This window comes from Antechinus flavipes, chromosome 4, assembly GCF_016432865.1.
Source record: "Antechinus flavipes isolate AdamAnt ecotype Samford, QLD, Australia chromosome 4, AdamAnt_v2, whole genome shotgun sequence".
Classification (NCBI taxonomy): domain Eukaryota; kingdom Metazoa; phylum Chordata; class Mammalia; order Dasyuromorphia; family Dasyuridae; genus Antechinus; species Antechinus flavipes.
The window spans coordinates 156,173,669-156,245,757 of record NC_067401.1 but is presented as its reverse complement, the minus strand read 5'-3'; the positions used below and the strand labels follow the sequence as shown (position 1 = coordinate 156,245,757).

The 72,089-nt window shown below is 34.3% G+C and overlaps 1 pseudogene; it reads left to right on the top strand.

Annotated features, from left to right (window-relative positions):
- Positions 1–26,996: 26,996 nt before the first annotated feature.
- On the top strand, positions 26,997–59,638 carry LOC127561372 (pre-mRNA 3'-end-processing factor FIP1-like; annotated as a pseudogene).
- Positions 59,639–72,089: the final 12,451 nt, after the last annotated feature.

The window sequence follows — 72,089 nt, the reverse complement described above, 5'->3', positions numbered from 1 at the left end:
AGATGGCTCAGTGGGTAGAGCACCAGCCCTGAAGTCAGGAGGACCTGAGTTCAAATCCAGCCTCAGACACTTAACAATTCCTGGTTGTGTGACCATGGGCAAGTCACTTAACCCCAATTGCCTCAGCAAAAAGAAGAAGAGAAAACAAACAGAAAGGTCGTGGCAATGGCAATCCCAAAAGTCTCTCCTTCCCCTTCCTTTTCCACTCCCCTGCCTCCACCCACCAAAATCGTCATTTCCTATACAACACATCAGGACTTGCAGAAAGAGTGGGTGGGGGCCATTCTTTCTCCAAGCTTATATATTAATAGAGTATGGTCCAATTACTATTTAGCTTCATGTGCTTAGGACCTCAGTGCATCAACTCAAGCCTCAGCCCATTACATCCAACAATTGTCTGGAGACTGTCTGCTATTAGTCTCTTCAGGGTTGAAAAGCTGTTCTCTTTCTGTATAGAAACTATCAATCGTTCTTTTGATTTTTTTACTCATTTTGTTAAAGTCTGTAAGGTCTGCCTTCAGAGCCAGGAGGTTACCAGCTTCCTCTGCAGAGCAGTGAAAAGTGTATGGACAGGTAGCTGTCCTGCCAGATGGCTACAAAAAGCAGCGAGGTACCAGAATGCTCTGAGAAGGAGTTCCCCACCCAGGAGTAATGCAGGCCTTCAGGGCAGAGCTGGAAAGTGCCCTTCAAAGAACCCTATCTGTGTGAGATATTGACTGCCCTGGGGCTAGACACTTAGGAGTGAGAGTTTCACTACCCCTAGCCAAAGCCTGCCCTGGGGCTATGGGTGTTAGCAGTTGAGCAGTGAACAGATTTGCAGGAACCAGAAGTGTCTGCCTGGGAAGCACAGTCAGCTGGGGAGGTTCTATTGCCCCAAGCCAAGCCCCCCACTCTGCCTATTAGAGGCTGCCCAGGCTGTGCCCCCCCTGCCGTGCAGACCAGTAACTGCCCCAGCAAAAGCCCTGAACTACAGGATGTGGCTGCAGGGCTGCGTTAAAGTCTGCCTGAGTCACTTCTGGGTTTGAGGGGTTCCAGCCAGATCTCGTTAGGTTCTGGTATTTTTTTTTTGAGTTCCCTCTGTTTTAGGCTTTACCTTCTCTGCTAGTTTACTGCTTTGTAGTCAAGGCAGAGCAGTTAGCCTATAGCAGAGTCGTCTCTATAACTTCTCTAGCCACAGAGGTCTCCTGGGGATGATTTTCTGTAATCTTTTTGCTAATATTTTATTATAATTTTAGCATCCATATTCATTAGGGAGATTGGTCTATAATTTTCTTTCTCTGTTTTCAATCTACCTGGTTTAAGTATCACTACCATGTCTGTGTCATAAAAGGAATTTGATAGGACTCCTTCATTTACCTATTTATTCTAATAGTTTATATAGCATTGGAGTTAATTGTTCTTTAAATGTTTGGTAGAATTCACATGTAAATCCATCTGGTCCTGGGGATTTTTTCTTAGGGAGTTGATTAATAGCTTGTTCTATTTCTTTTTCTAAAATGGGACTATTTAAGTGATTTACTTCCTAATCTGTTAATCTGAGAAGCCTATATTTTTGAAGGTAGTCATCCATTTCACTTAGGTTATCAAATTTTTTGGCATAAAGTTGAGCAAAGAAACTCCTAATTATTGCTCTAATTTCTTCTTCATTAGTGGAAAGTTCTCCCTTTTAATGACTAACAATTTGATTTACCTCTTTCCCTTTTCTAATGGGATATACCAAAGATTTATCTATTTTTTTTTCATAAAACCAACTCTTAATTTTATTTATCAATTCAATGGTTTTATTTTTTTTACTTTCAATCTTATCAATTTCTTTTTTTTTTAATTTTCAAATTTCAAGTTTAATATTTGATTGGGGGATATTTAATTTGGTCTTTTTCTAGCTTTTTAAGTTACAAGCCCAATTCATTGATCTTTTCTTTTTCTATTTTATTCAAGTAAGCCACTAAAGATATAAAATTTCCCCTTATTACCGCTTTGGCTGCATCCCACAAATTTTTGTATGTTGTCTCATTGTTTTCATTCTCTTGGGTAAAATTATTGTTTCTATGATTTGTTCTTTCACCCAATCATTCTTCAGAATGAGATTATTTAGTTTCCAATTACTTTTTGGTCAATTTATCCCTGTGTTTTTGTTGAATGTATTTTTTATTGCATCCTCATCTGAAAAGAAAGCATTCATCATTTCTGTCTTTCTGCATTTATTTTTGAGGTCTTTTTGTCCTAATATATGGTCAATTTTTATATAGGTTCCATGAACTGCTGAGAAGAAAGTGTATTCTTTTCTATCTCCATTCAATTTTTTCCAAAGATCTATCATACTTAACTTTTCTAATATTCTATTTACCTCTTTAAGTTCCTTCTTATTTGTTTTGTGCTTTGATTTATCTAATTCTGAGAATGCAAGGTTGAGATATTCTACTATTTTGGTTTTGTTGTCTATTTCTTCTTGCATCTCTCTAAACTTCTTTAGGAAGTTAGATGTTATACCACTTGGTGCATATATATTTAATATTGACATTGCTTCATTGTCTATGCTACCCTTTAGCAAGATATAGTTTCCTTCCTTATCTCTTTTAATTAGATCAATTTTTGCTTTTGCTTGATCTGAGATAAAGATGGCTACCCCTGCTTTTTTGACTTCATGTGAAATATAATAGATTCTGCTCCAGCCTTTTACCTTTATCCTGTATGTATCTCCCTGTTTTAAATGTGTTTTCTATAAACAATATATTGTAGGATTCTGGCTATTGATCCAGTCTGCTATCTGCCTCTGCTTTATTAGAGATTCCATCCCATTTACATTCATGGTTAAAATTACTAATTCTGTGTTTCTTGCCATCTTATTACCTCCAAATTATGCTTTTCTTTTTCTTACCCCTTTCCCCAGTATTAAACTTATGGGCATCACTTGCATCATTCAGCTCTCCCTCTTTAGAATTCCTCCTATCTCCTTTGAATCCCTTCTCCTTTGATATACCTTTCCTTATTACTCTTTTCCTTTTCCCTTTTCCTTTCCCACTGTTTAATGAGGTGAGAGAAGTTTCTCTGTAAACCAAATGTGTCAATTATTTTCTCTTTGAGCCAAATCTGATGAGGGTAAGATTCACAAAATATTCCCTTCCCATCTAAATTCTCTCAGTTATTATAGGTTTCCTTTGCCTCTTCATGGATTTAGTTTTCCCCTTTTTATCTCCCCCGTTCCCTTTTTCTGATACTATTCCCTTTCCATTTCTACTTCCCCTTTTCATATTATATCAGTAAAATCAAGTTATACATGTAGTTTTTATGTATATCCACAACAAAAATACAGTTCTCAAGAGTTCTTTTTACCTTTTTCTTCTCTTGAGTCCTATAGTTGGAGGTCAATTTTTTTTAGCTGTTTTTTTTTTTTCATTAGAAACAGATAGAATTCACCTGTTTCCTTAAATGTCCATCTCCTTCCCTGGAAGAAAATGCTCAGCTTAGCTGGATAATTTATTCTTGGCTGCATTCCAAGTTCTTTTGCCTTTTAGAATCTCAGATTCCAGGCCCTTCGATCTTTTAATGTGAAAGCAGATAGATCCTGAGTGATCCTTATTGTGGTTCCTCAGTATTTTAATTTTTTTTTCTGGCTGCTTGGAATGTTTTTTCCATAGTCTGATAGTCCTGAAATTTAGCCACAATATTCCTTGGAGTTTTTAAATTTAGTGTCTTTTTCAGAAGATGTTCAATGAATTTTTTCAATTCTTATTTTACCTTCTGATTCTGTTACATCTGAGCAGTTCTCTTTGATGATTTCCTATAAAATAGTATCTAGGCTCTTTTGTTCATCATAATTTTCAGGATTTCCAATCCTCAGTATATCTCTCCTAGATCAATTTTCTAGGTCTGTTCTTTTTTAAGTAGATATTTAACACTTTTTTTTCTATATATATATATATATATATATATATATGTTTTGCTTGACTGATTCTTGATGTCTCAATGAATCATTCATTTCTATTTGTTCAGTTCTGATTTTTAATGAGTTATTTTCTTCATTAGCTTTTTTTTTTAACTTCTTTTTGTATATGTCCAATTGAGTTTTTAAATGAGTTGGTTTGCTCTATTGAATTTTTTTCTATTTTGCGCGCGCACGTGCGTGTGTGTGTGTAAAATGGAAAAAAGAAAATAACTCAGTTTAAAAATGTATATATATATACATTTTTAAACTGAGTTATTTTCTTTTTTCCATTTTACAAATCCTACTTTCTTTCCTAGGAGTCCCTTACCTTTTCCAGGTCACAAATCCTACTTTCTTGGGACTTATTTATCTTTTCCAATTCACAAATTCTATTTCCCTAGGAGTTCTTTACCTTTTCCAATTCACATTTCAGGAAGGTGTTTTCTTTATCCACTTTATCATATTTTTCTTTAAGTGGGTTATATGCCTTTTCCATACTCTCTTGCAGAGCTTCTCTTTCTTTTCCCCATTTTTCTTCTAATTCTCTTTTAATATCTTTTATATTTTCTTTTAGGAGAGCCTTGCATGATGGGGACCAGATTTCATCCCCCTCTGGGGTTTTGTCTGGAGACTGCTATTAGTCCTCCTCAGGTTTGAAAACCTACTCTCTTTCTGCATAGAAGCTATGGATGGTTAGCATATGCTTGTCTTTTTTACTCATTTTTTAAAAACCCTTAGGGTCTGCCTTCAGGGCAAGGAGATTACCGATTCCTCTGCAGAGCAAGGATACATTTATGGACTGTAGCTGTCCTTCACACGGGCTTCTAAGAGCAGCTGAGCTGCAAAGGTGCCCTGTGAAAGCCCCACACAGCAGAAGTGACTCTGCCCTGGGAAGAACCCTGCTGTGTGGATCAGTGGCTGCTCTGGGACTAGCAGCTGAGCAGCGAAACTGTCACTGCCCCAAGCAGAACCCTGCTTTGCAAATTTGTGGTTAGCCCAGGCAAAAGCCTATAGCTGCAGAATGCAGCTGCACAGCAGTGCTGTTGGCTGTGCTAAGTCACTTCCAGTGTTGGGTGAGTGTATCTAGATCCTGTTAGATTCTGGAGTTTTTTGGAGTGCACTCTACCTTTGGCCTTTTTATAACTTCTCTGCTGATCTACTACTTTGCAACCAAGGCAGAGCAGTCAACCTGCAAAATCTTCACCTGGAGATGGCCCCTGGCCCTGTCTGCTCAGTGTGCTAGCCTTTGCATTTTACCTCCCTGTTTGCGCTGGCCTGCTCCTGCAGATCAGGACAAAACTTTTCTGGTGATCTTACAGATTATCTTCAATTGGTAATTTGTTGTACTCCCAATATTCATGTATTTTACCAGTCAAACACTATTTCTGAGGCTGAATTTTGTAATTAGTAGTGAGGGTAGGTGAAGAGATTAGAATGACATGTGTGTCTTCTCCTCCATCTTGGCTCTGCCTGCTGGACTGATTTTTGATGACACATAGAGTTACTGCTTCTACTTGCCCAATTCTAATTTTTAAGAAATTATTTTCTTTACTTAGCTTTTTCATCTCATTTTTCCATTTGGTTAATTCTACTTTTCAAGGAATTGTTTTCTTCAGTGGAATTTTTTTTTCCTATTTAGCCAATTAAGTGACTTGTCCAGGGTTACATAGCTCATAAGTGTCAACTATCTGAGGTCTTATTTAATTTCAGATTTTCCTGACTCTAGGGCCAACTTTCTATCCATTATGCCACTCAACTATGCTTCCTTACATTGTATTTTTTAAGGAATTGTTTTCTTCAGTCAATTGTTGTCTTTCCTTTTCTAAGCTATTGACTCTTTCCTGCATAAGGTTCATTTTTTTTTCCACCATTTTCTTCTACCATTCTTATTTGATTTAAAAAAAAAATCTTTTTTTTTTTTTTTTGAGATCTTCCAAAAGGCTTTTTGGTTTTGAGACCAATTTTAGACTTTTGATGTAGGCATTTTGACATTGTTGTGCTTTTCTGAATTTGTGTTTTGATCATTTCCTGTTTCCACACTAGCCTTCTATGCTTAGGCCTCATTTTGTTATTTTGATCATTTTTAGTCTATTTCATGACTTTTAAAATTGACTTCTTTTATTGGGGCCCAGGAGTTATTGTCTAAATTTTCTTGTACTCAGGTCCAGGAGTTCTTGAGAACTCCCAAAGATGCTACTGCCATTGTCATCACATGTCTCCAAGGTCCTTTGCTGGTAATGCTGCCAAATTCTGGTCTAACTCCGACTCTACCTAGTGTTACAGGTCTCCTAAGGTGTCTTAGGTTGAAAAAAAGTTTTACTTTGACCTTTTCTTGATTCCACAATTTCAAAATTTGATTTGAGTAGCTGTTTTAAAGTTGTTTGGTGAAAAATATTGGGAGAGTTCATCTGAAATGTTTTATTCTTATGTGTGTATTTTACATGTATCAAAAAAAATCCAAAGAAATGATACCAAAAATTATAATATCCATATTAGGGCCCATATAGAAACATGAGAACATCCTATGCTTGGCCCATAGTTAATAGTGAAGAAATGCTTTTTCCTTTCTTCCTTCTTTCCCCTCCTTTTCAATTGTTTAGGGGGAATGGCAGAGGTTGTACATATAGAAATCTGTATATAATAGTATTTTTGCAATGTGTTGATTAGTTGTGCTATATTCATTTTTTTCTCTTTTACTGAGGAAAAATTTTTATAGAAGGATTAAAGGAATTTTTCTCCACTGTTTTTGTATGGACTTGATGTAAATAACAATATAAATTTAAAGAAGGACAATGCTGTCAAATTATAATGACTCCAATTTGGACTCCAAAAATATGTATTAAAAGAGCTCAATACTTTTGTTGCAGAGGTGGAGGAGCATGGTCATGTAATACTCAATTTAAAAAAGGACTTATTTGATATGTTGGATATTTTTGGGAAATTTTTTTCACATTTTTGTCATTATTCTTTATTATGAGAAATGCTTCCTTGAGAATAAATTGAGAGCGTGATACAGTGGGAGATAAAGATGATATAGAAACAAAAATATCAATAAAATGTATTTTACAAAAATAAAAAAAAAGAATCCTATTGCTTATTATAATAGTCAGGGTGGTGAAAAAGATCATTGATTTCATAGGACTTACACTACTATGTGATCCCTTCAGTGAGAAGTAAAATATTAAATACTAAGATTTTTGATTTTCTTGGGCATATTCCCCAAAAGGTGACATATAGAAAGTATACAGTAAAGTAAGCAAGTGAAAGTCTGGGTATGTGAAAAGTAAGAGCAGATATAGAAAAAAATAGATTTTCAGGAAGCTTACCTAAAAAAGGTGATTCTCTAGACTGCAAATGAATTTTTCTCTGGCAAACATCTCTCTTTTTTTTCTTTTTTTTTATAACTATTTATTGACAGTATATATGCATGGGTAATTTTTTACAACATTATCCCTTGCACTCACTTCTGTTCCAACTTTTCTCTTCCCTCCTTCTATTCTGCCCTAGATGGCAAGCAGTTTTATACATGTTAAATATGTTATAGTATATCCTAGATACAATATATGTGTGCAGAACCTAAAAGTTCTCTTGTTGTACAGGAAGAATTATATTCAGAAGGTAAAAGTAACCTGGAAAGAAAAACAATAATGCAAACAGTTTACACTCATTTCCCAGTGTTCCTTCTCTGGGTGTATCTGATTCTGTCCATTATTGATCAATTGGAACTGAATTAGATCTTCTCTTTGTTGAAGGTATCCACTTCCATCAGAATACATCCTCATACAATATTGTGGTTGAAGTGTAGTGATCTTCTGGTTCTGCTCATTTCACTCAGCATCAGTTCATGTAAGTCTTTCCAAGCCTCTCTGTATTCATCCTGCTGGTCATTCCTTATAGAACAATAATATTCCATAATGTTCATATACCACAATTTACCCAACCATTTTCCAATTGATGGGCATCCATTCATTTTCCAGTTTCTAGCTACCACAAAAATGGCTGCCACAAATATTTTGGGACATACAAGTCCCTTTCTCTTCTTGAGTATCTCTTTGGGGTTTAAGTCCAGTACTAATATTGCTGGATAAAAAAAAAATTGCATGGATTGAGAGCTTTTTGGGCATAATTCCAGATTGTTCTCCAGAATTGTGGGATTCGCTCACAACTTCACCCACAATGCATCAGTATTCCAATTTCCCTGCATTCCGTCCAGTATTTATTATTATTTTTTCCTGTCACCTTAACCAATCTGACATGTGTGTAGTGATATCTCAGAGTTATCTTAATTTGCATTTCTCTGATCAATAGTGATTTGGAACACTTTTATATGAGTGGAAATAGTTTCAATTTTATCATCTGACAATTGTTCATATCTTTTGGCATTTATCAATTGGAGAATGGCTTGATTTCTTATAAATTAGAATCAACAAAAATAGTCAATGACTATAGCAATCAAGTGTTTGACAAACAAAAAGATCCCAACTTTTGGGATAGGAATTCATTATTTGACAAAAACTGCTGGGAAAACTGGAAATTAGTATGGCAGAAAGTAGGCATAGACCAACACTTAACACCATACACCAAGATAAGATCAAAATGGGTCCATGATTTAGGCATAAGGAATGAGATTATAAATAAATTAAAGGAACTTAGGATAGTTTACTTCTCAAACTTGTGGAGGAGGAAGGAATTTATGACCAAAGATGAACTAGAGATCATTATTGATCACAAAATAGAAAATTTTGATTATATCAAATTAAAAACACTTTGTACAAACAAAACTAATGCAAATAAGATTAGAAGGGAAAAAACAAACTGGGAAAACATTTTTACATTTACAAGTTTTGATAAAAGCATCATTTCCAAAATATATAGGGAATTGACTCTAATGTATAAGAAATCAAGCCATTCTCCAATTGATAAATGGTCAAAGGATATGAACAGACAATTTTCAGATGATGAAATTGAAACTATTTCCACTTATATGAAAGAGGGTTCCAAATCATTATTGATGAGAGAAATGCAAATTAAGACAACTTTGTGGTACCACCACATGCCTGTGAGATTGGCTAAGATGACAGGAATAAATAATGATGAATGTTGGCGGGAATGTGGGAAAACTGGGACACTGATGCATTGTTGGTGGAGTTGTGAACGAATCCAGCCATTCTGGAGAGCAATCTGGAATTATGCCCAAAAAGCTATCAAACTGTGCATACCCTTTGATCCAGCAATAGTACTACTGGACTTATACCCCAAAGAGAAACTCAAAAAGGGAAAGGGACCTGTATGTGCCAAAATGTTTGTGGCAGCCATTTTTGTGGTAGCTAGAAACTGGAAAATGATTGGATGCCCAACAATTGGAGAAGGGTTGGGTAAATTATGGCATATGATTGTTATGAAATAATATTGCTCTGTAAGAAATGACCAGCAGGATGAATACAGAAAGGCTTGAAAGACTTACATGAACTGATGCTAAGTGAAATGAGTAGAACCAGGAGATCATCATATACTTCAACAATGATACCTTAGGAGGATGTATTCTGATGGAGGTGGATTTCTTCAATGAAGAGAAGATCAAACTCAGTTTCGATTGATCAATGATGGACAGAAGCAGTTATACCCAAAGAAAGAACGCTGGGAAATGAATGCAAACTATTTGCATTTTTGTTTTTCTTCCCAGGCTATTTTTTACCTTCTGAATCCAATTCTTCCTGTGCAACAAGAGAACAGTTTGGTTCTACATCTATATATATATTACATCTAGGATATACTGTGACATATTTAACATGTATAGGACTGCTTGCTATCTGAGGGAGGGGGTGGAGGGAGGGAGGGGAAAAGTTGGAACAGAAGTGAGTGCAAGGGATAATGTTGTAAAAAAAAATTACCCAGATATGGGTTCTGTCAATAATATATAATATATATATATATATATATACATACATACATATACATATACACACATATATAATATTAGATAAATATATTTATTTATTATTAATAATAAATAAATATATAAATAAATTGCTTCTTCACAGAAATACAGTCAATTCTCTATATATTTTGGAAATGATGCGTTTATCAGAACTTGTAAATGTAAAAATGTTTTCCCAGTTTGTTGTTTCCCTTCTATTATTGTTTGCATTAGTTTTGTTTGTACAAAGATTTTTTTAATTTGATATAATCAAAATTTTCTATTTTGTGATCAATAATGATCTCTAGTTCATCTTTGGTCACAAATTACTTCCTCCTCCACAAATGTAGGAGGTAAGCTATCCTATGTTCCTCTGATTTATTTATAATCTCTTTCTTTATGCCTAGGTCATGAATCTGTTTTAATCTTATCTAGGTATATGGTGTTAAGTGTGGGTCTATGCCTAATTTCTGCCATACTAATTTCCAGTTTTCCCAGCAGTTTTTGTCACATAATGAATTCTTATCTCAAAAGTTGGGATCTTTGGGTTTGTTAAAACTAGATTGCTATAGTTATTGACTATTTTATCCTTTGAACTAACTTATTCCACTGATCAACTAATCTATTTCTTGGACATGGTTTTCATGACCACTGCTTTATAATATAGTTTTAGATCAGGTATAGCTAGTATACCTTCATTTGATTTTTTTTTCATTAATTCCCTTGAAATTCACTACCTTCTGTTCTTCCATGTGAATTTTGTTGTTATTTTTTTGAAGTCATTAAAATAGTTTCTTGGGAGTTTGATTGGTATAGTGCTAAATAAATAGATTAGTTTAGGCAGTATTGTCATCTTTATTATGTTTGCTCACCCTATCCAAGAGCATTTAATATTTTTCCAATTGATCAGATAAGACTTAATTTGTGTGAAAAGTGTTTTGTAGTTTTGTTCATATAGTTCCTGATTTTCCATTGGCAGATAGATTTCTAAATATTTTATACTATCAGTAGTTACTTTAAATGCAATTTCTCTTTTTAAGTCTAATGGTTGGATTTTTTTAGTGACATATAAGAATGCTGATGACTTATGTGGGTTTATTTTGTATCCTGCAACTTTGCTAAAGTTGTGAATTATTTCTAATAGCTTTTTTAGTAGAATATCTATGATTCTCTAAGTATATCATTATATCATCTAGAAAGCAGTGATAAATTAGTTTCCTCATTGCCTACTCTAATTTCTTTAATCTCTTTCTCAACTCTTATTGCAGAAGCTAGTATTTCTAATACGATATTGAATAATAATGGTAATCAGGTTTCACTCCGGATCTTACTGGGAATGATTCTAGTTTATCCCTATTGCATATGATGTTTACTGATGGTTTTAAATATATGTTCCTGACTATTTAATGGAAAAGTTCATTTATTCCTATACTCTCAAGTGTTTTTATTAGGAATGAATGTTGGATTTTATCACCTGCTTTTTCTGCATCTATTGAGATGTTCATATGGTTTTTGTTAATTTGGTTATTGATATAGTCAATTATGCTAATAGTTTTCCTAATATTGAACCAGCCCTGTATTCCTGGTATAAATCCTACTTGGTCACAGTGTATTATCCTGGGGAAGATTTTCTGTAATCTTTTTGCTAATAGTTTATTTCAAATTTTAGCATCAATATTTATAAAGGAGATTGGTCTATAATTTTCTTTCTCTGTTTTCAGCCTACCCGGTTTAGGTATCAGTGCCATGTCTGTGTCATAAAAGGAATTTGGTAGGACTCCTTCAATCCCTATATTTTCAACCAGTTTATATAGCAATGGAGGTCATTGTTCTTTAAATGTTTAGTAGAATTCACATGTAAATCCATCTGGTCCTGGGGATTTTTTCTTAGGAAGTTGGTTAATAGCTTGTTCTAAACACTAAACTTGAAATTCTAAAAATAAAAGGAGAGATCAATAAAATTGAAAGTAAAAAAAAAAAACTATTGAATTAATTAATAAAACTAAGAGTTGGTTCTATGAAAAAAACCAACAAAATAGACAAACCCTTAACAAATCTGATTTAAAAAAGGAAAGAGGAAAATCAAATTGTTAGTCTTAAAAATGAAAAGGGAGAATTTGTCACTAACGAAGAGGAAATTAGAGCAAAAATTAGGAGTTACTTTGCCCAACTTTATGCCAATAAATTCAATGACTTAAATGAAATAGAAGAATACCTTCAAAAATATAGCTTGCCCAAACTAACAGAGGAAGAAGTAAATATCCTAAACAGTCCCATCTTATGACTCAGACATAGCACTGATACCTAAACCAGGTAGGCTAAAAACAGAGAAAGAAAATTATAGACCAATCTCCCTAATGAATATTGATGCTAAAATCTTAAATAAAATATTAGCAAAAAGATTACAGAAAATCCCCAGGATAATACCTGTATTATGGTATGTGACCAAGTAGGATTTATACCAGGAATGCAGGGCTGGTTCAATATTAGGAAAACTATTAGTATAATTGACTATATCAACAACCAAACTATCAAACACCATATGATCATCTCAATAGATGCAGAAAAAGCATTTGATAAAATTCAACATCCATTCCTAATAGAAACACTTGAGAGTATAGGAATAAATGGACTTTTCCTTAAAATAGTAAGGAGCATATATTTAAAACCACCAGTAAGCATCATATGCAATGGGGAAAAACTGGAACCTTTCTCAGTAAGATCTGGAGTGAAGCAAGGTTGCCCACTATCACCATCATTATTCAATATTGTATTAGACACACTAGCCTCGGCAATAAGAGTCAATAAAGAGATTAAAGTAATTAGAGTAGGCAATGAGGAAACCAAACTATAACTCTTTGCAGATGATATTATGGTATACTTAGAGAACCCCAGAGATTCTACTAAAAAGCTATTAGAAATAATTTATAACTTTAGCAAAGTTTCAGGATACAAAATAAATCCACATAAATCCTCAGCATTTTTTTTACATCACCAGCAAAATCCAAAAGCAAGAAATACAAAAAAGAAATTCCATTCAAAATAACTTGACAGCATAAAATATTTGGGAATCTATCTACCAAAGGAAAGTCAGGAATTATATGAGCAAAATTACAAAAATCTTTCCACACAAATAAAGTCAGACTTGAATAATTGGAAAAATATTAAGTGCCCTTGGATAGACCAAGCTTATATAATAAAGATGACAATACTCCCTAAACTAATCTATTTTTTAGTGCTATACCAATCAGACTACCAAGAAAATATTTTAATGATCTAGAAAAAATAACAACAAAATTCATATGGAACAATAAAAGGTCGAGAATCTCAAGGGAATTAATGAAAAAAAAATCAAATGAAGGTGGCCTAGCTGTACCTCATCTAAAACTGTATTATAAAGCAGCAGTCACCAAAACCATTTGTTGGTGGTTATGAAATAGATTAGTTGATCAATGGAATAGGTTAGGTTCACAAGACAAAATAGTCAACTATAGCAATCTAGTGTTTGACAAACCCAAAGATGTTAACTTTTGGGATAAAAATTCATTATTTGACAAAAACTGCTGGGATAACTTGAAATTAGTATGGCAGAAATTAGGCATGTACCTACACTTAACACCATATACCAAGATTCAACATGTGTCCATGATTTAGGCATAAAGAAAGAGATTATAAATGAATTAGAGGAACATAGGATAGTTTATCTCTCAGACTTGTGGAGGAGAAAGAAACTTGTGACCAAAGATGAACTAGAGACCATTATTGATCACAAAATAGAAAACTTTGATTATATGAAATTAAAAAGCCTTTGTACAAACAAAACTAATGCAAACAAGATTAGAAGGGAAGCAACAAACTGGGAAAATATCTACACAGTTAAAGGTTCTGATAAAGGCCTCATTTCCAAAATATATAGAGAATTGACTCAAATTTATAAGAAATCAAGCTATTCTCCAATTGATAAATGGTGAAAGGATACGAACAGACAATTTTCAGAGGATGAAATTGAAACTGTTACCACTCATATGAAAGAGTGTTCCAAATCATTATTGATCAGAGAAATGTAAATTAAGACAACTCTGAGATACCACTACATACCTGTCAAATTGGTTAAGATGACAGGAAAAAATAATGATGAATGTTGCAAGGGATGCAGGAAAACTGGGACACTGATGCATTGTTGGTGGAGTTGTGAACGAATCCAACAATTCTAAAGAGCAATCTGGAATTATGCCCAAAACGTTATCAAACTGTGCATACCCTATGATCTAGCTGTGCTACTACTGGGTTTATACCCCAAAGAGATAGTAAAGAAAGGAAAGGGATCTGTATGTACCAACATGTTTGTGGCGGCCCTGTTTGTAATGGCTAGAAATTGGAAAATGAATGGATGCCCATGAATTGGAGAATGGTTGGGTAAATTATGGTATATGAATGTTGTGGAATAGTATTGTTCTGTAAGAAATGAATAGCAGGATGAATACAGAGAGGCTTGGAGAGTCCTACATGAACTAATACTAAGTGAAATGAGCAGAACCAGGAGATCATTATACACTTCAACAACAATATGGTATGAGGATGTATTCTGATGGAAGTGGATTTCTTTGACAAAGAGAAGATCTAACTCAGTTTCATTAATGATGGACAGAAGCAGCTACACCCAAAGAAAGAACATGGGGAAATGAATGTAAACTGTTTGCATTTTTATTTTTCTTCCAGGTTATTTTTACTTTCTGAATCCAATTCTTCCTGTGCAACAAGAGAACTGTTTAGTTCTGTACACATATATTGTATCTAGGATATCTTGTGACCTATTTAACGTGTATAGGACTGCTTGCCATCTGGGGGAGGGGATGAAGGAAGTGAGAGGAAAAATCGGAACAGAAGTGAGTGCAAGGGATAATGTTGTAAAAAATTACCTTGGCATGGGTTCTGTTAATAAAAAATTTATAATTATTAAAAAAAAACAAATATGAGACTGTTTAACCAATTTACTTCTTCCTCTGTTAATCTGGGCAGGCTATATTTTTGAAGGTATTCTCCTATTTCATTTAAGTTATCGAATTTATTGGCATAAAGCTGGGCAAAGTAATTCCTAATTATTGCTCTAATTTCCTCTTCATTAGTGGTGAGTTCTCCCTTTTCATTTTTAAGACTAACAATTTGATTTTTCTCTTTCCTTCTTTAAATCAGGTTTACTAAGTGTTTATCTGTTTTGTTGTTTTTTTTTTTCCTTAGAACCAACTCTTTGTTTTATTAATTCAATAGTTTTTTTTTTTACTTTCAATTTTATTAATCTTGCCTTTCATTTTTAGAATTTCAGATTTAGTGTTTGACTGAGGATTTTTAATTTGTTTCTTTTCTAGCATTTTTAGTTGCAAGCCCAATTCATTGACCTTCTTTTTCTCTATTTTATGCAAGTAGGCCTCTAGAGATATAAAGTTTTCCCTTATTACAGCTTTGGCTGCATCCCACACATTTTGTTATGATGTCTCATTATTGTCATTTTCTTGGGTGAAGTCATTAAATCTGTCTATGATTTGCTGCTTCATCCAATCATTCTTTAGTATGAAATTATTTAGTTTCCAATTATTTTTTGGTCTCTTTTCCCCTGGCTTTTTATTGAATGTAATTTTCATTGCATCATGGTCTGAAAAGGATGCATTTACTATTTCTTCCTTATTGCTTTTGAGTGTGAGATTTTTATGTCCTAATATATGGTCAATTTTTGTATAGGTTCCATAAACTCTGGCATGCTTTTCATATATATCATGTATATGCATGCATACATATTTATACATAACATCAAAGTGTATATATATATATATGTATATATATATATATATATATATATATATTATTTTTCAATTGTTTTTGGGTCTTTGTACCCCTATTTGGGGTATTTTTGGCAATGATTTTGAAGAGATTTTTTTACTTCTTTCTGCAGCATCTTTCACAGATATGGAAGCAAACAAACTTAATTGACTTGTCCAGAATCACACAGCTAGGAAGTATATGAGACCAGATTTAAACTCAGGAATATGATCCAGGTGCTCCATCTATTGGGCCACCTATCTGACCTATCTATGAATATCTATATAACTATATCTATTTCTACCCACATATGTATATATACCTATATATGTAATACATATGCATGTATCTATATCTATATATCTCTATCTCTATATCTATCTATCTATCTATATGTAAATTCCATGACTCTTTACTGGAAGATATACTAGCTAACCAGCAAAAATGATCTTTGAAATCAGTGTATATATCTGTGATTCACACACACATACATATGCACATAGATGCCACATATACTCTCTCTCTCTCTCTCTCTGTATGTATATATATATATATATATATATATATATATATGTATGTATGATGTTTAATTTTATATAAAACTTTGTATGTGTGTGTGTATATATATATATATATACACACACACATACAAAGTTTTATATAAAATTAAACATCACTTCAAATATTCTTAAATATATTTTGAATTTCCTGGGTAATAAAAATAAAATAGAAGGTAGTTAGGGATGTAGCTTTGTAATAAAGTTATGAACAAGACTTGAAACCTTATCCAAAGATGACATGTAATACCATGAATATGGCTTCAGTTCTTTTTTTGTCTTAGTGGATAGATTCCTGCTTAGTACAATCAATTGAGCAGTCAAAATAATAACCAAGTTCCAACCCAGAGAGAAAAAGTTTGAGGTCAACTAAGGTTTTTTGAAGATGTCCCCAATCTGGGTTCCTCAACGAGTCAATCATGGTTAACAGACCATAATCAGCTATACAAAATTTACACAAACTTAAAAACCTCTCCAAAAAAATTTTGTTGCACATGATCATGACACTCCTAGAAGCAGCCTCTTTAACCTTTTCCACATGAGAAATTGCGTCAGCCAAACAATGATGTTCTCTGCATAGTCATTATCCTGGTCCCTATAATTTAAAATATATTTTCATTTGTAAAATATAACATTTTGATGAGATTAATTTAAAGAAATTACTCTAAGTCTCTTGGGAAAAGAACAACAATAAACAAAGCAACAAAAACCAAACCTAAACAAAAAAACATTATTACAGATATTCAATCCAAGAACAAAATAAATAATAATAATAACAATAACAACAGATTATCTAAGATACAGGATGTAATTGAATGTTGAAATATACTTTATTTAGGAAGAATTTCTAAAATTTTTCTATATTTAAGTATTTGTTTTCATTTATATTAATTTCTAAGGAAAAATTGAATGAGATGGCAAAGTAATTATCAGAACTTTTAAAATTATGAATGGGTATATAAGGAGCAGCTGATTAGCCAAAAATCTAAATAGTTATGAACAGAAGTAGAAATTTTTATGCAATTTCATGCATTTTTCTATATCTTGAAAGTAAGTTAAGGGACAATATCACATTAATTTGTTTTTGAGTGCATTTATTTAATGAAGCAAAATCTAAATTTATCATATGTAATTTGAATTTTAAAAATGAAACAGAAATGTTTACTATAAAAAATAAAGCCTTCCTTGATCTGGCTCCAGCCTAAATTTCTAGATACACATTTATTTTGACTCCTTTTAATAGATTTTCCATTACAGTTCTATTAGCCTGCTTGTTATTCCCCAAACTAAGTATTTTTAATCTGGCTTCCACCTTTACCCAGGTGATATCCCTGGAATGGTATCCTATAGCTTCACTTCTTAGAATTCTTGACTTTTTATTTTTTATTTTTTATTTTTTATTTTTATTTAATAATTACTTTATATTGACAGAATCCATGCCAGGGTAATTTTTTTTTTTTACAACATTATCCTTTGCACTCGTTTCTGTTCCAATTTTTCCCCTCCCTCCCTCCACCCCCTCCCCTAGATGGCAAGCAGTCCTTTATATGTTGGATATGTTGCAGTATATCCTAGATACAATATATGTTTGCAGAACCGAACAGTTCTCTTGTTGCATAGGGAGAATTGGATTCAGAAAGTATAAATAACCCGGGAAGAAAAACAAAAATGCAGATAGTTCACATTCCTTTCCCAGTGTTCTTTCTTTGGGTGTAGCTGCTTTTGTCCGTCATTTATCAATTGAAACTCAGTTAGTTCTCTTTGTCAAAGAAATCCACTTCCATCAAAATATGTCCTCATACAATATCGTTGTTGAAGTGTATAATGATCTCCTGGTTCTGCTCATTTCACTTAGCAGAATTCTTGACTTTTTAATGGCTCAGCTCAGGTATCACTTCTCTCAAGAAACTTTTCTTGTTCTTATTAGTTTTTTTGTGTTCTCTCCCACTTGAAATTATGCTGAACTTTTTTATCTATCAAGCTACTGGCCTCCCATTATAGCATAAACTCTTTGAGGGCAGAGATTGTTTTTTGTTTGTTGGTTTTGTAGTTATGTTCCCTAAACCTATCATATTGTTTTGAAGTTGATACTTAATGCACAATGGAATAAATGAAGAAATAATTCACAATTAGACCTTTTTTTCTTAAGAGATTTTACCCCACTTTACTTCCTGTAATTGATATTCCATTCAACACTTTTCATTTCAACACAATAGCAATCATTTATATTGTGTGTTAAAGGTTTGTAAAGTATCATGTATTATTTCACCCTAATAACAACCTTGTGTAGTAGGAGTTTACAGATGAAGTAACTGAGGCAAAAAAAAAGGAAATAACTTGCCCAGGCTCACAATAATAGTAAGTATTTGAGGCAAAATTCAAGTCAGATCTTCTTGACTCCAAGTCCACTTCTTTATCTTGTGTGTTTGGTTGCTTTCATTTATTTCAGTTTTATTCAAAAGTTCAAAGTATTAGATATTACTATATATAAAGATCTACTGTGATCTGAGTGAAAAAGAATAAATAATACATAACTCTTGACATAAAGGAACTTGCCATCTGGTAGGGTAGATGCAAAGGTGTTCTCAAGCTCTAACTGACTTCTAAAAGATGATGGTTAACTTTTTAGTGTTAGCATTTACACAACATCAGCAAAAGCTACAAATTAGGGTTTGATTTATTGTTTTAATGGTAGTCTAGACTTAAAAGAGTAATAAAGGAATGTTGATAATGCTAAACTTAACAAAAAAAGTGTCATGAATACATTTTTTGGAAGCCAGTTCTTAAACATTTAAAAGCATACTTCTAAATAGATGACATGTGCACATACAAACACTGTAGAAGGCAGGATATCATAAGTAATAAGAAGTGCAAAAAGAATGTACTCAGATAATAAATGTCATAGAGATTATTTCTGGCTGGGAAACTCAGAGAAAACTTTGAAGAGAAATTGAACTTTAAACTGGATCATTAATTATGGCTACCATTATGACAGATGGAGTAGAGGAAAGGGTAGTAGCAGGTATTAAAAAATAGACTGAGTAAAAATTCAGAAGTGGAAAAGCAATGGATATAAGTGTCTGGACTCTAGAGGGTGAGTAGTCTAACTTGTTTAGAACATAAAAACACTAATGCAAGTAGTGAGAGAGAAAACTAGAAGGAGAAGTTAGTTTCAGAATATGGAGACCTTAAGTTCTAGTCTAAGGAATTCACATTTTGTTTTTAAGACCCTGGTTTGGCACAATGTTTTTTTGAACAAGGAAGCAATTAAAATTACATGATCAGAGTTTTGTTTTAGGAAGAATTCTTTGCAAATAATATTGTGCAAAATAGTCTTTAAAGGGAGAGATTTGAGGCTGTAAGTCAGTTAAGAATATTATAATAATTGAAGACAAACTAATAAAAGCCTGAACTCGGGTAGTGGCAGTGTGAAGAAGATGGATAAAAAGGTCTTCCAGAAGCAAAGGAGACAAGACTAGGAAACTGATAAAATGTAAGGAAGAATGACACATTAAAGATGACTAAGAATTCAAGGCAGGGTCATAAACTACATGGACAGCTAGGTGGCACAGAGATAGAGAGCCATTCCTGGAATCAGGAAGATTCATCTTTCTGAGTTCAAATTTGGCTATAGATACTTACTAGATGTTTGACACTAAGCAAGTCACTTAACTCTGTTTGCCTCAATATGCTCATCTGTAAAATGAGCTGGAGAAGGAAATGGTTTGCCATGTGGGATCACAAAGAGTCAGCACAACTGAAAATGACTGCACATGATAGCAATGGTACAAATGCAGACACACACACACACACACACACACACACACACACACACAAACACACTCACATACATGAATGCATACAAAAGTAACAGATACAAGGAAGACAGTATAAAGGACTGGTTTTATGTGGAGAACTAAAACACACACACATACACACCTCTACCCCCACCCCCACACCTAATTACTGACTGTAGGTAGTATATAGTACAATATAAAGAATATAAAACTTAACATCAAGGAACTTGAGCTCAGATCCCTGACTTACAGCTAATTGTATTAACTTAGCCACATCAGTTAAAAATCTCAGGATCTTAATTTTCTCATTTGTAAAATGAGAGAGGTGGAATTAGATTTCAAAGATCTTATCTATATTACTAATATATTTATATAGTATTTTAAGTTTCACAAAGTATTTTATGTAAACTAACTTATTTGATCCTTATAAGTGTCTTGTGAAGAATATATTAGTAATTATCACCATTTAACAGATTAGGAAATTGAAATTCAGAGTTAAGTGAAATGTATAGTTATATAATTAATAAGCATTAAAAGTAAGATTCAAGTTTAATTCTTCATTTTAAATTAAAACTAGCTATTATGCCCTACTAATTTTAATCATTAGGTTTTAAGTGCCTACAGGAGCCTGACATCTTCATTCAGATGAATTTATGAAGATATCCCAATGGCAGGTAAAAATTATTGATCTGAATCTCAGAGAGAAGGGCTGAAGAGCTAGTTTTTGAAAGGTATCTGGTTGGAGGTGATACTGGATTCCATTTTCTCTAAATTGTCCTTGTGTGACTGGAATCCTTATTACAAGTTAATTCCAATATGGACTCTGGTGAATTAACATCCTTTCTCCTAGTTCCAGAAATACATATTAGTCAATGTTGCCAAGAGATCAGGAACTGCTCTTAAGCAGTTTTTGCTCTGTAGTTTTATTTTCCATTCATTTTGCCAAGAGAGTATCCATATCCAGAAAAGTCTTGCCCTCTCTTCCCATACTATCCAGTGTCCTACCTCCTCATTTCCACTTTTCTTCTTTTTAAAATTTCTTTAGATCCACATTGAGATCATATTTATCCTTCCCCATCATTTTGGCCTCTTGTTAACTTGCTATATTTCCTATATTTGTAGGTTCTCAGAATTTCTTATATAATTAGTTCCTTCTCCATTGTATGAGGCTGCCTTTCTGCTTCTCTATTGATAACAATATCTGTCTATCTCTTTTTATCTGTCTCTCTCTTCCTGGCTCTCTGTGTGCCTCTTTTTCTGACACTTTACAGATGTTGGTCCTAGTTCTTTAGCTATCCTCAGCTATCAGGTACATGATTTTAGATCATAAAGATAATACAGTATTATTATCTTTTTAAATCTCCTTCAATCCCCATAATATGGGATATAACAAAATATGTCTAAATTTCCATAATTTAAGAAATATAAGTCTCTTCCAGGCTATCAAATCTAAGAATCTTTCCCTCCCCTCCCATGTTAATTTACATAAATATTTCTAATACCTTTGTAGAGATGATCCCAGGCTCTTATGAAGAGATTTCATGAGCTCTTGAATGTGACTACTCTGTAAACAAGCTATCTGAACAGTCCAAGTGAATAATAGTCAGATAGTGGATTTACGTTCTTTGAGGGAGTGACTATTATTATTTTCTCGCTATCTATTAGATCTGGCTTGATGCCAGTACATGGTTGATACTTAGCAAATGGTTATTGAATAAGATTACATGAAATGATACAGAAAAAATACATTTATTTAGCATATTACGGTCTACAAAATGAATTACAGAGTTCAGTGAGATTGAAGATAAAGCATGTTATCAATTAATTTGGGTCACATAGAAAAATCCTTTTGTACTTTTTGTAGAGTACAGGAGAAGAAAAATATAATTAAGATAATTGATTCCATTCTCCATTTCCTTTAGCTCACTTCAATGTAAAGCAAATGTCCCTTTATCCTGTTTACATTTGTAACTTGTGTGTTGTTCAAATTGATGGTATCACCATGGACCCACACTTAACACCGTATACCAAGATAAGATCAAAATAGATCCATGATCTAGGCATAAAGAACGAGATTATAAATAAATTAGAGGAACATAGGATAGCTTATCTCTCAGACTTGTGGAGGAGAAAGAAATTTGTGACCAAAGATGAACTAGAGACCATTACTGATCACAAAATAGAAAATTTTGATTATATGAAATTAAAAAGCCTTTGTACAAACAAAACTAATGCAAACAAGATTAGAAGGGAAGCAACAAACTGGGAAACCATCTTCACAGTTAAAGGTTCTGATAAAGGCCTCATTTCCAAAATATACAGAGAATTGACTCAAATTTATAAGAAATCAAGCCATTCTCCAATTGATAAATGGTCAAAAGATATGAATAGACAATTTTCAGATGACGAAATTGAAACTATTACCACTCATATGAAAGAGTGTTCCAAATCACTATTGATCAGAGGATGCAAATTAAAACAACTGTGAGATACCACTAGACACCTGTCAGATTGGCTTATATCACAGGAAAAGATAATGATGAATGTTGGAGGAGATGCAGGAAAAGTGGGACACTGATGCATTGTTGGTGGAGTTGTGAATGAATCCAACCATTCTGAAGAGCAATCTAGAATTATGCCCCAAAAGTTATCAAACTGTGCATACCCTTTGATGCAGCAGTGTTACTTCTGGGCTTATATCCCAAAGAAATACTAAAAAAGGGAAAGGGACCTTTATGTACCAAAATGTTTGTGGCAGCCCTGTTTGAAGTGGCTAGAAAGTGGAAATTGAATGGATGCCCATCAATTGGAGAATGGTTGGGTAAATTGTGGCATATGAATGTAATGGAATATTATTTTCTGTAAGAAATGACCAGCAGGATGAATACAGAGAGGCTTGGAAAGACTTACATGAACTGATGCTAAGTGAAATGAGCAGAACCAGGAGATCATTATATACTTCAACAATGATACCGTATGAAGATGTTTCTGATAGAAGTGGATTTCTTTGACAAAGAGATCTAACTCAGTTTCAGTTGATCAATGGTGGACAGAAGCAGCTACACCCAAAGAAAGAATACTGGGAAATGAATGTAAACTATTTGAATTTTTGTTTTTCTTCCTGAGTTATTTTTACCTTCTGAATCCAATTCTCCCTGTGCAACAAGAGAACTATTCGGTTCTGCCTACATATATTGTATCTAGGATATACTGCAACATATTTAACATATATAGGACTGCTTGCCATCTAGGGGAGGGGGTGGAAGGAGGGAGAGGAAAAATCAGAACAGAAGTGAGTGCAAGGGATAATGTTGTAAAAATTACCCTGGCATGGGTTCTGATAATAAAAAAATTATAAAATAAATAAATAAAAAAATTGATGGAGTCACAGAATCTTGAAGTTGAAAGATCATCCATTTCATCCCATGAAAGAATCTTTGTGATGACTGTGTATTTAAAATCAGCTGGAGTCAGGAACTCAGGTTAAGGGAAAAATTTTCAATCTTTATTGAAGTGAAGAGGTGAAGAAGGATTGTGATAGCAATATGGGCAACCAGGAAGCCAGCTAGCAGAGGGGGATTGGAGGTGAAGGACAGTCGCAATAGCAATGCGAGCAGCTGTGTCAAGATGCCAGCCAGCAGTCTCTCTTTCTGCTTCCTTTTTCACTCCCTTGTCTCCATCCACCAAAATCATAATTTCCTATACAACACATCAGGACTTGCACAAAGAGTGGGTGGGGGCCATTTTTTCTCCAAGCATATATATTAATAGAGTATGGTCCAATTACTATTTAGCCTCATGTGCTTGGGACCTCAGTGCATCAACTCAAGCCTCAGCCCATTACATCTTTCGCTTTCTTTTGTTTTAGAATACAGGTGGTTATGCCATCCCTGACTCCTCAGGGAGGTCAGAGCCCCCAAGGGGAGGTGATCCCATCCTCCCTGACTTCTCAGGAAAGGAGGTGAAAGCACCGAAAAGAAGGTGATCATGCCCACCCCCCCCCAACTTCTGAGGAAGGGAGGTGAAAGCACTAAAAAGGAGATAATCATGCCCTCCCTGACATCTCAGGAAGGGAGATGAAAAGCACCAAAGGGAAGTTGGGGTTACTAGCAGGTCTCTGGGCTGAAGGGTCTTATTAGAAACAGGTATGCACAAACCCATCAGCATGGGAGGTATTACACAAGCACACAGCAATAATGCAGAGGCTATTAGTGATGACTCTTCCCCACAGTCAGTGCAGGCTTGATGTGGTGTAACAAACATGAATTGTACACGCAAATAACGGTATAACAAACGATATAAGTCAACATGGTGTTGCAAAAAATTGCCAGAAGTCCTAGAAGGAGAGTATGTAAACAGCAGTCACACATACGCCTTCTTCAGCAGCCAAGAGATAGTCCAAAACCAATCTATTGTCCATTGCTTCACATATCAGTGAATCCAATGATGCCCTCAAGTTTTTGACATCCTGCAAAAGTCTTTTTATGTGTTAGGGAATCCAATGATTCCAGCAGATTTTGAACTCCTATAACAGTCTTATCATTTCTCAGAAAATCCAATGATTCCTGAGGGTTTTCAAGTCCTACAACAATCTCATGTCTCAGAGAATCCAATGATTCCTGAGGGTTTTGAAGTCTAACAATTTTCTATGTCCATGAGTGAAATGCCATAACTGCCACACTCTTTCAATGGTGAGCACAATCAGCAACAGAACCACCCAATATTTCTTGGGTCTTCTCCTTTGTTTCAAAGGTCTGCTCTGTCTCTCTGCAATGGACAAGGGGAATATGGCTCCTTGGCACCCATCTGATTCCTTCTCCACCTGTAGAGAAAAAAGCAAACCCTCTCCTCCAAGCAGTTAGCCTATCTGGTCCCTTCCATTCACCACTTTCTGGGTCTCTCCACATCACCTGGCAATTATCTAAAGATAGTGGAGCTGCTTTCACTGGACACTGCTCTTCCAGTGGGTTATAAAACCTGTCTGCCAGAGCCAATGCATCTTTGTCAAAAATCAAGAAGTTAATAGTATAAAGGGTTAGATTTAGAAGTTCTCTAGGATTACCTGTGGCTCCCCGTTTCTTTTGTTTTTGGAGCAGCATCTTAATGTCTCTGTTTCTCCTCTCTACTATTGTCTGTCCTTGAGGATTAAAAGAGTATGGCAGTGGTGTGTAAAATTTTATACTGTGCATAAAAGTATGCAAAATATTTGGAGGTATATACAGGACCATTGTCTGTTTTTATTGCTTGTGGCACACCCATAATGGCAAATGCTTGTGTGAGGAATTCAGTGACCACTTGGGCTGTCTCTTTTGCTGCTGGTATTACAAAAGTGAATCCTGAAAAGGTGTCTACCACAACATGGATAAAAGACAGACGACCAAAAGATTTATAATGAGTCACATCCATTTGCCAGATTTCATTGGGTTTCAAATCACGAGGGCTGTTCCCTGGAGGGAGGAGGGTGGAAAGGAAAGCAAGCTTTACAGCTTTTTACTATGCTCCTAGCTTCCTCTTTTGTTATCCCAAATTGTAAATGCAAAGCTTGAGCAGCCTGATGGTATTTAGAATGGGATTCCTGGGCCTCCTGAAATAAAGGTGTACTGGCTAACATAGTTAAAAGGCTATCTGCCTTTGAATTTTCATCAAAAACAGGACCTGGAAGTCCACTATGTGAGTGGACATGCAAGATATAAATCTTTCCTGGATGCTTTCTCACTAGCTCTTGAAGTTCCTTAAAGAGTTGATATATATTAGAAGCTGAAAATTTTATTTGGGCAGTGGCAATTCTTTGTACCACACCTACTGAATAGGAAGACCCAGATATTATATTTATGTCTCCTGGGTAATAAGTGAGAGCTAGCATGATCGCATATAGTTCATTCTGGTGAGTGGACTGAAAAGGAGTTCTGACTACTCTTCTTATGGTTAAATCATGAGAGTATACAGCACAGCTATTATGTTTGGATGCATCTGTAAAGATAGTTTGTCCTTTAAGAGGAAATTTAGAAACTGTTTCTTCAAGAATCCATTGCCAATTATGTAAAAGTCTGGTTATCTTTAATGGAGACCCATGTGTAAACTTTGGAGCAATGGCTAATAAAATTTGCCACTCTGGAATGGTCTCACAGCACACATTAATTTGCGTATTGGTGTAAAAGGTATATATCTTGTCAGGTCTTGTCCCAGATAATTGTACTGCTCGCTTAATGGCCTTTAATAAAATTTTAGCCAAAACACTGGGTAAGGAGTAAGGCTTTGTTCTGGTTGTGTCAGGAGGTTCATCCACTCTATCACACTGTCTCTTTGATGAAGGACTGCCGTGGGTGCCTCTTGTGTGGCAAAAACTGATATTAGCAAGGGTTTTTGAGTGACTCTTTCAACCACATTGGATAAAGCCAGTTCAAGTTTTCTCAAAGCCTCTTGAGCTTCTTTTGTGAAGCTGGTGTAGTGAATTTAAAGCATTGTCTCCCATTAAAATGTCATATAATGGTTGTAACTGATAGGTAATCAAGCCTATCACTGGTCACATGCATTGGATATCTCCTATCAATTTCTGAAAATCATTTAAGGTGTTTAGCTTCTCTGTTCTTAAGGACAGTTTTTGTACTGTAAGCATCTTAGGGTATACTTCATATCCTAAATATTGAAAAGGAGCATATCTTTGAATTTTTTCTTCAACTATGTACAATTTGTAGTATCTTAGTGTTTCTATGGTCTTTTGTAGACATGCTTCAAGCATTTGTTCCTCAGGTGCACATCCCAATATATCATCCATATAATGTAATAGTATAACTTCTGGAAATGCTTTTCTTACTGGAGCATGAGCAGCAGCAACATACATTTGACACATAGTGGGGCTGTTTTTCATTACCTGTTGCAAAATTGTCTATTCATATATTTTATAAGGCTCAGCTAAGTTAACACTGGGTACTGAAAAGGCAAATCTTTTCATATCCTCCTTATCCAGAGGGACAGAATAAAAAAATGAAGTTGAAAGGCCAGAAGAAGAAAATGCCAGTGCTAATCCTCCATCTGGAATTAAAGATGAAACTGCAGAAAATGGGATATCAAAACCAAAGGTGACTGAAACTGAAGATGATAGTGAGAGTGACAGTGATGATGATGAAGATGATGTTCATGTTACCATTGGTGATATTAAAACTGGAGCACCACAGTATGGGAGCTATGGTACAGAACCTGTAAATTTTAACATCAAGACAGGAGGGAGAGTTTATGGAGCTGCAGGGACAAAAGTCAAAGGTTTAGACCTTGATGTACCTGGAAGCATTAATGGAGTTCCAGTATTAGAAGAAGATTTAGATTCTTTTGAAGATAAACCATGGTGGAATCCAGGTGTTGATCTTTCTGATTAATTATGGTTTTAATGAAGATACATGGAAAGCTTACTGTGAAAAACAAAAGAGGATATGAATGGGACTTGAATTAATACCAAATAAAATTACGGCCGAAGACTATCCTATGGAAGTTACACCAGGTGCAGAGATCCAAGATAGCAGATACAATCTTTTTAAGGTACAGCAGGGCAGAACTGGAAATGCAGAGAAGGAGACAGTGCTACAGTCTGCCAAAGCTAAATTTACATCTCCTCCTTCTCTATTCAAAACAGGACTTTCTCTAAGCATATATATTAATAGAGTATAGTCCAATTACTATTTAGGCTCACATGCTTGGGACCTCTGTGCATCAACTCAAGCCTCAGCCCATTACAAATATTGCCTGTTTATTTACCTTTATAAGCTACTACCTTAGAAAAGTTGGGACTTTTCCAGATCAGTAAACTAACCCCTTGTAAGTAGCTTGGTGTCTTGTGTCAACTGAACCAGAACAGGTCTCCAATGGGTGAGAAGCTGCAGTCAGATAAGCAAGTTTATTGACAGGAGAGTCAAGGACCAAACTGAAGTTTATTTAATTTCAAAGTTTTAGTAAAATGCTTGCAAATGGAAGTGTTCCTACGGAGGAGGACTTAACATGCTGGGGCAAAGCCAGGGCATGCCACCAAAAGTGGGCAGGAACATGAAAAAAGAAACATTTTTAAGTTGGGAGTAGCACTTTCCAAAAAGATTTATAAGTGAATAATGCAGACATTCTTGGGTTCTGTGAGAACAGTCTCCAAGCTGATTGTCTCACATAGAGGGGTATAGACCAAAGTGAGCATGGCAGTATCTGGTTCAGTTCAATTAGCAATTTTAAGAATCAGGTATTGTAAGCATATCAAGAAGTGTGATGGATGGCTCTCTGGTCTTTGGGAAATAGGGCAAGCAAAATCCTTTAGTGAACACCTGATGCTGGTCAAAGCAATACATTTTTGCCAGAGGGTGAGATCATCCAGAGCACAAAGGATTATTGTTATGCCAAGTTCAGGACACAGCCCATTTGTTGAACTTGAGTTAATTAAACAATATCTTCATTATTTTATGATGTTTATCCCTTTTGACCAAAGGGAGTAAGTCTAAAAGAACCTCTACTTTCATGGTTAATTAAATGAAAGGGGGATATAAGGCAAGATGCCACAAGGTATTGCCCAGGGAGAGAGACTTATTGCAGAATAGTATACCAGGTATCATTGCTAGCCATTTTTTGCTTACAAACAGAAAAGTCATAGGGGAAGAATGTGGAGGGAGAAAATGATTGAATCAGGACTTTGAAAGTTGGGCACAGAACTACAGACCTACAAGTTGGACTATAGTGGTATTAGTCGGATGGACCTGGAAAGTGTCCTTAAAAACAATGATCCACTGATCAGTATGGGGCTAATTTTAAGACAACACATAAGGACTGGTTCTTAGAAAGGAGATTTGCATATCAGCAAGATAAGCTTAAACATAAACATCTTGGCACAGGAGACCAAAGCAATGCAATAGTTATCACCAATATTAACACTGTCTCCTTGTATCCTAGTAACCTATTCTACTTAATATCCATTTAACCAGTACATTTTGAATCTTAGATGTCTTGTATAGTTATCTAGTCCTTAAATGTCAAATTATGTTATAGGAATGTTATCTTTCTAAAGGAGGGATGATTAGGAAGATAAGATAACAATGTAATGGGAAAGTTTTCTAATAAATGGAATGGTAAATTTTAAGAAAAGCAACAGGATTTGAGTTTCTCTAAGAACTCTATACATATGTATATGATTAGCTTCCAAATTTATCTACCATGGAAATTCAACCTTTGAATATGCTTAATAGTAAATTTACAAAATTGAATTAAAATTTATTAATTAAGGATTAAGGAATGTACAAGCGTGGAAAGCCACTTTTTTACAGGTCAAATGCCAACAACAAGAGACATGTTAAAGATATATTTATTCTGACTTTTTCCCAATGAAGCATAAGCAGATTTGTAATATGCTGCAATATATTTGTATTGGGAAATAATGATCCTGGGTCCAAATCCTACCAAAATCCTCTCCACATTTCACCTATTTAACTGTGGGTAAATCTCATAACCATGTAGTCTGAGCACCCTCTTCTATCAAAGGAGATCAATGGATTACAGAAATATGTTCTGGAGCCAGTTCATAACTGCTTAAAGAGAGCTAATTGTCAAATTTTCACTGTGATTGTTTAGACCTGGAAAATACACTACCAATTAGAGATGGATTTATTGTTGTGTTGATCTCTAGACTTAAGGAAGTGTTAATAAAGTTAAGAAAGTAATAGAGAAAATGTGAATAATGTAGATTTATTTTATGGTTTTATCTGTATTCAGTCTCCTAGGTTCTTTCTTTTTTTTAATTATAGCTTTTTATTTACAAGATATATGCATAGGTAATTTTTCAGCATTGACACTTGCAAAAATTGTTTTCAAATTGACAATTGTTCCAACTGTTCTCCTCCTTCCCCCCATCCCTTCTCCCAGATGGCAGATAGACCAATACATGTTAAATATGTTAAAATATAAGTTAAACACAATATATGTAAACAATTATTTTGCTGTACAAAAAGAATCAGACTTTGAAATAATGTATAATTAGCCTGTGAAGGAAATAGAAAATGCAGGTGGACAAAAATAGTGGGAATGGGAATTCTATGTAGTGGTTCATAGTCATTTCCCAGAGTTCTTTTGCTGGGTGTAGCTGGTTCAGTTCATTACTGTCCTATTGGAACTGATTTGGTTCATCTCATTGTTGAAGAGGGCCACATCCATCAGAATTGATCTAGTATTATTGTTGAAGTATATAATGATCTCCTGGTCCTGCATTTCATTCAGGATCAGTTCATGCTATATCACTTGGTGCATATATGTTTAGTACTGATATTGCTTCACTGTCTATAGTACCCGTTAGCAAGATATAATTTCCATCCTTATCTCTTTTAATTAGATCAAATTTTGCTTTTGCTTGATATGAGATAAGAAGGACTACCCCTGCTTTTTAAAATTTACCTGAAGCATAATAGATTCTGCTCCAGCCTTTTACCTTTACTCGGAATGTATCTCCCTGTTTTAAATGTGTTTCCTGTAAACAACATATTGTAGGGTTCTGACTTTTGATCCAGTCTGCTATCCACCTCCACTTTATGGGAGAGTTAATCCCATTCACATTTACAGTTAAAATGACTAATTCTATATTTCCTGCCATCTTATTATCCCCAGATTATGCCTTTCTTTTTCTTGCTTCCTCCCTCCCCCCCCCCTTTAACTCCTTTCCCAGTATTAAACTTATGGGCCCCACTTGTGTCACACAGCTCTCTCTCTTTAGAATCCCTCACTCCCCCCTTTGAATCTCTTCCCCTTTCTTGTATCCTTCCCTTATTACTGTTTTCCTTTTCCCTTTTCCTCCTCCACTTTTTAATGAGATGAGAGAAGATTCTCTGTAAATCAAATATGTCAATTATTTTCTCTTTAAGTCAACTCTGATTAGAATAAGATTCACACAATGTTCCTCACCCTCTCTAAATTCCCCCAGACATGATAGGTTTCCTTTGCCTCTTTGTGGGATGTAGATTCCCTCTTTTTATTATGTTATATCAGTAAAATTAAATTATACATGTAGTTTTTATGTATATCCACAACAGAAATACAGTTCTTTCTGCTTCTCTTGAGTCCTATGGTTGGAGGTCAAATTTTTTATTTAGATCTGTTTTTTTTCCTTAGAAACAAATGTAATTCCTCTGTTTCACTAAATGTCCATCTTCTTCCATGGAAGAAAATGCTCAGCTTAACTGGGTAGCTTATTCTTGGTTGCATTCCAAGTTCCTTTGCCTTTTGCAATATCATATTCCAGGCCCTGTGATCCTTTAATGTGGAGGCAGCCAAATCTTGAGTGACCCTTATTGTGGCACCTTAGTATTTGAATTGTTTTTTTTCTGGCTGCTTGTAATATTTTTTCCTTAGTCTGATAGTTCTGAAATTTGGCCACAATATTCCTTGGAGTTTTTATTTTAGGGTCTTTTCCAGAAGGTGAATTCTTTCAATGACTATTTTACCTTCTGGTTCTATTACATCTGGGCAGTTCTCTTTGATGATTTCCTGAAAATAGTATCTAGGCTCTTTTTTTCATCATAATTTTTGGGAAGTCCAATGATCCTCAGGTTATCTCTCCTATATCTATTTTCCAGGTGTGTTTTTTTTTTCAAGTAAATATTTGACTTTTTTTTTCTAATTTTTCATTTTTTTGGTTTTGCTTGACTGATTCTTGATGTCTCAATGAATCAGTCAATTCTATTTATTCAATTCTGATTTTTAGTGAGTTATTTTCTTCATTAGCTTTTTTTTACTTCTTTTTGTATATGTCCAACTGAGTTTTTAAATCAGTTGTTTTGCTCTATGGAATTTTTTTCCCCATTTCACTATTTTTTTTTCCAATTCACAAATCCTACTTTCCCAAGAGTTCTTTACCTTTCACAATTCACAAATTCTGTTTCCCTGCACTTCCTGGGAGTTTTTTACCTTTTCCAATTCACATTTCAGGAAGTTGTTATTCTCTTGCATAGGTTCTCTTTTTTTCCCCCATTTTTCTTCTAGCTCTCTTTTAAAATTTTTAATAGTCTCTTTTAGGAGAGCCTTATGAGATAGGGACCAGGTTACACCCTCCTTTGGGCTACTGTCTGGAGTCATTTGCTATTAGTCTACTTGGGGTTGAAAACCTGCTCTCTTTTTGTATAGAAGCTATTGATTGTCCTTTTGATTATTTTACTCATTTTTTTTAAAAGCCTGTAGAATCTGCCTTCAGGGCAAGGAGGTTAATATCTTTCTCTGCAGAACAGGGATAGATATATGTACAGTAACTGTCCTTGAAATGGGTTGCAAAGAGTTGTGAGGTACAGGAGTGGTCTGGGAAAAAGTTGCCTACTGGAAGTGATTCAGGCCTGGGTAGCACAGGGCCAAATTGCGGAAGTATCCAGTGAAGAACCCTGCTGTGCCGATTAACAACTGTCCTGGGGCTAGAGGCTGAGCAGCAAATGTGTCACTATCCCAAACCAAAGCCCACTGTGGGTCTGTGGGTAGTAGCAGCTGACCAGAAAATAGCTCTGCACAGACTGGAAGTGTCTCTGCTCAGGGAAGCACAGTCATGCTGTGAAAGTTGTATTGCCCCAGGCTGAGCCCCTTACTGCAGAATAGAGGCTGCCCCGGGCTGCACCCCCTGCCATGTGGAGTTTTGACAATCCCCCTCCCAAAGCCCCTGCTGCAGAATGCCACTGCACAGCTGTGTTGTGGCCTGTGCTGTTTCTCTCACTTCTGGTTTTGGGTGGGTATAGCCAGATCTTGTTAGTTTCTGGCATTTTTCAGAGTACCCTTTACATTTGGCTTTAATTTCTCTGCTGGTCTACTGCTTTGCAACCAAGGCAGGACAATCAGCCTATACCAGAGTTGTCTCTGTAAATTTTCTAACCACAGGGGCCACACCCACCAGATCTGCTCAATATTATCTAGCCTCTTGTTTTATCCCTATTTGTGCTGGCCTGTTCCCACCACTCAGGACAAATCTTTTCTGGCAATCTTCCAGATTATCTTTGGCTGGTAAATTATTGTACTTCTAATCTTCGTGAATTTTACCAGTCAAGTGCTATTTTTGAGGCTGAATTTAATAATTTGTCCTGAGGTTATGAGAGGAGCTTAGAAAGTCACGTGTGCCTTCTCCACAATCTTGGCTTCACCCCCAATGATGTAGATTAAAATTAAAATTATATAAGATGTCCATATTTAAATTCTATTATAGTAACTCAGAGATATTCTAGTATCAATTTTATAGACTTACTATCATATTTATAAAACTTCTTGATGATAGAAATTAGCTATAAAAGGAAAATATAGGAACACAATAAAGAGAAAGTTGTTTTCTTATAATAGGAGTGAAAGTTTTCTTACTTTTGGTTTACTTCCAGGCATGAGTCATCACTGACAGCCAATCATATAGTCACAGGGTGTTAAAAGCAAGTCTCACAATTAATCAGGAAGAATCCTATTCAGGCTATGTCTTAGGTCATTCCCTAAATTGTTCCTAGGGAGATGCCATCTACCTTAGCACTTCCTAGACTTTAACACATGACATTTTCTACTATTGATGCCATGACAGTTCATATAACTATATCTGAAATCAAAACTCAAAACAATAATAAATTAGATTCCTAGGAACTTTTACATTAAACAGCAAAATTTTACTAATCTAACAGAGGGCTTTAATATCTTTCCTGATGTTTCTGTAACAGTTAACACTCTAGTAATCCATTACTTATAAATTAATATAAAAATTTAATAATATAAATTAAAATTGTCCATATTCTGAGGCTTCAGACATTAATATGTTCAAACTATACCTTTAAGCTACCCCAAATGCTTTCATAATAGCCAAGAATTTCAAACAAAAATTGCTATTTTATGGTAAATATTGTTATAGTAAATAATATTAACTGTTTTATAATTAAACATACCTAATAAAAGATTTATATAAAAATATTTTCAAATACCTCTTTTTAAAAAAATGACATAATCTAATATTATCCAGAATAAAAGGGAAATTTTGACTAACAGAATTTCTGGTTTACAGTTGTCTTTCAAATATTACAGTATATTAGAAATACACTACAATTTAGAAAAACAATAATAGCATAAGCAATAAAGTTCAGATAATATCAGTTGCATATCCAAATTATCATGCACAAAAATCTTATTACCTTTGATATTTTAAAACCACTTCAGACTTATCAGGAATGGAACAATTATGTTCAATTGGTGAGATAATAATAATTAGTGCTTAGCAAATGCCAGTTACTGTAGTAAGCATTTTACAATCATTGTTATCATGTTGATCTCACAACAGCAATTTTGAGAGGTAGGTACCATCATTACTTTTTCTCTTTACAAATTAGGTAACTGGGGCAAACAGAGATAGGATACCTTGCCTAAGATTATCCAGCTAATAAGATTATATAAATGGGACAGAGAAGAGTGGGCTTACCAAGGCTAGAATCTGGCTGACTCCACTTTGTACTGGCAATTGGATCCTCTCAGGCAGCAGTATTCCCCCAACCCACCAGATGGGGGAGAATGTAATTCAAGAAAATCATTCTCTTTTATTAATCTGATCAGAGATATGAGGGACTAAAAGAGAGACATATGACAAACAGATACAAACAGTAGAGCATGGACATCTAATTTTACTCCATTGATCCAAGACACACAAGAGCTTGATGTGCAGGAAAAACAAAAACAAAAACAAAAAAAAACCCAAAACCAAATAAAAATAGAGACATGCACAGATCAAAGGAAAAATAGATTTTATAATGGGGCATTTACTATAAAATATACAGTCAGAACAGAATAATAAGCATTTCCCCCTCAACACCTGGGAACTCATTCTCCCCTAAATCATTTCAGAGATTTGGTTTAAATTTAAACAGCTTTTGCAAAGCATTTGGCCCAATGAGTTTACTTTGGAATGCAGTATAGAATATGGATAAGTCCCTCCCTCCTACAGAACCCAAAATCTTGAAGGAAGGACGCAAGGAAGGAAAGATTCCCTGTAATTACTGAGGTTCTCCAGATGTTTTTGTTTGCAGATAGTATTCACGATCCATCAAGTCTTGGAACATAGCAAGGTCTTTTAATTGAAATCTATAATTACTCAAAAGAGTTTGGCCCAAGTAAAGGAAAAAAACAAGTACTTATTTTCCAATCTATGATATGCATTTGACCATGCAAGCCATTAAATCATTCAATCAATATGTATAACTTAGATAGAAAATTCATGTGAATAATTAATTCAGCCCAAGTTGAATAGGAGGAAGAAAGAAAGGTAAGTTGCTTTCAGGGAAACTATGTAATGTTTCCAATACCTTCAAACTTTTCCATGCAAGAAAATGATATTTTTTAAGCATTAAGATTATGTTGATACAAGTCATGGAATTAAAATTATATAGAAAGAACTGTGGTTTAAGATCACACATAAATAGAGAGGCAATTGGCAAGAGTAGGCTCTAAGTTATCACCAATGAAAATGAAAATGGGAAAAATTGTAATGAGTATCTAAAGAAAAAGAGATGGACAGGTTAGATGAAAGAATTAGTATTGTGTTGTGTATTGCTGCTTCATGCACAATGCAAAAGGATATAGGTAAAGAATTCCTTCCCTGCACTTGACTTCTATAGAATATTCAAATAGAATATGGATAAAATTCATATAGCATAAGAAAATAGAGATGAGCTTCTAATTTGTAATAAAAATAAAATTATTAATTACTTTGTGCCAGAAAATATACTAAATGCTGGGAATATAAAAAAAAAAAAGGAACCTATATCCTACCTACCCACAAGAAGCTCACATGCTAATTAAGGAGATAACATGCAAACAACATGCAAACATACAAGATTATATCATACAAGATACAAGATATAAACATATATCTTGTATCTTGTATGATATAATACACACACACACACACACACATATATATTTATATATATATATATATATATATATATATATATATATATAGAGAGAGAGAGAGAGAGAGAGAGAGAGAGAGAGAGAGAGAGAGAATAAATTGGAGGTAATATCTGAGGGAAGAAATCAGCAGTGGAGCATAGGGAACAGGAACTAGCAACCATCTCTTGCAGAAGGCAAAATTTGAAGTAAGCTTTAAAGGAAACCCAAGCCAGAAAATGGAGATGAGACAGTGTATTCTAGGCTTGAAAGATGGTCAGTTAAAAGGCATAGAGTTAATAAATAGAATCTCATGAGCAAGTAACAACAAGAATGTAGCTTCATCTAGAGTGTAGGTTATATAGAAGCCTAGCATTCTGTTACAATTATATTTCTGTGCAATTATAGTATCTCAATGACACAAGGAAGTGTTCTATTTTCCTAAAATCCTAAAAAAAAAATGTATCTATGTTCAAAATACAAATGGTTAGATCTTTGATATAGCTTTTCAGGTGCCTAAAACTTAAAACTCCAGTAATGGTTAATTATGTCTTAGACTTGATAGATTATGTGCTGCTATGCAAGTCTATCCACTTGACCAGTCAAATCTTTATTTCAGGAAGAAGAGAACTGCTTCTATTTTAAAAAATTCTGTATCTTTGTAGAATATTCCTTTCATTTTGGGGTAAGGAAATCTGCTTTGTTAGAATTGATACTGTCTGAATATCTCATTTCATTCTAATCCTGAGCCTAAATCATTGGCCTAGTATGACTGAATCAGGATTAGATCCAAATACCATAATAAGAAATAGAAAGAATTCCATTATCTTGATAACTTTATATGCCAAAGTTCAGACTGATCAGGATTTAGTTAGCTTACTTTTAAAGTCATGGAAAATGAAAATAATAGAATGATTAATGTAAAAATAAAGGTCTTAAAATGGGACATTTATCTGAAAGATTGTCTAAACATACAACATATTAAAGAAATATTTCATCTATCACTATGTTTGTATACAAATATATAGTGACAGTTTGTCAGTAGCTTTTGACATTTCTTGTCTTCAGGAATCCATAATTGTGGCATGTATATATATATATATATATATATATATATATATATATATATATACATATATATATATATACACTCAAACATACATATGTACATGTGTATACATGAATGTATATGTCACAGTATATTAAAGCTCAAATTGCATTTTCTTATTTACAAGTACAAATATACACAATATCACACAGAGACACAAGACAAAGGTAGACATGGAAACATTCATGTAATTTTCAGTCCCCAAAATGCTTTTATGAGAGGTTACTTTTCCAGCCACTGAGTTACTGTGTGTTAAGTGTTTTTACAGGTCATTACTTTCTCAGTTGCTGAGCAGCTTTAAATGTTATCAGAAAAGAAGGGGAAAAATCCAATCCTTTTCCAGCTGTTAAGCATCTCTTCATATTTTAATGTTTTTTTTCTCTTTCTCTTTTACTTGTTAAACTATTTATATTTTACTCAAAAAAGCAAGTGCAAAATTGTTTTGGCATTGTTGAACTTTTGTTTTTATTGTGCATGTGCGTGTATGTCTTTAAACAATGAATAAAAATTCCATTCCTGTCTCATTCTTTTCAGAAAGTAGGGGCTCCAGCTATAATGAATCCAAGATGAACATTATGAGTTCATCTCAGAATTTTGATACCACAGAAGCACTCTCCTTGTGGTATGTTCAATGGAAACACTGTTCTTGTGGTGTTTCCATTGGAAATATTGTACTTTCTGGTATTTTCAATGGAAAAAAAAATCTTCATAACTATTATTGCGGTATTACCCAACACTGCAAGAAATGTTGGTATGGGTCTCTTGTCCAGGGGAGAAGAAAATAAGATGAACAAGAATGCCAAATTAAGTTGGGAGGGAAAACTAAAAGTGGATCTCAGAGACACCCTATATTATATAGGTGAAGAAGTGGAAAATTCTTCTGCAGCAATGTATATGTTGAAAAACAAAGTATGGAAAAATGGTGAAAGAAAGAAAAGTATTATAAGAGCACAGTAATGAACTTTCAGATAGGAAAAAAAAGACAAAAAAAGAGGAGAAAATAGGCTGATTTGGGCCCTTTTTTTCTGTTATCTGCCCTCAGTGCCCTGAGAAATTATCTAACCCTGGAAAGACTCATAAAGAGATATCAAAGGTTTCAGAGAAAAGCTTCCAATGCTAGTCTGAGACTGGCACCCTGATAAATTAAATATATGCCCCATTCTCTTCAGTTTAATTTCTGGGGACACTTATAATTAAAGTCTGCTTTATTTATCTTCCTTCTGTTGCTCCTAGATCATTTTTTGTTTCAGTCAGACTGGACTACTCACTGTCTTTCCTATGTTTACTCTATGATCTTGGCATTTTCTCATTCTATCTTCTTGTTATCTAAATCTTCATCTTTTAAAGCTTAGCTCATCTCCAGTCTTCTAATAAAGCCTTCTCTTAGTATTTCAAAATAACATTGATGTTAAGCACTTAATTAATTACCTATATTATGGTATTATGAACACTGGAAGTTTGCAGTCAAGTAACAGGATAATATGCTAGTATTTGCTATGCAATCTGCTTAATGTATTAAAAACAAAGGAAGAAGATCATTCATGAAAGCTTGGCATTGAGCTGCACTTTAAAGTGCTTTTAAAATGAGCAGGGAACAAAAGAACTGTTCGGTTCTGCAAACATATATTGTATCTAGGATATACTGCAACATATCAAACATATAAAGGACTGCTTGTCATCTAGGGGAGGGGGTGGAGGGAGGGAGGGGAAAAAAATTGGAACAGAAATGAGTGCAAAGGATAATGTTGTAAAAAAAAAAAATTACCCTGGCATGGATTCTGTCAATATAAAGTAATTATTAAATAAAAAAAAATAAAATGAGCAGGGAAATGAGAGGTGGGGAAGAAGAGAGAGAGCTTTGCAGGTAGAGGTAACTATGAAAAATAAGAGATAAAATTATGTGAGCTCAATGGAGGTTTAGGGGACAGATAAATGTTAAGTTTTGCTGGAACATAGAGTATGTAGTGGGAAGTAATATGAATGAGGCTTAAAATGTAGAGGCAAGTCAGATTGTGGAGGGTTTCAAATGTCAGAATTGGAACTTTTTTTGGTAGGCATACTCTATGATGTCCTATATCACATGGAAATTTCTATATTTATGAAGACATAGTAGATAGTCAATAAAGACTTTTTCATTGATTGGTTGAGTAAAGCCCCAAACTTTCATCAAAATTGGCTAAAAGAGAGAATAATATGCACACTCAATTTTGCATGGAAATTTATCTTTTTCTACAGAAAAGTATGACAGGAAGGTTATAAGAGAAGCCTAGTGGTGATAGACAGAAGGACAGATTGGAGGGCAATAATCAGAAACAAAATACCTTTGGGGAGAGACAGGGTAAAAGAAGAATGGGAATAGAATAAATGGGGGCAAATAGTAAGAATGAAAATAGTTAGCAATCATAACTGAAAAAAAATTGAAGCAAGTTTCTCAAATATATTAGAGAACTGACTAAAATTTTAAAAAAAAGGAGCCATTCCTCACTTGACAAATGAAAAGAGATAAGAATAGTTTTCAGATGAAATAATCAAAGCTAAGACATGTGAGAAGATGCTCTAAATCACTATTGTTTGGAGGAATGCAAATCAGACAATTCTAAGGTATTATCTCTTATCTATTAGATAGACTAATAGAACAGAAAATAAAAAGGACAAATGTTGTAGGGATGTAGATAAAATTAATCATAATGCATTATTGATGGAATTGTGAATTGATTCAACCCTTTCTTAGAGCAATTTGAAACTATGCCCTAAGGGATATAAATCCTTTGAACTATCAATTCCACTACTATGTCTGTATTCAAAAGGAGGAAAAATTAACAAAAAGGACTCAATTGGGGAATAACTGAACAAATTGTGCTAGGAGATTGAAATAAAATATCATTTTGCTAAAAAATGATGAACAGGATGCTTTCAGAAAAACCTGGATTTGCATGAGTTTTTATAAAGTGAAATGTATTGTGTACAAAGTAACAGCAATATCATAAGATTATCAACTTTAAATGACTTGTTATTCTCAGCAATGATCCAAGACAATCTGAAAGAGTAATGATAAAAAAAAAGTCATTCATTTCTAGATGAATAGCTGATGATATCTGAAATCAAAGCACACTTTTTTATTTTACTTTCTGTTGAAGAAATTGCTTTTAATCTATGTTTCTTTCATAGTATGTTCAATATGGAAATATGTTTTGCATGTCTACACATGTATAACCTATATAGAATTGCTTTTTTTATTTTTTTAAACTTTTTATTGACAGAACCCATGCCAGGGTAATTTTTTTACAGCATTATCCCTTGCATTCACTTCTGTTCTGATTTTCCCCCTCCCTCCCTTTAACCCCTCTCCCAGATGGCAAGCAGTCCTTTATTTTATTTTATTTTTATTTTTTAAAATTTATTTATTTATTAATATTTTATTTTATTTTATTTAATAATAACTTTATATCGACAGAATCCATGCCAGGGTAATTTTTTTACAACATTATCCCTTGCACTTGTTTCTGTTCCAATTTTTCCCCTCCCTCCCTCCACCCCCTCCCCTAGATGGCAAGCAGTCCTATATATGTTAGATATGTTGCAGTATATCCTAGATGCAATATATGTTTGCAGAACTGAACAGTTCTCTTGTTGCACAGGGAGAATTGGATTCAGAAGGTTAAAATAACCCGGGAAGAAAAACAAAAATGCAGATAGTTCACATTCATTTCCCAGTGTTCTTTCTTTGGGTGTAGCTGCTTCTGTCCATCATTTATCAATTGAAACTCAATAAGGTCTCTTTGTCAAAGAAATCCATTTCCATCAGAATACATCCTCATACAATATCGTTGTTGAAGTGTATAATGATCTCCTGGTTCTGCTCATTTCACTTAGCATTAGTTCATGTAAATCTCGCCAAGCCTCTCTTTTCATCCTGCTAGTCATTTCTTACAGAACAATAATATTCCATAACATTCATATACCACAATTTACCCAGCCATTCTCCAATTGATGGGCATCCATTCAATTTCCAGTTTCTATCCACTACAAACAGGGCTGCCACAAACATTTTGGCACATACAGGTCCCTTTCCCTTCTTTACTATTTCTTTGGGATATAAGCCTAATAGAAACACTGGCAAGCAGTCCTTTATATGTTAAATAGGTTATAGTATATCCTAGACACAATATATGTGTGAAGAACTGAACAGTTCTCTTGTTGCACAGGGAGAATTGGATTCAGAAGGTATAAATAACCTGGGAAGAAAAACAAAAATGCAAGCAGTTTATATTCATTTCCCAATGTTCTTTCTTTGAGTGTAGCTGCTTCTGTCCATCCTTGGTCAATTGAAGCTGAATTAGCTCTCTTTATCGAAGAGATCCACTTCCATCAGAATACATCCTCAAACAGTATCGTTGTTGAGGTATATAATGATCTCCTGATTCTGCTTATTTCACTTAGCATCAGTTCATGTAAGTCTCTCCAAGCCTCTCTGTATTCATCCTGCTAGTCATTTCTTACAGAACAATAATATTCCATAACATTCATATATCACAATTTACTCAATCATTCTCCAATTGATGGGCATCCATTCATTTTCTAGCTTCTAGCCACTTCAAACAGGGCTGCCACAAACATTTTGGCACATACAGGTCCCTTTCCCTTCTTTAGTATCTCTTCGGGGTATAAGCCCAGTAAAAACACTGCTGGATCAAAGGGTATGCACAGTTTGATAACTTTTTGAGCAGTTCCAAATTGCTCTCCAGAATGGCTGGATGTGTTCACAATTCCACCAACAATGTATCAGTGTCCCTGTTTTCCCACATCCCCTCCGACATTCCGTATTGTCTTTCCTTGTCATTCTAGCCAATCTGACAGGTGTGTAGTGGTATCTCAGAGTTGTGTTAATTTGCATTTCTCTGATTAATAATGATTTGGAGCATATTTTCATATGGCTATAAATAGTTTTAATTTCTTCCTCTGAGAATTGTTTGTTCATATCCTTTGACCATTTATCAATTGGAGAATGGCTTGATTTCTTATAAATTAGAGTCAGTTCTCTATATATTTTGGAAATGAGGCCTTTATCCGAACCTTTGACTGTAAAAATGTTTTCCCAGTTTATTGTTTCCCTTCTAATCTTGTCTGCATTTGTTTTGTTTGTACAAAAACTTTTCAATTTGATATAATCAAAATTTTCTATTTTGTGGTCAATAGTGATCTCTAGTTCTTCTTTGGTCATAAATCCCTCCCTCTTCCACAGGTCTGAGAGGCAAACTATCCTATGCTCTTCCAAGTTATTTATAATCTCATTCTTTATGCTTAGGTCATGAACCCATTTTGATCTTATCTTGGTGTACGGTGTTAAGTGTGGGTCAATGCCTAGTTTCTAGCCTATATAGAAATGCTTTCCTTCTCAGTTGGTTGGGGGTAGAAGGGGAGGAGTGAATTTGAAACTCAACATTTTAAAAATGAATGGTAAAAAATAGTCTTTCAAATAATTGAGGGAAAATAAAATACTAAAACAAACAAACAAACATGACGATAACAACAAAGAGAACAAAACAAAGTATCATGGATTCAAAGAATGCTGCATCTCAGTTTGATTTTGCTCTTGGTGATGGGAAGGACAGGATTAAAACTCTAAACTTGTATTTAAAAAATCCCAGAGACTTCAAGGAGTAGAGCCAAGATAGTGAAGTGAAACCAGAGTTGCTGCTCAAGCTTTCTCAGATTCCCTTGAAAATCACATGAAACGAAGTCTCTGAACAGCAGCTGAAGTAATGAAACCACTCTCCAACTCAAGTTTGATTAGTGCCACCTCAAGAAAGGTCAGTCTCACTGGGGTGAAAGGGGTGTTCAGCTTAGTTCAGAAAGAGTCTAGGAATGCCAGTGAAAGGTTCTTAAATATAGCAGATTAGCATTGGAGATCCTTGCCTTTGGCTTAATAGCAGAAGAGACCAGTGGAACAGCTCACAGTACCTGCTGAGAAGGCAAATTCTTGGAAACCAGTCTGCTTCCTGGAAAAAGCAGGTAAAACTATCTCCTGCTATAATCAAAACACCAAACACAAGGAACCACTGTGTTCAAAGCCAAGGCTCAAAGCTGCACAGGAAATTTGGGAATGCATTCCCTTTACCCCAAGAGCAGAGCTTGACCATAAAATTAAGAAAATAAAAGAGGAAACACAAAAGGAAAAGGGAAAAAATGAGCAAGAAATAGAAAAGAATCTTGACAAAAGAAAGCTACTAAAATGACAGGGAAGACAAAAACATCAACTCAGATGAGAACAAAATGTTGACAGAGGAAATCTCAAAGAGTGATATGAATTGGTCTCAAGCCCAAAAAAGTTCTTAAAAATGTTCATAAAAGATTTTAATAGCAAATAAGAGAGTAGGAGAAAAATTGAGAAAGAGATGAGAGCTATGCAAGAGAGAATCAACAGACTGGAAAAGTAGGGTAATTCCTTATGAAAAGCAATAGGTCAAATAAAAAAAAAAGAAAACAGCACCTTCAAAAGTAGAATCAATTAATTGGAAAAAGAAATAAAAAAGGTAACTGAAGAAAATTACATATTAAAAATTAGAATGGGACAAATTAAAGGTAATGATTCTTTGAGACATCAAGAATCAGTCAATCAAATTAAAAAGAATGAAAAAAATGGAAGAAAATATAAAAGACCTCATTGGAAAAGCAGATCCAGATATTGAAAAATAGATCCAGAATAAATCATTTAAAAAGTGTTGGTCTACCTCAAAGTTATGGCCTAAAAAAAAGCCTAGATAGCATTCTTCAAGTGAACATCAAGGAAAAAATTCTAGAAACAGAGAGGGAAATACTCATTAAAAGAAAAAAACAAAACAAACCAAAACAAACAAAGAAACAAAAAGAAAATAAATCTGCCCTGATCAACTTTTAGCTTCAAGAACCAATTCTCAAATGGACTCAACATGTCATTAAGGAACAAGAACCTTGCATGCAGGAAACATTTATTCATTGTCTAGTAAACTGAGTTGAAATTAATTAGATAATGAATCTTCTTGTCAAGAGAATTAACAGTGTGCCTCAGTTCAATAGATCCCAAATTCTCTCACTTGGAACGCAGACTCTCCAACCCATACCTGATTTATGAAAAATTATTTCTAGGTATTTTAGAGTTATAAGAATGTGAGAAAATATCATCCAGTGATGGAAAATGTGATCACATTTCTTTTCAGGGTTAGCTATGTTGAATAGAGCATGGAGCTAATGGTATTAGAATGACAGATTTGATATTTAAATGATCACTTTAGCTTAACGTGTTGCAAGTCAGACTAAAACCTAACACACCAGTAATCATTATCACTTCTAGGCCTTCCTATACTTAGAACTCAGGAAGGACAACATAGCTGAGTGGAAACAAAAAATCACCTTTTTAACCTTTCCCTTGCTTTATTATTAGTAGTAATACTGTTAAGAAGGCACAATTGCATATAGGAGAAATGTTGAATTTGTGGTTAGAAACAAAGATTTAAATCTCTGCTATTTACTTTTGTAATTTTGGATAAGCCACTTAAACAGTATGGGCCTCAATTTACTCATTTGTAAAATGAAATGGTTCCATTAGATACCTAAGAGTTTTCCTCCAACTCTGTATTTACTAATTTTCCAAATCTATATGTATGAAAAGTGTTAACAATGATAATAGGTTAATCTTCCAGACATATTTTACATTCTAACAGAAAATCTCTTAGAAATTTCAAGCATTTTTATTATTGTGATTGTTGTTGGTGGTGATTGTGACAATAGTGTCTTGAAATGTTTATCTTCTTATTCCTGTAATCAAAGAATGTCAACTCTGATTATGTAGAACACCATGCAACACTGGCAGTTTGAGGACGGGCGTGATTGACAGTTTCAGGTTTTGAGATAATTGAGTTATGTTCTTCCTTATTCATATGCCAAGTTATTTTGTTAATGTATAATCCTAGTAACAAGGGAAAACAGCCTAGAATATGTGGATGCATATAAATCTATCTTTAATAGTCATTTTTTTCAAAAATAACATATTTGATATTCTAATAGTGGAATAGATAGATAGAGATAGTTATATGTATTATCTTTCTAGATATAGTAAGATCTATAAGGATATAGATATAGATCACAGTTACATAGTTACAAATAGATCTATAGAGATCTTTTTAAATAGATACCATCAGAAAAACCTGGAGAGACTTACATGAGCTGGTGCAAAGGTCACACATATTCACATTTACATCAAGGGTAGCATTTTAGTTTTCCAATACTAGAACCAATAGACAGATGTTAAAAGAATTATTTAACTCTAGTCCCTATTATTACCCAAACATTTCCTACTACCACTCAGAGGTTAATGATTGTCAGTTTGAAAAACACTTCTCTTTCTTTCATAGACTTGTCAGAGAGCAGCATTCTGCCTGATGAGTGGAAGCATTAAAATCAGCCCGAGCCTAGATGTGCTGCCTCCACTGTGGCTGGCTAGCCAAACAAGCCCCCTGGGAATGAGAGATGACTAACCATAATGTGGAAAGTGAAAGTTCCAAGTGGAGTTCCCTATGTGTCTAGCATGTGAGCAATGAGTATTACTATGATTATTCTTTCCAGTGGTGGAAATGGGGTGGAGGTGTTGATGGTGAGTAGGGAGCCAAGAGGGAAGAAATTCATTGACTCAAAAATCCAAGATTCTGAGGCCCCATCAACTTTCACATCACTAAAGAGTAATATTGTAGATTTCCAGCGTAAATTCTTTTCATTCCTTCCCCATCCTCCACTGATTATTTGAGTCATCAAGTCATAACACATCAGTAAAGTAAGTTTTTAAAGACTTCTCATTAACTTAAGATCCTTTCTTTTTTAAATTCTTTTGTTCTAAAGTTGAGAAATGTTTAGGTCATGTCTTATTTAAATGATTATGTCCAATCTAAGAGATCATATCATTGAAATAATTTGCAATCATTTATTCCATCTCTCCCTCAATTCTATCTTCTCCAGCCCCATTCTTTGTCCTTACTGTCATATCCAGCACATTCAGCTCTCTTTATTTTCTCAGTTCAGCAGCCCTACTTACAGGTTTGAATCAATTGCTGGGCAATTCAACTATATGATATACCTAATTATTAAGTCCCCTTGTCCCCTGGATCTATAACTAATCATGATTTGGTAAATTCCAAACTTGGGCTCTCTCCATATGTTTGCTTAGATACTTGTGAATACTGGCAGAGAAGATTATATAATTGTGCCAACTGAACTGAAGACAAATAATATTTGGTAATATTAATAGGTTTCATAGATATAAGACAATACAGAAATTTTATTCCTGTTAATTTTCCTAGATAAATTGTATTATATGATCTACAATGATTATTTCAAACCCATTCTTTATTTTTATGTCTCCCATACCACTTCTTCCTTCTTTCTCAGAAGCTTAGTTTTTATAACCTCCTCTTCTACTTTACTGAAAATAGAGTCCATGCACCATAAGCTTTCTGCCCAGAGTTAACAATCAAAACCCTTCTACATCATTCCCAAAATTTTGTTTTAATCTAGTTTCTTATGAAGGGAATGGTCTTTGAAAAACAAACAAACAAAAAACAAAATGAATATCTTTTTTTTTTACTTATGTTCTTGTTCCCAGTTGCTTCCAACTCTTCCAAAGTTTGATTTCTTTATCAATCCCTCTTTCTCCTTCAATTTTTCTATAACCACTAGTGTTTTTTTCTGCCACATACCTCCTACAAAGAAAGATATTCAGGGCTAATTGTTCCATCCCTTTAAGTTATCTTTGTACAGCTCTTGAGGATGTTTTAACCTCTCCTCCTTTGGTTTCCTCTTGGTTCTTCTATTTGTATGATGATTTCTCCTTAGAATTTTTTTTTTGCTAATACTTCCCATTGAAGCATAGACACCCCCTACAACTCCATTCCAGATTCTCTCTCCCTATAATCCATTTTATCAACTTTTATGGATTATATGCAGTATTTCTGATATCACCTAGCTTTTGACTGAAAGAAATAGCTCAGTGGGATAATGGAATATATATATATATATGAATTCATCTGCCAATATCTTCCATTTTTCCCCTTCTTTTCCCTTTAAAGTCTCTGGGATTTCATTTCACTTCTTCTATGCTGCTAGGAATAGGAGGTTTCCCAGACAAGAAATTTTCAATTGAGTTATTTTTTGTTTTTGTTTTTGTTCTTATCATTACCACTAGGTTGTATCTTTCCCCCCAAGTTGGACACATCTGCATGGGCAGGGAGATATCCTAGAGAGTTGTGATAGTCATAGTAGAGATCAAGATTAGCACATGAGAATGTATTTTGGTAGATACAACCTGACATTTTCCATGAATCATCCCTCTGTCCCTCCCCACCCTGCAGCCTCTGGTGAGATTGGGCAAGTAGCCGATCTCAATTCCTTGGCATTTCCCACTCTTTTCTCTGATTGCTGTCAAACCAATTTTTGGTGAATTACAAACCTGAAATACCATTTTTTGTTCTTTTCCCCCTTCTGTTGATTAGCAAAAGGTATGAGGGAAGAGAAGTCTATCAAGAAATGCTGTGTTTTTTTTTTTTGTTGTTGTTGTTGTTGTTGTTTTTGCTATGAAGAAGTTTCATCTAAAGGAAAATTTTAAAGATGTTTTGGAGAGAGAAATAAGAAGATTTAGCAACTTACTGTATGTTTAGGAATATGAACAGTGAAATTGTGAATCTGGGTTGCTAAAGGTATGATATTGTCTTTATTATAGAGAAGTTTTGAAGAAGAATGAGTTTAGAGAATAATTGTATCTGTCTCTGCTGCAACATAAGCATGCTTGCTCATCCAGTAGGATTTACTTCGAACCAGGCAAAAATGAAAACTATCAGGAGGATTTGGTCCTTATTCTATGATAATTATACCAGAATACAGTGTGCTTTCTAAGGAATGATCTGGAGGACATAGACTTAGTGAAATGGGAGGATGGGGGTGGAGAGTATGGCAGTTCTCCTGTAGCATCTGTGCAGCTATAATTGGGAGCGCTTGGGTAGGTTGAGAGTAGTTTGAGTAATTTGTGGCTCCAAAAGTGATTTTTGCATCTGAAGGGACATGATTGGAAGTTTGTACCATGGAGGGAGAATGGGAGAAAACTGTGAGTTTGATGTAATTGGTGTTGTGTTGGATTCAAGTTCCATGATTAGCTGTCATGGAGAGAGTAAAATGTAACCCATCTTACAACTTTCCAATAACTTTATCCCACATTCCTTAGGGTTAGGCTTTGACTTCCTCTTCCAATCAAGGTAATGCATATTGAAGGGACAAAATGGTGGGGATAGAATTGAAATTTGAGAGAAATAAGACTACAAGGTTTTAAGAAGTGAGTAGCTAATAAATTTTAGAAATTTCAAGGAAGGAAAGAAAAGTCAGGGAAATACAATTTCAATAATGTAATAAAGCAAAAAATATTTCTTTTTAGGGCAATATAAGATCATCATATTTGTAGAAAGTGAAAGAAGTCAAGAAGGATAAAATAAAGAGTATTAGAGGGAAAAAAGGAAGTGCTTTAGTGGATCTTAAAAGAAGCATTAATGTATGGAATTAAGATCACTGATGAAAAATTAATGTTTCTGAAGTTATAAGAATTTTAGTGAAGAAAGGAGATACATTTGATAAAGACATTTCGATAGTAAAAGAGTTCACATCTGGTATTCTTCATAGACTTAGTAATTTAGAATACAATTTTGGTGTCTGAGAATAAAAGAATTTGGAATAGGACTGGGACCTTTAGGACTCTGTGATATTTTTAAGGGGCTTTTATGGGGAATGTTTTAGAGAGAAAAAAAGATAGCAAGTAGAAGTGAGATTTAGAGTAGAGCAAATGACTTTTTTTTTGGTAGATTTAGATGATGTTGGAATCTATGACTTTTTTTAGAAGAGTGAATCAGCAAGGTTTTGTGACCTTCTGTAGCAGCCAAGATCTGGACATGGCAATGGAGAAAACATACTCATCTAGTTTGTGAATTGTTACAATGAGAAAGTTATGACAGAAGATTAAGGGAGGAAAGAACCCTAAGATAATTCAGCCATTGTTGAAATGAATGCCTAGGGGTTCAGACTGTGTAGAAAGAAAACTGAAACCAGGAAGAGGGCTGATGGAATAGAAAAATATGGCAAGGGTGAAGAACCAGAAGTTGTACATATCTTTATTAGATCAACATGGCATAATGAAAAAAGCGATGAACTTAAAATCAGGAAGACTTGAATTCAAATCATACCTTGGAAATTTATTAGCTGTGTGACTCTGAACAAGTCACTTAACTTCTCTCAAATCTTAATTTTCTCATATGTAAAATCAGGACAATGAAAAAAAATCATATTTCACAGTGTTATTGACAGGATTAGATAAGATAAATCATAGGAAAGTTTCAGTTTGAAGAGATAAAAGAAGTAGAAGGTAAAGTTAAAGTTTTGGCAGAGATCAAAATATATCATTTTGATATATTAGTGAGGGAGTAATTCCAAGTGATTGTAAGATCTGAGATTTTTCAGTGCCAAGGGGTGGTTGAAATAGTATTTTGATAAGTTATTGCAATAAAGAATAATGGTGAACTTTGATTCTAAGGTATTAGATAATTTATCAACATGAATTTGAAGTAATTGAGGTACTGAGGGGATGAGGTTGCATGAAAACCTATGAGCAAAGTAAGTCAACAAAAAAACTAGGATTATGTTGTGTAAGTTAAATGATAGCAACTAGTATATGAGGAATGTACTTACATGGATAGAATGAAGACCTTATGTAGTAATGATGGTAAAAATAATGGTTTGTAAAAATACTGATGAGCTATGAATGGCTTTAATTTTCTAACTATTCTTCCAGAAAGTTAGGAAAATTGAAAGAAGATATGGCTGCCTTTGGTGAGGGTACTACTAGAAGTGGTGTCATAAGAATAAAGTGAGATTATACACCAAAAAGATCGAGCCATCACAGAATAGTGGTAAGGACCATTTTCCAAGAATATACTAATAAAGCATTGTCCAATAAGTAATTAGCCTTAAGTGCTCAATTGTCTGATTCCAGTGCATCTACTCAAAGGCCAGTGCCTGGCCTTTATAGGAAATGGCTTGTGCAAATGCATAGAGGCAGGAGAGGAAAAACTAGACTGAGGAAACTGGAGACTTTGCCTAAAAAACAAGAAAAATTCTGGGAGAAACAGCAGAAGAGACTAGGAACAAGTTAGGATGTGATGTATTGGTGAGGATGGATGGGAATGAAGAGGATAGAAATTCAAAAAAATGGGAATGGGACATGGTAGTGGCTTTGTTTAGAAGATATAGGTAGATAACTAAAGGAAGCACGAAGTATATTATGAGATTATTTATTAGGTAGCATTATATTTTTGGAACAAAGTAAGGAACTTGGCTAACCCCAATGTCCCAAATGGAACATCTATCTAGGTTAGCTTATAGCCATAGTAGTAGTTTCTTAGTTGTTATTGGCATTTATTTCATTTTCTTAGTACCTATATTATACTATGATGGAAAATTTATAAATGCATACTTTGTGAGAAAAAAAATGAATGCAGGATAATCATCAAAAACATTTGGTTTTGGTTCAAAAATGAATCAATTGAAATGATTAGGTAATAAAACCTGAAGCAACTAAACATAGTAACATGGTAGTCAATAAACCAAAGAACACAAAATATAAAAGAAAGAACTCCCTTTGTGAAAAAAAAAAGTTGGTAAAAAAGGAAATCAATGTGGCAGAATTTACAAACAGATTAATACCACAATAAACATCAAATTGATATATGGTTATTTTATTTTTAAAAAAGAATAAGAAAAAGGAAAGAAAAAGAAGGAAATGTTTATAGCAAAGATCAGGATGCAGTGAGAATCATTAGAGATGAAATGAACAACTTTGATTTTAGAAAACATAAGCTTCTGCACAAAGAAAAAAATTCTATTGACTGTAAATTTAGAAAATAAGAGGAAATTTCCATAGGGAAAGTCAGGAAGACCTGAGTTCAAATGGGGCATTAGACAATTAACACTTCCTAGCCGTGTGACAGTGGGCAAGTCACTTAACCCCAATTAATTCAGCAGAAAGAAAGAAAGAAAGAAAGAAAGAAAGAAAGAAAGAAAGAAAGAAAGAAAAAATGAAAATTGTACCTAACATCCTGTACCAAGATAATGTTGAAATGGGTTCATTATTTAGACATTAAAGTGTGATACTATAAGCAAATTAGGAAAACAAGGGATAATCTAACTCTTAGATATGTGGAGAAGAAAGAAATTTATTGCCAAAGAAGAACTAGAGAATATTATGAAGTGCAAAATGGGCTAATTCTGATTGTATTAAATTTAAAAGGTTTTATACAAATAAACCCAAGGCACCCAAGATTAGAAGGGAAGCAAAAAACTGGGGAGAAATTTTGGTATCCAAGGGCTCTGATAAAGGCCTCATTTTTAATATATATAAAGAATTGACTCAATTATTATATTATATATAGTCAATTGACTATAAGAATACAAGCCATTCTCCAACACATAAATTGTCAAAGGATATGAACAGACAATTTTCAGGTGAAGAAATTAAAGGCATTTCTAGCCATATGAAAAAATGCTCTAAATGACTATTGATTAGAAAAATTCACATTAAGAAAACTCTGAGGTACTACACTACACACTACATATCTCTCAGATGGGCTAAGATGACAGGAAAAATAATGATAAATGTTGAAGGGGATGAAGGAAAACTGGGTCACTAATACATTGCTGGTCAATTGTGAAATGATTCAACTGTTTTGGAGAGCAATTTGGAACTATGCCCAAAGGCTATCAAGCCATGTATACCTTTGTTCTAGCATTGTCTCTACTGGGTCTGTAACCCAAAGAGATTATAAAAAAGAGAAAAAAGACCTTCATGTGCAAAAACATTTGTAGCAACCCTTTTTGTAGTGACAAGGAACTGGAAAATCAGTAGATGGTCATCAGTTGAAGAATGGCTGAAAAAAAATTATGGTATATGAATGCAATGGGATATTATTATCCTGTAAGAAACTATCAGAAGGATGATTTAGAGAAAGGGCTGGAGAGAATTATGTGAATTGATGCTAAGTGAAGTGAGTAGAAACAAAAGAACACTGTATGCAGCAACAACAAAATTATGTAATGATCAACTCTGATGCACTTGGTTCTTTTCAAAAGTGAGCTGATTCAGGCTAATTCTAATAGATTTGTGATGGAGAGTGTCATGCATCCGGAAAGAGGACCATGGGGACCAAAGGTAGATTACAACATAATATGATCACATTTTTGTTGTTGTTTGCTTGCTTTTTTCTCATTTTTCCCTATTTTGATGATTGTTCTTGTGCAACATGATAAATATGGAAATATATTTAGAAGAATCGCACATCTTTAATCTATATTGAATTGCTTGTTGTCTAGGGGAGTGAAATAGGAGAGAAGAAAAGTAAAAAAAATTTTCAAGGGTGAATGTTGAAAATTATTTTTGCATGTATTTTGAAAATAAAAAAGTGACCCAACCATTCTGGAGAGCAATTTAGAACTACATCCAGAAGACTATAAAACTGTGTGTACCCTTTGATGCAGCAGTGCCATTACTAGATCTGTATCCCAAGGAAATCATCATAAAGGAAAAAGGGCCCACATGTGCAAAAATCTCTAGCAGCTCTTTTAGTGGTAACAAAGAATTGGAAATGAGTAGATGCCCATAAATTGGGGAATTGCTAAACAAGTTGTGGTAGATGAAGACAATGGAATAAAAGTGTTCTTTAAAAAGTTATGAACAAACTGATGCTAGAAAGGACTGGAAAAATTTACATGAACTGATGCTGAGTGAAGCAAGCAGGACCAGGGATGCATTGTACACATTAATAGTAAGAATGTTCTATGATCAACTATGAAAGACATGGTTCTTCTCAGTAGTTCAGTAGTCCAAATCAATCCTAATAGACTTTGGACAGAAAATATTATCTGCATCTAGAAAAAAGACCTATGGAAACTGAATTCAAATCAACACATGCTTTTTTTCTGGTTTTAAATCTCTCCCATGATTTTTCCCTATTGTTCTGATTTTTCCTATTGCTCTGATTTTTCTCTCCCATGATTCATAAAGCAGTATATATTAAAAATGAATAAATGTGTCTTTAGAATAAATAAATTAAAATTAAATAAACTTTAAGTTGTCAATGATGATTTAAAATCTTTCAAGTCACTAATAATGAAAGAAAAAAATCACAATTCTGATGGTCCAGCTCACAGCCATATAACAAATGACTAAAGAAGAAATAGCAATTGTAGCGAAAATTGGGGATGCAAGCCTTTGTATTATTCACTTCAAAAAAGCCACAAAGCAGAAGTAAGATGATGAAATCTTATCAAAGCTATGTCTTGGAGATTCTCAGCAAAGAGTAGGGAGAAAGGAATGTCAAGTACTTAATGCAACAGAGCAAACCACAGAGATTCTTTTCCACTTCTAGGTGTCAATGTCAGCAGATAGCACATCTGCTTCTTTAGAATCTAATTCTGCCAGGTTGGCACACCTTCAAGCAATCTCCTTGGCACGGTTTATGGTGGGTGATCTGCTTCTGAGACTTGTTTAATTCTGTCAGATGATGTGCTCCCAAGATGAGTTCAACTAGGTTCTTTGGCATCCAAAATCTACATGGACCCTGAAGGGAGAGGTAGAGAAAAACAACTTTGACATGCTTAGAAATATTTATATTTGGGATGTAAACTGGAAGAAAAATATTGACTCTGCTTGCTTGAACACCACAGATATTTTGACTATGATATTGAACAACTTGTGAAAAGACTTTTCCAAAGTGACTAAAAGGCATGCTGTTAAACATGCCTCATTTTAATTCTGACATATTAACAAGTTAATCCCATTTATTTACAGAATGATTTTGAATGTGTGCATGTATTTTAAGTTTGGGCAAAATCAAAATGCATTCCTCTGAAAACAAAACAAAAGAAAACCAAAGTAAGAACTATTTTTTAAAAAATACTCATCACAGAGAAATCTAATATCTATGCAATTGAGTCACCCATGCAAACTTCACAAAAATGTCCCTGGGCCACAACACCAAATTATTATTACTTTTTTTTTTTAAACAGAGAGACTTGAGGAAGGGCACAATCCTAGATTTTTACCCATGCTGAGGAGACAGAAGTCTTAGGAAAGTCTAACAGTATTGTTGGAGGAAATGATATTCAGAGGAATGGGAGGGGAAAGAACTCACCTGATATAAAACTACTCAAGCTTCCTATTTTGACTAATTTCTTTTGCTGCCTAGCTGCTAAGCCTAGCTATTTCTCTGTGTGGAAAGAATCTAATTTAATACCATCTAAATTTTGGTGCCCTGGGACATGGCTTCATTTGCCCCACTATTGTTAGTGCTATGAGGTGTTATCTTTCCTGAAACCACATAAATCTTTAGAGCCATGAGCAATGGAAATACTTAAGAGGTTCTGAAAAGGCGCTATTCTTAAATTGGAATGACTTTATTAGCTTGTAGTTGTTTTGATTATGACTCTGGGTGAAATGATTGTTACTTTTAATTTTAGAATCTAGAAACTTATTCCATGAACTAAAGAAAATATTTTAGATGGGGACCTTCTAATGATTTTTTTTTTATTATTTTGATTGGATATTTCAATTTTGGTTAGAGTTTTCTAAACTGGGGTAGTAGACCCAACTAGTAGAAGTGAAGTCATGATCAACAAAATTGAGACTCATATAGCAATTTCATTCCAAGTCATTGTGAATATAACACAATAAATATTTTATACAAAATAAGGTAAAATTTGATATTTTCATCTTCTAATGCATAATACAAGTAGATTGATTTGAACGACAATGACAACAACAACAACAACAAAGAAATCTACTAGAGCAGGTCAAACTCCAGACAAAGAAGAATATAGACATACAATAAAAGAAAATACATATACAAAAAAAATTAAAATGTATGATCCACCATATTTATCACTAAGATTCATAATTAATTCTATCATTGGAGAAAACAGAATACTGCTTGTCTTATGTGAATGCTTAAGCCACATATAACATAAAACCTAATATAATACACTATATTAATAGTGTACATATAAATTATATTTAAGAAGACATGATTTTTTTCCAAGACAGTTTAAAGACTTTTAAGAAGTAGTTAAAGAAATAAATCACATTTGTGACAACAAAAGATTGCTTACAAGATATAAAGTTTCTTACAGAATATTTAAGTGTAAACAGTTTCATTTTGGAAGAAATCTTCATATTATCCAAAATTATTGATATTGTTACAGCAATGGTTGATAAAGCAAATGCAAAGAACTAAAGAACAAAAATATTTTATGAGCCTGGAAAACCTTGAAATTATTTCTATTATCATTAGTAGTGGAAGTGCCAACAGATGTAAAGAGGTTAATATGATTAAATGTGTAAAATATTATTGAAACTAATTTTATGGAAGATTTCTTACCTAGATGACAGATCGATGGCATTTTAGCAGCAGGAGGAATTTTAATATGTTTGATAGTTTTTTTTTTTTAATTAAAATGACATAATATTAGGAAAATCATATTGGATGCTAGATTGACAGAGATAAATAAATACCAGAATACATACTAGCTGTATGATACTGGGAAAATCATTTAGTCCTCTCTGGGCCTTAGTTTCCTCATCAGGAAAATGAGAAGTTTTGATTCAATGACTTTCAAGATCCCCTTCAACTCTAAATCTGTGACCCTATTAGAGTCTTGAATATAGTTTGGGTTATTCCTTGAACACACATTATTGGACTGTTTTTTCCCAAAGAATGACTGCTACTTCATATTCTAAAGTAGCCTATGTAACCACTCTTCAAATATAGGTTGTAAGCCCCCATCAATTACTTTACCATTAACAGTCATTCAGTAGACACAGAGCACTTTTAACAAAAGCACTTTTTAAAATGGGAGAACAGTATAAATAAAACATTCCCTTCATATATTTGGTGTTTTGTTTCTCATAAATATATGAACATATATGGGAAAAGTCAATTCAAGCTTAAAGAACAATAGTGTTGAAGCATACATTTATAGTAATGGAACTAAAACTAATTCCTCAATCTAAAGAAGCTTTTCATAACTTCTCTTGGGTAGGCAGTCTCATCTGGGTAAGGTGTCTACTGGGTCTTTTCTAATGATACCTCACTGCTATGCTGTTAAGGTTTCCATTCCTCAGTGCTGCTTGAGTTACTGTCTCTCTCTATCTGTATCTCTGGAATGAGCATCTCTGCTCCCTTTTGGGTTGGGTGTTTCCTATTGTTTGAGGAGCTCTGCTTCAAAGCAGCATATCCAAAGATGTGTGAAAGAAGAGTAACACCTCTCTTTTCTATCGAGAAAAATTCTCTCTCAGGCTCCAGTTTCCTCTTAGTGCTAAAAGGATTCAATATTTTTTTCTTCTGAATAGAATGTTTCCCTATGGGAAAATTGATGTTAGATTACATGACCAATGGTAGAATGAGAAGATAATTAGACTTCTCCCTAAGAATGTTTTCCTCCACAAAAGGTTCCAAAGCCTGCCTTCTTTCATATATTCATGGCTTAGCTATTTTGTGTATAATTTGTTTATTTATTCAATAAAATTTCTTCTTCTCATTCAATTGAAGGAAACTGTTCATCCTTCATAAAGAGATCACTAGGAATAAACCCTTTGCTGGCAGAATTTTCTGTGTTGTTTAACTCTAATCTTATAAAATATAAACCTAAAATATTAATTTGAAACTCTGTCTCCATACAATATGAAAACACTATCTCAATGGAATAAATTCTACTTAGAAATATGAATGACAAAGTACTGGATTTTTACAAAAGAAATCAACTCCATTGAAAATTATACTCTAAAAGGCAGGCTCTTTTCAAAACTGTGTGACAAGAAAGAAGAAAATTGAACATATCTATAATATCATGAAACATTCAGGCTTTCTCATACCAAAGTATTCCAAAGGGTATTTAAGCTACAAGGACAAAGCTACAAACATTTGCAATTGTATTAGAAATGTTAGCTTTAGCAATAAGAGAAGGAAAAAAAAATTGAAGGAATTAGAATAGATAATGAGGAAACAAAATTACCACTCTTCGCAAATGATATGATGGTGCACTTGTAGAGTCCTAGAGAATCAATAAATGAACTACTAAAAAGTTTTAGCAAAGTTGCAGGATATAAAATAAATTCATCTAAATCATTAGCATTTCTATATGTAACTACAAAGTCTAGCAGCAAGAGATAAAAAAGAGAAATTCCTTTAAAAATAACTGCAATTTATGTTAGATTACTTGCTGTCTAGGAGAGGTGGGAGGTGAGGGAGAAGGGAGGAAAAACTAGAACACAAGGTTTTGTAAGAATGAATGCTGAAAATTATTTTTGCAAACATTTTGAAAAATAAAAAAAAAACTATTATAAATAAAATAAAATGAAACAAAACAACTGTAGATCATACAAACTATTTGGGAGTCTACCAGTCCAAATGGCAGCCAAGAATTATATGAAAGCAATAAAAAAAAAAAAAAACATTTTTCACACAAATAAAGTTAGATCTAAAAGTAGAAGAATATCAAATGCTCATAGGTGGGCCAAACTAATATAATATAAATGAGAAATCTACCTAAAATAATCTACTTATTCAGTACCATTCCAATCAAAGCGCGAAGAAATTATTTTATAGAGCTAGAAAAGATAATAACAAAATTGATCTAGAAGAACTAAAGATAAAGAATTTCAAGGGAATTGGTGAAAAAAAAAGAAAAAAAATGAAGTTAGTCTAGCTGTACCAGATCTAAAACTATATTATAAAACAGCAATCATCTAGAACATTTGGTATTGACTAAGAAATAGAATAGTGGATCAGTGGGATAGGTTAGGTTCACAATATATTGCAATATTTCTTAAATAAATATTAAAAATCATTTTAGGATAAAAAAATCTTCTGAACCTTATTGTTCTAGTCTAGACATTGCTATCATGGTGGTATTATAATTTATGTTTGATGTTGGAATGAATGACATGATTATGATTCATGAGTAATTAATAAATGGAGGTGTCCTTGGCTATAGGAAGAAAGGAAACCACATTATTAAGCACTTTCTATATACAAGGCACTGTCCTAAATGATTGACAAATATTATTTACTTTTATCCTAACAACAAGGAATTGGGAAGTTGAGCCAAGCATTAGTTATCCAGGATCATACAACTAACTGGATTAGAATTCAGGTCTTTCTGATTCCATATTTAGTGGAATTTTTTTTTTAATCCCCATATCAGGAAAAAGATATTTAACAAGAGATATCAATGGGACATTTCAGTTAAGCCCAGCTGTTTAATATAGTCTTATTAATTAAAAACTTGAGAGTGAGATCTTAAGGTCCTTGACATATTTATTATGTGGACAACCAAGAGACCATGTCAATAATCTGAATAAAAAACATTAGCCAATAAGGTTTCAAAGAGGGTTTCAATAACTGTTAAGAATCAGATCTAGGTGGAGCCAAGATGGCAGAGAAGTCACACTTGACTTTCTAAGCTCCTCTCATACCCTCACTGTGATGACCGCGTATTTAAAATCAGCCGGAATCAGGAATTCAGGTTAAGGGAAAAATCTTCAATCTTTATTAAAGTGAGAGGTGAAAAAGGATTACGATAGCAATATGGGCAAGAAAGACTGCGATAGCAATATGGGCAGCTGCAACAGGAAGCCAGCTAGCAGAGGGGAATTGGAGATGAAAGGCTGTGGCAATGGCAATGCAAGCAGCTGTGTCAAGATACCAGTCAGCAGCCTCTCCTGCTTCCCTTCCCACTCCCTTGCCTCCACCCACCAAAAACGTCATTTCCTATACATCAGGACTTGCACAAAGAGTGGGCAGGGGCCATTCTTTCTCCAAGCATATATATTAATAGCGTATGGTCCAATTACTATTTAGCCTCACGTGCTTGGGACCTTAGTGCATCAACTCAAGCCTCAGCCCATTACACTCATGACCAATTATTAAATTCAGCCTCAAAAATAGGACTTGACTAGTAAAATTCATGAAGATTACAAGTACAAGTTACCAGCCGAACATAATCTGGAAGTTCATCAGAAGAGGTTTGTCCTGAAGAGCAGGAAAAGAAGCAGGGGTAGAACTAGAGGCTAGCATATTGAGCAGGCCCAGCAGGGGTGGCCTCTGTGGTTAGAAAATCTACAGAGACAATTCTGCCATAGGCTGATTGCTCTGCTCTGCTCTGCTTGCAAAACAGCAGATCAGCAGAGAAATTAAAGCCAAAAGTAGAATGTACTCTAAAAAAGCACCAGAAACTAACAAGATCTGGCTATACCCAGCCCAAACTGGAAGTGACTCAGTACAGACTACAGCACAGCTATGCAACTGCATTCTGCAGCAAGGGGCAACACAGGCCAGATACAAATCTGCACGGCAGGGGGGCACAGCCAAGTATAATCTGCACAGTGTGGGGCTTGGCCTAGAGCAATAGAACTTCCACAGCTTGACTTTGTTTCCCTGGGCAGAGACACTTCTGATCCGAGCAGCTATTCGCTGGTCAGCTGCTAATACCCACAGTCCCACTGCGGCCTTTGGCTTGGGGTAGTGACATTTTTGCTGCTCAGCCTCTAGCCCCAGGGCTATCACTAATCCACACAGCCAGGTTCTTCACTGGGTACTTCCACAGCTCGGGCTGACACTTACCAGGTCTGAATCATTTCTGGGGAAGAGGGAACTTTTTCTCAGAGCACTCCTGTATCTCACTGCTCTTTGCAGCCTGTTTTCAGGACAGCTACTGCCGATACTGCAGAGAAAGCTGGTAACCTCCTTTCCCTGAAGGAAGACCCCACAGGTTTTAAAAACCAAAAGTAAAAAAAAAAAAAAAAATCAAAAGGAAGATCAATAGCTTCTAAACAAAAAGAGAGCAGGTTTTCAATCCTGAGGAGACTAATAGCAAACAGTCTCCAGACAATACCCCAAAGGGGAATGTTACCTGGCCCCCATCACATAACACTCTCCTAGAAGAGTACATTAACAACCTTAAAAAAGAGCTAGAAGAAAAATGGAGAAAGGAAAGAGAAGCTATGCAAGGAAGTAATAATTTCCAGAAATGTGATGGAAAAAAATAAAGAATTCCCAGGAAGTGCAGGGAAATAGAATTTGTGAATTGGAAAAGGTAAAGAAATCCCAGGAAAGTAGGATTTGTGAGTTGGATAAAGAAAATAAGTCACCAAAAAAAAATAGTGAAATGGAAAAAAAATTCCATGGAGCAAAACAACTCATTTAAAAACTCAATTGGAAATATACAAAAAAAAGTAAAAAGAAAAGGCTAGTGAAGAAAATAACTCATTAAAATCAGAACTGAACAAATAGAAATGGATGATTCGTTAGGTATCAAGAATCAATCAAGCAAAACTAAAAAAAAAAAAAAAAAAAGGAAAAATTAGGAAAAAATCTTTAAATATCTACTTGGAAAAACAACAGACCTGGAAAATAAATCTAGGAGAGATAATCTGAGGATTATTGGACTTCCTGAAAATTATGATGAAAAAAAGAGCCTAGATACTATTTTACAGGAAATCATGAAAGAGAACTACCCAGATGTAATAGAATCAGAAGGTAAAATAGGAATTGAAAGAATTCATGGAATACCTTCTGAAAAAGATCCAAAAAAAAAAAAAAAACTCCAAGAAATATTGTGGCCAAATTTCAGAACTATCAACTAAGGAAAAAATATTACAAGCAGCCAGGAAAAAAAAAACAAAACAAAACAATTCAAATATTGAGGTGCCACAATAAGGATCATTCAAGATCTGGCTACCTTTACATTAAAGGATCAAAGGGCCTGGAAGCTGATATTCAGAAAGGCAAAAGAACTTAGAATGCAGCCAAGAATAAACTACCCAGCTAAGCTGAGCATTTTCTTCCATGGAAGAAGATGGGCATTCAATGAAACAGATGAATTCCATTTGTTTCTAAGGAAAAAACTTCTCTAAACAAAAAATTTGATCTCCAACCATAAGACTCAAGAGAAGCAGAAAAAGGTAAAATGAACTCTTGAGAACTGTAATTCTGTTGTGGATATACATAAAGACCACATGTATAATCTTTTTTTATTGATATAACATAAAAAAGGGAATGGTGTCAGAAAAAGAGAAAAGGGAAGAAAAAAAAGAGGGAAACCACATCCCATGAAAAGGCAAAGGAAACCTATAATGTCTGAGGGAACTTAGAGAGGGGGAGGAACATTGTGTGGATCTTGCTCTCATCAGAGTTGGCTCAAAGAGGACACATATTTAATTTACAGAGAATCTTCTCTCACCCCATTAAAAAGTGGGAGAGGAAAAAGGAAAAGGAAAAGAGTAAAAAGGGAAGGGTACAAGAAAGGGGAAGGGATTCAAAGGGAGGAAGGAGGGATCCTAAAGAGGGAGAGCTGCACGACATGAGTGAGGCCCATAAGTTTAATGCTGAGAAAGGGGGTTAGGGGAGGCAAGAAAAAGAAAAGCATAATCTGGGGATAATAAGAAGGCAGGAAATACAGAATTAGTCATTTTAACCAGAAATGTGAATGGGACGAACTCTCCCACAGAACAGAGGGGAATAGCAGATTGGATCAAAAGTCAGGACCCTACAAAAATGTGTTTAGAGGAAAAACATTTAAAGAAGTTAGATACATACAGAGTAAAGATAAACGGTTAGAGCAGAATCTATTATGCTTCAGGTGAAGTAAAAAAAGCAGGGGTAGCCATCCTTATCTCAGGTCAACCAAAAGCAAAAATTGATCTAATTAAAAGAGATAAGGAAGCAAACTATATTTTGCTAAAGGGTAGCATAGACAATGAAACAATATCAATATTAAATATATATGCACCAAGTGGTATAGCATCTAACTTCCTAAAGGAGGAATTTAAAGATATGCAAGAAAAAATAGATAACAAAACCAAAATAGAGGGAGATCTCAACCTTGCACTCTCAGAATTAGATAAATCAAAGCACAAAACAAATAAGAAAGAAATTAAAGAGGTAAATAGAATATTAGAAAAATTAGGTATGATATATCTTTGGAGAAAACTGGATGGTGATAGAAAGGAGTATACTTTTTGCTCAGCAGTCATGGAACCTATACAATAATTGACCATATATTAGGACATAAAGACCTCAAAATTAAATGCAGGAAGGCAGAAATAGTAAATACTTTCTTTTCAGATCATGATGCAACAAAAACTACATTCAACAAAAAATTAGGGGTAAATAGACTAAAAAATAATTGGAAACTAAATAATATCATCTTAAAGAATGATTGGGTGAAACAGCAAATTATAGGCATAATTAATAATTTCACTAAAGATAATGACGATGAGACATCATGTCAAAATTTGTGGGATGAAGCCAAAGCAGTAATAAGAGGAAATTTTATATCCTTACAGGCTTACTTGAATAAAATAGAGAAAGAGAAGATCAATGAATTGGGCTTACAACTTAAAAAGCTAGAAAAAGACCAAATTAAAAACCCCCAATCAAATACTAAAATTGAAATTCTAAAACTAAAAGGAGAAATTAATAATATTGAAAGTAAAAAACTATTAAATTAATAAACTAAGAGATGGTTTTATGAAAACAAACAATAAAATACATAAACATTTAGTAAATCTGATTAGAAAAAAGAAAGAGGAAAATCAAATCATTAACCTTAAAAATGAAAAGGGAGAACTTTACAGCAATGAAGTCGAAATTAGAGTAATAATAAGGAGTTGCTTTGTCCAACTTTATGTCAATAAATTTGATAACATAAGTGAAATGGATGATTACTTCCAAAAATATAGGCTTCCCAAATTAATAGAAGAGGAAGTAAATTGCTTAAATAGTCCCATCTCAGAAAAAGAAATAGAACACGCTATTAATCATCTCCCTAAGAAAAAATCCCCAGGAACAGATGGATTTACATGTGAATTCTATCAAACATTTAAAGAACAATTATCCTCAATGATATATAAACTATTTGAAAAAATAGGGAATGAAGGAGTCCTACCAAATTCCTTTTATTTCACAGACATGATACTGATACATAAAACAGGTAAGCTGAAAACAGAAAAAGAAAATTATAGACCAGTCTCCCTAATGAAAATGGAAAATCATCCCTAGGATAATATACCATGATCAAGTAGGATTTATACCAGAAATGCAGGGCTTGTTCAATATTAGGAAAACTATTGATATAATTGACTACATCAGTAATCAAATTAACAAAAACCATATGATCATCTCAATAAATGCAGAAAAAGCATTTGATAAAATCCAACATCCATTCCTATTAAAAAAAATTGAAAGTATAGGAATAAATGGACTTTTGCTTAAAATAATCAGTAGCATCTAAAACCATCAGTAAGCATCATATACAAAGGGAAAAAACTGTGACCATTTCCAATAAAGATCTGGCTTGAAACGAGGTTGCCCACTATAACCATTATATTAGAAATGCTAACTTTGGCGATTAAAGTTGAGAAAGTGATTAAAGGAATTAGAGTAGATAATGAGGAAATCAAATTATTACTCTTTGCTGATGATATGATGGTGTACTTAGAGAACCTTAGAGATTCTATTAAAAAGCTATTAGCAATAATCCACAAGTTTAGCAAAGTTGCAGGAACAAACCCTCATAATCATCAGCATTCTTATATATCACTAACAAAATGCAACAGTCAGAATTACAAAGAGAAATTCCATTTTTTTATTATTATAATAACTTTTTATTGACAGAACCCATGCCAGGGTAATTTTCTACAATATTATCCCTCTGCCCTAGATGGCAAGCAGTCCTATATATGTTAAATATGTTGCAGTATATCCTAGATACAATATATGTGTGCAGAACCAAACAGTTCTCTTGTTGCACAGGGAGAATTGGATTCAGAAGATAGAAATAACTCAGGAAGAAAAACAAAAATGCAAACAGTTTAAATTCATTTCCCAATGTTCTTTCTTTGGATGTAGCTGCTTCTGTCCATCATTGATCAATTGAAATTGAGTTACGTCTCTTTGTCAAAGAAATCCACTTCCATCAGAATACATCTTCATACAGTATCGTTGTCGAAGTATATAATGATCTCCTGGTTCTGCTCATTTCACTTAGCATCAGTTCATGTAAGTCCAACCAATCCTCTCTGTATTCATCCTGTTGGTCATTTCTTACAGAACAATAATATTCCATAACATTCATAGGCCACAATTTACCCAACCATTCCCCAATTGATGGACATTCATTCATTTTCCAGTTTCTAGCCATTACAAACAGGGCTGCCACAAATATTTTGGCACACACAGGTCCCTTTCCCTTCTTTAGTATCTCGTTGGGATACAAGCCCAGTAGTAGCACTGCTGGATCAAAGGGTATGCACAGTTTGATAACTTTTGGGGCATAATTCCAGATTGCTCTCCAGAATGGTTGGATTCATTCACAACTCCACCAACAATGCATCAGTGTCCCACTTTTCCCGCATCCCCTCCAACATTCATCATTATTTTTTGCTGTCACCTTAGCCAATCAGACAGGTGTGTAGTGGTATCTCAGAGTTGTCTTAATTTGCATTTCTCTGATCAATAGTGCTTTGGAACACTTTCATATGAGTAGTAACAGTTTCAATTTCATCATCTGAAAATTGTCTGTTCATATCCTTTGACCATTTATCAATTGGAGAATGGCTTGATTTCTTATAAATTTGAGTCAGTTCTCTATATATTTTGGAAATGAGGCCTTTATAAGAACCTTTAACTGTGAAGATGTTTTCCCAGTTTGTTGCTTCCCTTCTAATCTTGTTTGCATTAGCTTTGTTTGTACAAATACTTTTTAATTGCATATAATCAAAATTTTCTATTTTGTGATCAATAATGATCTCTAGTTCATCTTTGGTCACAAATGGCTTCCTCCTTCACAAGTCTGAGAGATAAACGATCCTATGTTCCTCTAATTTTTTTTAATAATATCGTTCTTTATGCCTAAATCATGGACCCATTTTGATCTTATCTTGGTATATGATGTTAAGTCCATGCCTAATTTCTGCCATACTAATTTCTAGTTATCCCAGCAGTTTTTGTCAAATAATTAATTCTTATCCCAAAAGTTAGGATCTTTGGGTTTGTCAAACACTAGATTGCTATAATTGACTATTCTGTCTTGTGAACCTAACCTATTCCACTGATCACCTAATCTATTTCTTAGCCAATACCAAATGGTTTTGGGTGACTGCTGCTTGATAATATAGTTTTACATCAGGTATAGCTAGGCCACCTTCATTTGATTTTTTTTTTCATTAATTCCCTTGAGCTTCTTGACTTAAAAAAAAAAAGATTCTTGACCTTTTATTCTTCCATGTGAATTTTGTTGTTATTTCTTCTAGATCATTAAAATATTTTCTTGGAAATCTGATTGGTATAGCACTAAATAAATAGATTAGTTTAGGGAGTATTGTCATCTTTATTATGTTCGCTCGGCCGATACAAGAGCACTTAATATTTTTTCCAATTATTTAAGTCTGACTTTATTTGTGTGGAGATTTTTTTATAATTTTGCTCATATAATTCCTGACTTTCCTTTGGTAGATAGATTCCCAAATATTTTTATGGTATCAACAGTTATTCTGAATGGAATTTCTCTTTGTATCTCTTGCTGTTGGGTTTTGTTGGTGATGTATAAAAATGCTGAGAATTTATGGGGATTTATTTTGTATCCTGCAACTTCGCTAAAGTTATGAATTATTTCTAATGGCTTTTTAGTAGAATCTCTGGGGTTCTCTAGGTATACCATCATATTGTCTGCAAAGAGTAATAGTTTGTGTTCCTCATTGCTTACTCTAATTCCTTTAATCTCTTTCTTGACTCTTACTGCAGAGGCTAGTGTTTCTAATACAATATTGAATAACAATTGTGATAGTGGGCAACCTTGCTTCACTCCAGATCTTACTGGGAAAGGTTCCAGGTTTTCTCCATTGCATATGATGCTTACTGACGGTTTTACATATATGCTCCTAACTATTTTAAAGAAAAGCCCATTTATTCCTATACTCTCAAGTGTTTTGATTAGGAATAGACGTTGGATTTTATCAAATGCTTTTTCTTCATCTATTGAGATGATCATATGGTTTTTGTTAATTTGGTTATTGATATAGTCGATTATGCTAACAGTTTTCCTAATATTGAACCAGCCCTGCATTCCTGGTATAAATCCTACTTGGTTATAGTGTATTATCCTGGGGACGATTTTCTGTAATCTTTTTGCTAATATTTTATTTAAGATTTTAGCATCAATATTCATTAGGGAGATTGGTCTATAATTTTCTTTCTCTGTTTTCAGCCTACCTGGTTTAGGTATCAGTACCATGTCTGTGTCATAAAAGGAATTTGTTAGGACTCCTTTAATCTCGATTTTTTCAAATAGTTTATATAGCATTGGAGTTAATTGTTCTTTAAATGTTTGGTAGAATTCATATGTAAATCCATCTGGTCCTGGAGATTTTTTCTTAGGGAGTTGGTTAATAGCTTGTTCTATTTCTTTTTCTAAGATGGGACTATTTAGGATATTTACTTCTTCTGTTAATCTGGGCAAGCTATATTTTTGAAGGTATTCTTCCATTTCATTTAAGTTGTCGAATTTATTGGCATAAAGTTGGCCAAAGTAACTCCTAATTATTACTCTAATTTCCTCTTTGTTAGTGGCAAATTCTCCCTTTTCATTTTTAAGACTAACAATTTGATTTTCCTCTTTCCTTTTTTTAATCAGAATTAGTAAGGGTTTGTCTATTTTGTTCATTTTTTCATAGAACCAACTCTTAGTTTTATTAATTGATTCAGTAGTTTTTCTACTTTCAATTTTATTGATATCTCCTTTTATTTTTAGAATTTCAAGTTTTGTGTTTGACTGGGGTTTTTAATTTGTTCCTTTTCTAGCATTTTTAGTTGCAAGCCCAATTCATTGACCTTCTCTTTCTCTATTTTATACAGATAGGCCTCTAGAGATATGAAATTTCCCTTATTACCACTTTGGCTGCATCCCACACATTTTGTTTTGATGTCTCATTATTGTCATTTTCTTGGGTGAAGTTATTAATTATGTCTATGATTTGCTGTTTCACCTAATCATTTTTAGTATGAGATTATTTAGTTTCCAATTATTTTTTGGACTACTTTCTCCTGGTGTTTTGTTGAATATAATTTTCATTGCATTGTGGTCTCAAAAGGATGCATTTACTATTTCTGCCTTACTGCATTTGAGTTTGAGGTTTTTTATGTCCTAATATATGGTCAATTTTTGTATAGGTTCCATGAACTGCTGAAAAGACAGTGTACTCCTTTCTGTTTCCATTTTGTTTTCTCCAGATATCTATCATATCTAACTTTTCTAGTATTCTATTTACTTCTTTGACTTTTTTCTTGTTTATTTTATGGTTTGATTTATCTAATTCTGGAAGTGAAAGGCTGAGATCTCCCACTATTATAGTTTTGCTGTCTATTTCTTCTTGCAGCTCTCTTAATTTCTCATTTAAGAATTTAGATGCTACACCACTTGGTGCATATATATTTAATATTGATATTGTTTCATTATCTATGCTACCCTTTAGCAAGAAATAGTTCCCTTCTTTATCTCTTTTAATTAATCAATTTTTGCTTTTGTTTGATCTGAGATCAGGATGGCTACTCCTGCCTTTTTGACTTCACCTGAAGCATAGTAGATTTTGCTCCAACCTTTTATCTTTACTCTGCATGTATCTTCCTGCTTCAGGTGTGTTTCCTGCAAACAACATATTGTAGGATTATGGCTTTTAATCCATTCTGCTAACCGCTTCTTCTTTATGGGGGAGTTTACCCTGTTCCCATTTCTGGTCAAAATTACCAATTCTGTTTTACTTGCCATCTTGTTAACCCCTGTTTATGTTTTTCTCCCTTCTTTCCCCCTTACCCCTCTTCCTAGTATTAAATTTGTGAGCACCACTTGCTTCTCACAGTCCTCCCTTTTTAGTATCCCTCCCCCTTCCTTATATTTTCTCCTCCTATCTTACTCCTTTCCCTCACAGTTTCCATATTCCCTTCTGCTTAGCTTATTCCTTCCCTTTTCACTTTTCCCTTCTCACTTTTCAATGAGGTGGGAGAAGTTTCACCCTAAATTGAATGTCTAAAATTTTTCTCTTAAAACCAATTCTGATGGCAGTAAGATACCCACTATATTCATCCCCTTACATTCTTTCTCTCAGATATAATAGGTTTCCTTTTTCTCTTCATGAGATGTAGTACTCCCACTTTACCCTTTTTCTGGTACAATGTCCTTTCCAGCTCTAGTTTCTAGAACAACATATACATGTATTCTTTATACATCTTTATAGCAGAAATATAGTTCTCAAGATTTCTTTTTACCTTTTTGGGTTTCTCTTGAGTTCTATATTTGTAGATCAAGCTTTTTGTTAAGTTATGTTTTTTTTTTTTTCATCAGAAATAGATGAAATTCATTTATTTCATTGAATGTCCATCTTCTTCCCTTGGAAAAGATGCACATGTTGCCTGGGTAGGTTATTTTTGGTTCCATACCGAGTTCCTTACCCTTTCAGAATATCATATTACAGGCCCTTTGATCCTTTAATGTGGATGCTGCTAGATTCTGGGTAATCCTTATTGTGGCTCCTCTATATTTGAATTGGGTTGTTCTAGCCACTTGCAGTATTTTTTCCTTCATCTGAGGCTTCTGGCATTTGGCCACTATGTTTCTTAGTGTTTTGATTTTAGGATCCCTTTCAGAAGGTGATTAATGAATTCTTTCAGTGTCTATTTTACCCTCTGTTTCTATGACTTCTGGGCAGTTCTCTTTTTTTAAAAAATTTTATTTAATAATAACTTTATATTGACAGAATCCATGCCAGGGTAATTTTTTTTACAACATTATCCCTTGCACTCACTTCTGTTCTGATTTTTCCCCTCCCTCCCTCCACTCCCTCCCCTAGATGGCAAGCAATCCTATACATGTTAGATATGTTGCAATATATCCTAGATACATTATATGTTTGCAGACCCGAACAGTTCTCTTGTTGCACAGGGAGAATTGGATTCAGAAGGTAAAAATAACCCAGGAAGAAAATCAAAAAAGCAAATAGTTCATATTCGTTTCCCAGTGTTCTTTCTTTGGGTGTAGCTGCTTCTGTCCATCATTTATCAACTGAAGCTCAGTTAGGTCTCTTTGTCAAAGAAATCCACTTCCATCAGAAAACATCCTCATACAATATTGTTGTCGAAGTATATAATGATCTCCTGGTTCTGCTGATTTCACTTAGCATCAGTTCATGTAAGTCTCTCCAAACCTCTCTGTATTCATCCTGCTGGTCATTCCTTACAGAACAATAATATTTCATAACATTCATATACCACAATTTACCCAGCCATTCTCCAATTGATGGGCATCCATTCATTTTCCAGTTTCTAGCCACTACAAACAGAGCTGCCACAAACATTTTGGCACATACAAGTCCCTTTCCCTTCCTTAATATCTCTTTGGGGTATAAACCCAGTAGTATCACTGCTGGATTAAAGGATATGCACAGTTTTATAACTTTTTGGGCATAATTGCAGATTGCTCTCCAGAATGGTTGGATTTGTTCACAACTCCACCAGCAATGCATCAGTGTCCCACTTTTTCCCGCATCCCCTCCAACATTCATCATTATTTTTTCCTGTCATCTTAGCCAAACTGACAGGTGTGTAGTGGTATCTCAGAATTGTCTTAATTTGCATTTCTCTGATCAATAGTGCTTTGGAACACTCTTTCATATGAGTGGTAATAGTTTCAATTTCATTATCTGAAAATTGTCTGTTCACATCCTTTGACCGTTTATCAATTGGAGAATGGCTTGATTTCTTATAAATTAGGGTCAGTTATCTATATATTTTGGAAATGAGGCCTTTATCAGAACCTTTAACTGTAAAGATGTTTTCCCAGTTTGTTGCTTCCCTTCTAATCTTGTTTGCATTAGTTTTGTTTGTACAAAGGCTTTTTAATTTGATACAATCAAAATTTTCTATTTTGTGATCAGTAATGGTCTTTAGTTCATCTTTGGTCACAAATTTCTTTCTCCTCCACAAGTCTGAGAGATAAACTATCCTATGTTCCTCTAATTTATTTATCATCTCGTTCTTTACGCCAAGGTCATGGATCCATTTTGATCTTATCTTGGTATATGGTGTTAAGTGTGGGTCCATGCCTAATTTCTGCCATACTAATTTCTAGTTTTCCCAGCAGTTTTTATCAAATAATGAATTCTTATCCCAAAAGTTAGGATCTTTGGGTTTGTCAAACAATAGATTTGGGCAGTTCTCTTTGATAATTTCCTGGAAAATAGTGTCCAGGCTCTTTTTCTCATGATATTTTTCTGGGAGTCCAATAATTCTCAGATTGTCTCTCCTAGATCTATTTTCTAAATCTGTTGTTTTCCCAAGAAGGTGTGATGACAGCATATTTAATATCAGCCGGAGTCAGGAATTCAGGTTAAGGGGAAAATCTTCAATCTTTGTTGAAGTGAAGAGGTGAAGAAGGATTGCGATAGCAATATGGGCAGACAGGAAGCCAGCTAGCAGAGGGGGATTGGAGGTGAAGTACGGTCCCGATAGCAATGTGAGCTGCTGTGTCAAGATGCCAGCCAGCAGTCTCTCGTTCTGCTTCCCTTTCCACTCCCCTGCCTCCACCCACCAAAAACGTCATTTCCTATACAACACATCAGGACTTGCACAAAGAGTGGGCGGGGGCCATTCTTTCTCCAAGCTTATATATTAATAGAGTATGGTCCAATTGCTATTTAGCTTCATGTGCTTGGGATCTCAGTGCATCAACTCGAGCCTCAGCTCATTACATCTCCCGCTTTCTTTTCTTTTCTTTTTTTTTAATAATTTTTTTTATTGATAGAACGCATGCCAGGGTAATTTTTACAGCATTATCCCTTGCATTCATTTCTGTTCTGATTTTACCCCTCCCTCCCTCCACCCCTTCCCCGAGATGGCAAGAGTCCTTTACATGTTGAATGGGTTGCAGTATATCCTAGATACAATATATGTGTGCAGAACCAAACAGTTTTCTTGTTGCATAGGGAGAATTGAATTCAGAAGGTATAAATAACCCAGGAGGAAAAACATAAATGCAAGCAGTTTATATGCATTTCCAGTGTTCTTTCTCTGGGTGTAGCTGCTTCTGTCCATCTTTGATCAATTAAGGCTCTCTTTATTGAAGAGGTCCACTTCCATCAGAATACATCCTCAAACAGTATCATTGTTGAGGTATATAATGATCTCCTGGTTCTGCTCATTTCACTCAGCATCAGTTCATGTAAGTCTCGCCAGTCCTCTCTGTATTCATCCTGCTGGTCGTTCCTTACAGAACAATAATATTCCATAATGTTCATATACAACAATTTACTCAAACATTCTCCAATTGATGGACATCCTTTAATTTTCCAGCTTCTAGCCACTACAAACAGGGCTGCCACAAACATTTTGGCACATACAGGTCCCTTTCCTTTCTTTAGTATCTCTTTGGGGTATAAGCCCAGTAGAAACACTGTTGGATCAAAGGGTATGCACAGCTTGATAACTTTTTGAGCATAGTTCCAAATTGCTCTCCAGAATGGCTGGATGTATTCACAATTCCACCAACAATGTATCAGTGTCCCTGTTTTCCCACATCCCCTCCAACATTCCCCATTATCTTTCCCTGTCATTCTAGCCAATCTGACAGGTGTATAGTGGTATCTCAGAGTTGTCTTAATTTGCATTTCTCTTATTAGTAATGATTTGGAGCATATTTTCATATGTCTATAAATAGTTTCAATTTCTTCATCTGAGAATTGTCTGTTCATATCCTTTGACCATTTATCAATTGGAGAATGGTTTGATTTCTTATACATTAGGGTCAGTTCTCTATATATTTTGGAAATGAGGCCTTTATCAGAACCTTTGATTGTAAAAATGTTTTCCCAGTTTATTTTTTTCCCTTTTAATCTTGTTTGCATTTGTTTTGTTTGTACAAAAACTTTTCA